Source organism: Schistocerca nitens, chromosome 8 (assembly GCF_023898315.1).
Source record: "Schistocerca nitens isolate TAMUIC-IGC-003100 chromosome 8, iqSchNite1.1, whole genome shotgun sequence".
In the NCBI taxonomy this organism is placed as follows: domain Eukaryota; kingdom Metazoa; phylum Arthropoda; class Insecta; order Orthoptera; family Acrididae; genus Schistocerca; species Schistocerca nitens.
In genome coordinates this window covers 552,890,100-552,951,994 of record NC_064621.1, presented here as the reverse complement: position 1 = coordinate 552,951,994, position 61,895 = coordinate 552,890,100, and the positions used below count along the sequence as shown (strand labels likewise).

The 61,895-nt window shown below is 40.0% G+C and overlaps 2 protein-coding genes across 2 annotated transcripts; both read right to left on the bottom strand.

Annotated features, from left to right (window-relative positions):
* Nucleotides 1–34,409: 34,409 nt before the first annotated feature.
* LOC126199672 (hydroxyacyl-thioester dehydratase type 2, mitochondrial-like) lies at nt 34,410–34,877 on the bottom strand. Its single transcript, XM_049936599.1, has one exon. It carries the CDS (start codon nt 34,875–34,877, stop codon nt 34,410–34,412), a length of 468 nt encoding a protein of 155 aa, XP_049792556.1.
* Nucleotides 34,634–50,930, bottom strand: LOC126198431 (armadillo repeat-containing protein 7-like). Its single transcript, XM_049934739.1, has 4 exons — nt 50,718–50,930; nt 44,012–44,179; nt 35,199–35,336; nt 34,634–35,105 (listed from the first exon to the last, which is right to left on the bottom strand). The coding sequence occupies exons 1-4, from the start codon at nt 50,824–50,826 to the stop codon at nt 34,954–34,956; spliced, it is 567 nt and encodes a 188-aa protein (XP_049790696.1). The 5' UTR covers nt 50,827–50,930; the 3' UTR covers nt 34,634–34,953.
* Between the last annotated feature and the right edge of the window lie 10,965 nt (nt 50,931–61,895).

The following is a 61,895-nucleotide window of genomic DNA, read 5'->3' as shown; positions in this document are numbered from 1 at the left end:
ATGTAGACTGGCTCTTATTATATAAGGATGTTGTAAAGGTGTCCATTCAAATCAATGAAGATTATCATGGTTATTGTAGATGATGGTGGTACTACACTATGATCCTTAGTTTGTAAAGTTATATTCACACTGAAGTTTGCAACATGATTCATACAATTTTCCCGCAGACAACTGGGTGATCGATGTTTGCAACATGTTTCAAACACTGAAACAGCTATCGGTGAATGTCAAATGAAACTGTTTCCAACCAGCTGTCACATATTGCCACTATATATGGCTGTAGTGTTCCTGATTGTTAGTTTTGATTCTGTGTGATGCATTTGTGGTTGCACTGATTATTATTATTATTGAAAGATATTGGATGAGGCAGCAAGTTGGAATTAAAATTATTGTGGGGAATGTAAGAAGTTTCAGTTATAGAAATGCAAATAGGAAACAGGACTCACTGGAGAAATTGTGCTGCATTTCACATCAGCAGTAACTCAATAAACAAAAAGATTAGATCACTGGTTGTGCAATACCAATGGGAGTAAAATAAGATTTAGGACAGTAAGAAGTTGGATAAAGCCCTTGAAACAGTTTACAAGCTGATGTGGCACAAAGAGGACAAAACAGTGGGACAAACGAGTGTGGCGCAGGCAAATTATGGAAACTAGCATCACTCTAGAGGTCAGTAATAGAACAAAATTAGTTGAGTTCTTTTTGAAGCAGAATTATAGGATTACAGAAGTGCAGTCTTCGGTGACTGTGGATGTGGTAGAGGCATCAAAAAGTGGCAATTCTCCTGTCACATTCACAAAAAGCAATCGTGCCAAAATAAATGAAGTTGCTTTTGATAATGTAGTTGACATCATTCAATAAAATATGTGTATCAAGATATTTTTTAAATTCAATTACTATTACATTAACATAACCTTTCACACTTTCAACCAGTGCTCTGCAAACTTCACGTGCTATTTGAGATATGACTTGCTTCAAAATTTGAATTAAATGTGCTAGACACTGAAACAAATCTCCGTTTGCCAAAAAAATGAAGAGTTACAGAAAGCTCCTGTAACAGGTTATTCATGCAACTTTTTCTGTAGTATGTTTTTGAGCATTAGGACAACTACACCTTTCTCTTTGCCTGCCTATTTTTTTGTGTTAACAGAACACCAATACATATCAGTATAGTTTCCTCATCAATAGACATAGTGTACTAGATGATCTGAGTACTCTACAAGGAATGAAGATGCAGATGATGTCAATATGCCATGAGAAATGTTTGCCACCAGTGTGGACATAAACCTTAAATCAGAAACAATGTTGTGAACAGTGTTAGAAATGTGTTTGCAACAAAAACATGCTGCAAACTTGGGGTGAATGCTGCTTAAGACTGTTGAACAGTGAGTGTATTCTACAAAATATGGCTGCTAGGACAGTGTACAATCTGTGAGATACAAGATTCTATTACTTTTTTTCTGTGAATCTGCTATATTTCCTGCACCCACTGGCTATTCCACTCCTCCCCCTCTGCATATATAATACTATCTGAAGAACCCGGCATTGCCCAGGTATTTGTTGTGCCCATTTTTTTAATTGGAAATGGAAATAAAATGAACTGTGTTTGTCGTGTGTTGTTCCTGTACACTGGGTGCAGCTGCTTCATATGTCTAAAACACAATTTTGTAAACATTTCAATGGCAACGCCTCTTCATAGTTCTATAGACAGCTGTTGTTTCCACTTAGCTTTCAACTGCAAAGCACAAATGGGTCTGTCAAAAGTGCTGCCAGATGTCAAGGATTTCGTTAATTTGACTCAATTGTAGCAGTGTTTAGCAGTAAAGAATAAGTGTATTAAAACTTCATTCATGGTATGGCATTTTTTCATACATCTCGGTGATTATGATGTCATGTCTCCTGAATTATGATAAGTTGGTGGTTCTTACCCGCACAGTGACTGTTGCCTGACAGTAAGGGATATGTATACCAAGTTCAGTTGAAATTGGTCTGGTGGTTTAGGAGGAGATATGGAACATATACACACATACATTTTTATAATATGTATGGATATGTACTAGTAAATTCTGGGTATTTCCTTAACTTTGTCCAAGTGAGGTCTGGGCTTTGGGTGGGTGATAAACATCTCCCAGCCAAACGTTTGCAGCTCTGTTGTCCATCAAGCTGTGTGTGGCTGAGTGTTATTGTGCAATAAGACAACACTATCACTAAGCATTTTGCACTACTGAATGGCCTGTCACAATTTGCACATTGTTTTCCTGTTACATTCAGCGTTCACCATCTCAACTGTTGTCAGGAATACAATGAGGAGAACTCCCTGTCCGTCCCAGAACACTGAACACAGCTATCTCTGGACCAACACAGTCAAACTGAATTTCGTTTTGTAAGGAGAGCCACTTTGATGACAATGCATTGACTGCTGCTTGGATTCTGGAGTATTGCGTGCAACCCATATCTGATCACCTATGATGATTCACTCCAGAACCTCACCATCATCATGGCACCGCCACAGAAAATTCAAAGCTGCTCCCAGTGTGCTTTTCTTTGTGTTCTGGAGTCAGTTGCTTTGGTAACCATGTGGCACAGAGTTTTTGGAACAACATGTGCTCTCTGACAGTTGCATGTAATAAGGACCAGTACATCTGTGGGAACTGACTGCTGAGTTCCTTGACTGTGAAGCGATGATTCCCCATAATGCATTCTTGCATGATCTCCAGTCACCTTTAATGATGGACGGCCTCCTGCTGTGCTCCTCATCATGAACATTTTGGTGACTTGTTGCAAAGTCTCTGCATCAGTGACACTCCATCTGCTTGCTCGTGTTGTTAGGTCCCTAGCCCTGGCACAGCATACAATGAATTTGTCAGTGTTATGTTTTGTGGATTCAAAACTTTTATCACTGACCACACTTCACACACAGCAGGATGTGGAATACAAGCTTCTATTTTCAACTGCTGCTGTAAAGCTACTGTGAGACCAAGAAATTGTCAGCACATGCACCATGCCATGTCATGTCATTACTCTATCACATACATGTAGCTGCTTCATGAAACATATGGTTTGCTAGCTGTAGGATGAGTGGGAGACTACCTTTATGGACATATCTCATAGTTCAGCTGTATTTCCAACGCTCATGCACTGTGTCAGAACAGCTGTTATTCATCTGCAGCTGATGATGTTGATTATTGTTGGAAGACCTTAGAAGCACTCTTATTGCTGCTGTTAAACAAAAGTGTGCATGCACCAAACAGCTCTATTTGGCCCAGACACAGTGATAATAGCGTACTTTGTTGAAAGGTGGTGAAAATAGGCCATCAGGTGGTTGATATAATCTGAAGACTCAAAGATACTGAAAACAATTGAGACTAAGCTTCAGGATTACCTGTGCCTTTATCTTTTGAATGGTCCAACAGTGGTGAAAGTGAGACTTTAGGCTTTTTTCAGAACTCTGTCTGTGACAGAGGCTACCAGAAAAGGTGTGCAAGTAGGGTAAACGCACACTGGTTCAGAGGTGAATATACTGCATTGGTACACGCAGACATAGATGTTGGAAAAACCTGAGTGTCTCAGTTTAAAGGAAATGGGAGAAATGACCAGTTGTACCCCATCTTACTCTGCCTGAGAGGATACATACTGACAAAAAATTCAGGGGATTGGTAGCAGTGCACAGGCTAGTCATGCAGTGTGATGTATATGCTATAAATACGGTCTTCAGTGGGAGGGATTCAGTCATGGTACCATAAGGTGTCAAAAGCTGACTGGGAGGGGGTATATTCTTATTTCAATCAAATACCATAGCTGGTTTGATGGTTGCTTTATCACTCACTGCTATGACGAACAGGGAGGTGCTGAAATTCAGTTCCCACCAAAAAATAACTGTGTCAGCAGACAGTAAACATGTATGCCACAATTAGGTGGGAAAACCATGGTTGAGCACCATGTGGACCACATGTAGTCTGCACTGTATGATGGACATGTGGCTCTGAGTGTGTTATGGTGATTTGTTGTTTCATGCCCAATTCTTTGGCTGAGGCACCTTAGTTATAATTGTAGATCATCACTGAGATGATTTCCTTGTGATAGCTTCCTTAAACCTTCTGTTTGAAGTTCATTTCCTAATATACATACATAATTCAGTATCCATAGAAAAGATATATTAATGTTAGTGCTGTCAAGCACATCCAGCTTTGCCTGGGTATGTTATATCCTGAGGGTGACACTTCTCTAGTTATTGCACATACCTCACTAAATAGTTGCACAGGAGGAGAATATTGTCTTGATCAGCATGCTTGTGTTTCAAAACATGACTTCTTACAAACTTCTAAGCATAAATGCTGCATTTTCCCAGTGAAGATCACTATTTGTATCCATCTGTGTTGCTGACTCTAGACCCATCAGTATATATCATTTCCAGGTTAGGGTGCCCTTTTGTTATGGAAAGGAGTATCCCTGTGGCCACTAGAATAGATAAAATATATTACAGAACAACATGTTAAGGAAAGCTTGAGAAAAGGCCTTGTCTAGACAATCTCTCAGGGGAAGTCGAAGGGCATTTGCTTATGGCTTCCAGTCACATTGCTGCCTGTTCATCAGCTCACTCTGGAATATATGGCCATAGGAGGGCTTCCAGAGGCATTGGTGGAGTAATACTACCACTGGCTCCGTAGAATCAGATGCAGATTTCCTGCGGGGACACTCCTTCCCTGCAAGAGTAGGGACCATCTGTTTTACTTGTGTGGAAGGCAAAATAGTGTGAAGCTTTTTTAAATATTACTAGTGCTCTTCTTAGAGTTAGAGAGAAGGATGTGAGGCAAGGTGTAGGAATTAACTTTATTAAGGTCTCTAGGTATTTTTAGACAAAGCTGTAGTCTAAATACCATTTCTTCTTATTGAAATGAGGCTGTAAGTAGGATTGCCTTCTGATTTTCGAGAAGAAGGTGTTGTGATCTGGCACTCTGCATAGGGCTGTGGAAGTGCTCAATAAAAATGACAGGGTAGCTAAGATAGGTATTGTGGAGTTAATCAAAACAAGAGCTACAGAGAAGCTATCATAGTGTTCTGTGCTACCAACTCATACCCTGCCTCCAGTTTTTGAAGTAAAGATCTCGGAGGGGGGGGACTCAAAAGAAGTAGTATGTTGGGTGTATATCTCCATCAGGTTTAAACTTTGGGAAATGCTTGTAAAGGCTCTTGCTATTGCCTAATTGTAGCTGTTCTAATAAAGTATTTGTTTCTAAACAGTTCCCTTTACACTGACTTTCTGTGATTTCTTGTCTCATTTTAGCTAGAACACATCCCACAATCATTTGAATTCATGTTTTGGATGAGTTACTTTGTCCCCGGAAAGCTGTACACTATTTAAAGTTTGTGCACTCTCTTGAAATTTTCGTCTACATAGGTCTGTACTTTTTCCTCCAAACCCGTAAAGATATGGAATCTAAGTTCTTGCTCTTTTGCTCTAAAAGTTCAATATGATTTTGTGCATCTGAGATCTGATCTTTTAAGTTTACACTCATTTACTGCAGATACTCGCCAACTATCTGCATCAGTACAAATTTCCCTAATATGTTCTTGAATTTCATTACTTACAAAGTCACAGTGTTGAACCATTTCAGTACGAATTTCGTTTTTAAAAACAATTAATTTACGATCTAATGTATCCGCTAAATGCTCCTTGAAAAGCTCAAGTTTCTCATCAGAGTGAGAAAATCTGTCATTATTACTGTTAAGTGCGTCCTCCTTGGATGACTGTAATTTATCATTAATCTCTCTAAAGTTTTCCAAAATTAGTTCTAAATTCATTTGTCCTGACGTGGTCATCTTTCTTGTGATGAAAGACATAAACAAATATTTTACTTCTCATCTCAACACGCTTATTGTCGATATTACAACGAAAATAATCAATTATTGCTAATACAATGTAAAAGGATGGATAAAAAATCTTACTCATCAAGCAGCGGCAGGGGAACAAACACAAATAAAGGTTTAACTTTTGCAAGCTTTCGGAGCTAGTGGCTCCTCCTTCTGAAGAGTTGAAAGGGGAGGTAGAGGGGTGAAGGAAAAGGCTTAGGGAAAGGAGTACAGTTCAGAAAAGTCACCCAGAATCCTGGGTCAGGGGAGACTTAACACGCAGGATGACAAGGATTTCGATATTGATGTTTTTAATTTTAAAATTAATTGTATTCTACTCTTGTCTTATTGTATTACTCACAACACATACAACTTTTTAAATTGGTCACAAGCACACCCACCGTTAACTTTATACTGCATCCTGCAGATGGGCTGCACGTCAACTACTAGTTGTTCATGGCTGCCTGCTGCTGACGTGTGCTATGTGTGGTCTGCAATCTGTGGATGACTGCATTCTGCTTGCAAACTGCGTGTAGGCTGCAATGTGCCAATAACTGCATGTGCGCTGCAATCTTTTGATGACTGCTTGTAGAATGTGTACTGTTTGGTGAGTACTGGTTTGTTTCTCTCCAATAGACTTGGTCTTCCTTTTGCAGTTTTTTTTTTCCCCCCATTGCCCTTGGCAATGTGTTTTCTCAGTGGCACTGTGTTACAAAATTTTGTTAAGATTTGGCATTTTTGTTACACTTTATGTATCTTTTAGCTGCTAAGATTGCCAGGTGAAGTGCTTCAGGTTGGCTTGGGCTGCATCTAAATAAGTTGTACAGATATCATACATATGTCCTTTTGAAGAGAAACCCAGAAAGTTTTTTTTTTTTCCATGTATACCGCCACAGCGTAGTTTGGTAATTTGCCAATAGTCAGCGCTAGTCGCAAATGTGGCAAGTTCAGGTGTGAAGCGAGCTTTCTGTGTGTTGAAATTCGACAAAAACAAGTGTGCAATAGCTGTTCATGTTGCAACAATGGCTGATGCCTCAAATGCAATCAGACTCCTCGTTCATCTTTCAGCAGGATGGGGCTCCACTCCATTTTCATAGTGAAATTTGTGGGTACCTGAACACGGAGCTAGCGCATTGATGGATCAGCCGTGTTTCAGAAGAGGACAGCTGTTTCATAAAATGGCCTTCCCGATCACCAGATCTCACTCCGTGTGACTCTTTTCTGTGGGGACACATTAAAGATCTGGTGTATGTACCACATCTATCACGTGATGTAGCAGAGCTCCAGGAGAGACTACGGGAAGCTACTGCCACAGTCAACGATGCCATGCTGGGACAGGTATTCTTGCCATACCTGATTACCGTATTGATGTCTGCCGGGTCACTCATGGTTCGCATATCGAATGTTTGTAAATAATTTAAAAAACTCTAACAAGGTATAGTCATAAAGTTTCATGTGGGCATCAAACTAATGTTTTGTATGGAGGAGTAAGCGCTTTCTGAGGACATTACTGATGTTGAACCAATTTATGAGCCTTTTACTGGTGCCATAGCTAATGACTACACACTACTTGCGATTATGTCAAGAAGGTAACTGAAGCAAAAAATAATGGATGATCACTGATAGCAATTATGCACCTCTTCAATAGTGCGAAGGGCAGGCACTATTTATCTTGTTACCAGAGATATTATGAACAATAAGAAACAAAGTGTGAGAAACTACAGGTCCTATCGGAGTATGTTTCGTCTACTTTTCAAGAGGCAAGGACAAATTCCATGGCTGTGCATAATGTTGTTATAAGACAGTGGGCATGCACAAAAGCTAGAGCACTTCGAGTGATGGATTTCAAAGCTGGATCTACCTGGCTGTGGAGTTTCGTGACAGTTCACAAAATTGTGTGTCAGAAAGTTACATTACACAGTTTGTAACACACAAATGTGCTAAAGAACAAGAAGAAATAGAGAATTCTGCAATTGTTTTTGGTTCTGAATTCACAGACACCATCATCCCTAATTATTCAGCAGCTGAAGTTCTAAATACTGACCAGTTTGGATTTAGTAAAGGTAACTCCATCTTGGGCTCAGGAGCATGGGACAGTGGCTAGTCAATGAAACTTAATAATACTGTACAAACAGCAGTTATTTTGATATTGTTTTATTAGGCAACCAGTTTTTACATTCTGATGACTTCATCTGTAGGCTTGTTGCAAGAATGACACCAAGCCCCACTTGTCCACATGTAAGACAAGGCACCAATATTAGTATCTGGTTCTGTAGACATCCAAACTTCATGAGCATGTGTACTCTTTACATATGTGACAGAAACTTTCAAACAAACAATGAAAGATGACAACACAAGATCTGGATTTAATTATGACATTCAAAGAGACTGCACACTGTGTAGCATGGGGGAACGAGACATGACTGTCAGGGTGCAATCAATGTCTGAGATTAGTTTTTCTCTCTCTCTCTCTCTCTCTCTCTCTCTCTCTCTCTCTCTGTGTGTGTGTGTGTGTGTGTGTGTGTGTGTGTGTGTGTGTGTGTGTGTGTGTGTTGATGTATTGTCTAATGCCAATGAAAGCTGTTCTGGCCAAAAGCTTACTTCTTCGACAGTCTATTTGTTGTGTCTGTCTGTGACTCAGCAGCTCCCTTACAAGGTGAGTAGCAACTATCCTTTCCATAATACTGTCATTATTCCATACTGGATTTTCCATTGCCTGGAATATCACATTCCCTTGCAATTCAGCCAATTATTTCTTTGGAGGTACACTTCTTTCTCTGCTACTCATTGTCTTCCATGAACCAAGTGGTGCATTTGGTCCCCTTGTGCAAATAAAGTGAACCGACCTCCGAATGTATACATAACGGCTTCAAAATCAGGCTTATTCTTGAACAATGGCAGGATAACTATGTCCCCAAACGTTGGAACAAAGTGTTACCTGGTTCTGGATTTATGTTCACTCCATCAATAGTATCTGTCTGTGAATCTAGAAAATCTCATACAGGTAACAATCATACAATAATACTAATATTAAAATAATGATATTACATCTGTGTTTCCCGTCCTGTTGATTATTACACCACTGTCTGTAAGGCTCACCAACATGTATAATTACCACTACGGGCAGCTAAAATTGGTGCAGTAAGTATTGTCTGCACCTTATGTTTCCATTGTAATTAATTTTATTTCAGTATCAGTGAGGTACTTCATGAATGTACTTTGTAAATAATATGTCAACTGCTAAAATAACTTTGTTTACTGTAATAATATTGTGAACATCAAGCTCTGAGTCTATTTTCAAATTGAAGGACTCTAAATAAAATTTTCACTCTTCATGCAATTTCTTCCTGAAATTCAAGCTCTACTCAGTCCCAATTATCGAAGTTTAGAAACCAATTGTAATACATTAAAGGACGAATACAGTCCTGAGACTGGTTTGATGCAGCTCTCCATGCTACTCTATCCTGTGCAAGCTGCTTCATCTCTACTGCAGCCTACATCCTTCTGAATCTGCTTAGTGTATTCATCTCTTGGTCTCCCTCTATGATTTTTACCCTCCACTACTAAATTTGTGATCCCTTGATGCCTCAGAACATGTCCTACCAACCGGTCCCTTCTTCTTGTCAATTTGTGCCACAAACTCCTCTTCTCCCCAATTCTATTCAATACCTCCTCATTAGTTATGTGATCTACCCATCTAAACTTAAGCATTCTTCTGTAGCACCACATTTTGAAAGCTTCTATTCGCTTCTTGTCCAAACTACTTATTGTCCATGTTTCACTTCCATACATGGCTACACTACATACAAATACTTTCAGAAACGACTTCCTGAAATTTAAATCTATACTCGATGTTAACAAAGTTTTCTTCTTCAGAAACGCTTTCGTTGCCATTGCCAGTCTACATTTTATTATCCTCTCTACTTCGACCATCATCAGTTATTTTGCTCCCCAAATAGCAAAACTCATTTGCTTCTTTAAATGTATCATTTCCTAATCTAATTCCCTCAGCATCACCCGACTTAATTCGACTACATTCCATTATCCTTGCTTCTGTTGATGTTCATCTTATACCCTCCTTTCAAGACACTGTCCATTCCGTTCAACTGCTCTTCCAAGTCCTTTGCTGTCTCTGACAGAATTACAATATCATCGGCGAACCTCAAAGTTTTTATTTCTTCTCCATGGATTTTAATACCTACTCTGAACTCTTCTTTTTTTTCCTTTACTGCTTGCTCAATATACAGATTGAATAGCATCGGGGAGAGGCTACAACCCTGTCTCACTCCCTTCCCAATCACTGCTTCGCTTTCATGTCCCTCGACTCTTATAACTGCCATCTGGTTTCTGTACAAGTTGTAAATAGCCTTTCGCTCCCTGTATTTTACCCCTGCCACCTTCAGAATTTGAAAGAGAGTATTCCAGTCTACATTGTCAAAACTTTCTCTAAGTCTACAAGTTCTAGAAACGTACGTTTGCCTTTCCTTGATCTTTCTTCTAAGATAAGTCGTAAGGTCAGTATTGCCTCACGTGTTCCAACATTTCCACGGAATCCAAAATGATCTTCCCTGAGGTCAGCTTCTACAAGTTTTTCCATTCATCAGTAAAGAATTTGAGTTAGTATTTTCCAGCTGTAACTTATTAAACTGAAAGTTCGGTAATTTTCACATCTGTCGACACCTGCGTTCTTTGGTATTGGAATTATTATATTCTTCTTGAAGTCTGTGGGAATTTCGCCTGTCTCATACATCTTGCTCACCAGATGGTAGAGTTTTGTCAGGACTGGCTCTCCCAAGGCTGTCAGTAGTTCTAATGGAATGTTGTCTACTCCCGGGGCCTTGTTTCGACGTAGGTCTTTCAGTGCTCTGTCAAACTCTTCATGCAGTATCATATCTCCCATTTCATCTTCATCTACATCCTCTTCCATTTCCATAATATTGTCCTCAAGTACATTGCCCTTGTATAGACTCTCTATATACTCCTTCCACCTTTCTGCTTTCCCTTCTTTGCTTAGAACTGGGTTTCCATCTGAGCTCTTGATATTCATACAAGTGGTTCTCTTTTCTGCAAAGGTCTCTTTAATTTTCTGTAGGCAGTATCTATCTTACCCCTAGTGAGATAACCCTCTACATCCTTACATTTGTCCTCTAGCCATCCCTGCTTAGCCATTTTGCACTTCCTGTTGATCTCATTTTTGAGACGTTTGTATTCCTATTTTCTCCTTTCATCAATTTAATTCATTATCTCTTCTGTTACCCAAGGATTTCTACTAGCCCTCATATTTTTATTACTTGATCCTCTGCTGCCTTCACTATTTCATCCCTCAAAGTTACCCATTGTTCTTCTATTGTATTTCTTTCCCCCATTCCAGTCAATTGTTCCCTTATGCTCTCCCTGAAACTCTGTACAACCACTGGTTCTTTCAGTTTATCCAGGTCCCATCTCCTTAAATTCCCACCCTTTTGTAGTTTCTTCAGTTTTAATCTACAGCTAATAACCAATAGATTGTGGTCAAAGTCCACATCTGCCCCTGGATATGTCTTACAATTTAAAATCTGGTTCCTAAATCTCTGTCTTACGATTATATAATCTATCTGAAACCTTCTAGTATCGCCAGGGTTCTTCCATATATACAACCTTCTTTCATGATTCTTGAACCAAGTGTTAGCTATGATTAAGTTATGCTCTGTGCAAAATTCAACCAGGCAGCTTCCTCTTTCATTTCTTAGCCCCAATCCATATTCACCTATTATGTTTCCTTCTCTCCCTTCACTACCTGAATAATTTCTATTATCTCATCATTCATTTCATCAATTTCTTCGTCATCTGCAGAGCTAGTTGGCATATAAACTTGTACTACTGTAGTAGGTGTGGGCTTCGTGTCTATCTTGGCCACAATAATGCGTTCACTATGCTGTTTGTAGTAGCTTACCCACACTCCTATTTTTTATTCATTATTAAACATACTTCTGCATTACCCGTATTTGATTTTGTATTTATAACCCTGTATTCACCTGACCAAAAGTCTTGTTCCTCCTCCCACCGAACTTCACTAATTCCCACTGAATCTAACTTTAACCTATCCATTTCACTTTTTAAATTTTCTAACCTACCTGCCCGATTAAGGGATCTGACATTCCACGCTCCGATCCGTAGAACGCCAGTTTTCTTTCTCCTGATAATGACGTCCTCTTGAGTAGTCCCTGTCTGGAGACCCGGATGGGTGACTATTTTACCTCCGGAATATTTTACCCAAGAGGACATCATCATCATTTAATAATACAGTAAAGCTGCATGCCCTCGGGAAAAATTACGGCTGTAGTTTCCCCTTGCTTTCAGCCGTTCACAGTGCCAGAACAGCAAGGCCGTTTTGGTTAGTGTTACAAGGCCAGATCAGTCAATCATCCAGGCTGTTGCCCCTGCAACTACTGAAAAGGCTGCTGGCTCTGTTCAGGAACAACATGTTTGTCTGGACTCTCAACAGATACCCCTCCGTTGTGATTGCACCTACGGTACGGCTATCTGTATCGTTGAGGCACGCAAGCCTCCCCACCAACGGCAAGGTCCAATGGGCCATGGTTCCATTATTAAAAGGAAATATATAAACAATATAGGACTGATCCTTTTTATGGTGAATTTACAGTCAACAATTAATATATGTAATACATTGCCTGTAGCAACCTATAAATTGCCTATGAAAGATAAAATGTCTACATGACAGCTGAAAAAAGGCAGATCAATGATCAGCACCCTCTGTTGGGTCGGCTGCCAGGATGTTATGTAGGCGTGCACCGATCTTAAGAACTTAACCACTAGAGGGCTTTACATACAATGTGATATGTCTCCCATAGAAAACGTTTAAACAACATATTAACAGTCAATAAATAAAATTATATAGTCTGGCTATACATTTCATGAATAGGTAGGACATAATCAGTTACAGAATAAGTAGAATTAATAGAACTTTTAGAATTTGTGTTAACTTGTAACTATTTTACATTCAATGGCAAAATATATCAACAAAAAGATGGTCTTGGGTTGGGTAACAGTTTGACTGGTACATTAGAAGACATTTTCATGAACGACATAGAATGTAAGTTCATTGCTAAGTTTCCAAGACTGAAAGACAAGACTATATTATAAATGCTATGTCGATGACATCTTGTTACTGTTAGAGGGGGACGAGAATGACGTTACCGCATTTGCTCAAGCCATAGGCACCATGCACCAAAGAATAGCGTTTACCACAGAAATTGAAGAAGCGGGCTCCATTAACTATTTAGGCCTTACCATAAGAAGGTTGATAACAGACATAAATTTTCGATTTTCAGAAAGACTACATGTACAGATACTATTATCGGAGCCAGTTCATGCCGTCCGCCACATTATAAAAGGGCCTTTTTCACCTCTATGATCTACTGACCTTGTAGATTACCATTGGCTGACAATGAAATATGCCAAGAACTTAGTATATTAAGGCAAATTGCAGTAGTCAACGGTTTCTCAGCTAGAGATGTTATGCGCCCACACAATAAGATAAAAAAACAAAAAAAAAAAGAAAGAATAAGAAAAACCTGAAAACTATTCCAGTGAAATTTTATGGAAAAATGGCCCAACAAATAGAAAAGTGTTTGAATACATCTAAGGTCAGATGTGGTTTTCAAGTTAACAACACTATGAAACTCCGTGTAAAACATAGTTTGAGTAAAAATTCTGATAAATTTGATGGTTCTGAGGTTTACAAGATCGTTTGTAGTAGTTGTGACAAATTTTACATCGGTCAAACTGACCATTCTTTTAAAATTAGATTCAGGGAGCATTTGCAGGCACACAACAAAACTGCATTGGGAATGCATTTGGCAGAAACTGGCCACACTGTTAGCAATATTGAGAGTTGTATGCGTGTTCTACACAGGGCAGAGGGGCGTCGCACTCTCAACTTGTTGGAGGAGCTGGAGATTTACAAAGCCAAAAAGCATGAGCCCGCTAGGGTACTCAATGGACAAAGTGATTTTGTGCCGAACGCCTACTTTGCTTTGTTTGATAACTTACTACCATAACCAAATAATGCCTCGCATATTTATACCTAGCCTTACTTGATGATTTATGTCAAGAACAGTAGGCATTTGCCTTACTTCCATACATCAGTCGTTCCAATCCTGTAACTGATTATGTCCTACCTATTCATGGAATGTATAGCCAGACTATATAATTTTATTTATTGACTGTTAATATGTTGTTTAAACGTTTTCTGTGGGAGACATATCACGTTGTACGTAAAGCCCTCTAATGGTCAAGTTCTTAAGATCGGTGCGCGCTTACATAACATCCTGGCGGCCGACCCAACAGAGGGCGCCGATCATTGATCTGTCTTTTTCCAGCTGTCATATAGACATTTTATCTTTCATAGGCAATTTATAGGTTGCTACAGGCAATGTATTTTGTATATTAATTGTTGACCATAAATTCACCATAAAAAGGACGGTCCTATTCTGTTCATATATTTTCTTTTAATAATTTTATATGGGTAACTGTATTCGTCCTTTAATGTATCACAATTGGTTTCTATGATAGTTATCAATTTTAAAAGTCTGCTACATGTATTTTACCTAATGTGTTTTTATCAGATTATGTTTTTTGCGTAAATGATGACTACATCTAAGACCACAGTAGCGACATCTAGGGAGGATGTAGGCAAACCGATTTCTGTTAGCTACTGTACTTCAGTAGCCAGTTGCAAAAATGACTGTGGGGACAATGTGGCCTATTCTACACCTTATTTTAGATCTATGTGACAATGCTGTGCTGATTATATTTATATGTTTTGATGATGCCATTATGGCCTTGTCACTTTAGGACATGGTGTAAAAAAGGCACGTTTTACTTTATTTTATCTGTACATTTTCCTGGTTGTATGATAGTATATTGTGATACATATTGCTATATTATGTTGAAAGACACACTGCTCACTAGGTGTAGATCTGAGGATGGTCATTACAGACTGAAACCGGTCATTGTCTAAAGAATTGGTTTGTGATCAAAGACTGGAATAAAAAACATTTGACAGTATTGGATTGCTGTTTGTATACGTGACCATGTCGCAGTTGGTGAAACTTATTTAAATCATTTGACCCATATCAGGAAACTTTTTGCTTCCTGTTCGGTAGGTATGACTTAAACCACTCATGACATTTTACCATTTAAAGACTCTATTATGTGGGCAATGAAATTTTATATTGCTGTCTCAGTGGAACAGCATTTTTGAAATCTGAACTGTGATTTACTAAGTATCCCATTACTGTTGAGACGGCTAACCTCTCGAGTACATTACTTTCTTGAAGATTTTTGAAAATGCTGTAAGCAAGGATACTGGCTGATAATTATTGACATCTGTGGTGTCCCCCTTTTTGTAGAGAGGCCTGACAATGGCATATTTTAACCACCTTGAGTTAGTCATGCATTACATATATGACTCAGAACATCAGCTGTAATAGCTCCACATTATTTTAACATCTTATTAGAGATGTCGTCTACTCCAACAGAACATTTATTTTTCAATGATTTAATAATTATACTTATTTCACAAGAGGTTGTTAGGTGAAACTTAAGCTGACTACCTTTTTTTTTTTTTTTTAACACTCTTCCATGTACTGCCTGGCTTTTTCTTTTGAATTGTTCTCACCAATTTTTTCTCCTACACTTAAGAAATGGTTGTTGAATACATTAGCTACTTGTGTACTGTTGGTTAGGATGGTCTTGTTCTCTTTAATAGTAATACTACCTACCCCAGTGGTTACTTTTCCCGTCTCCCTTCTAACAACATTCCATATTGATTTGATTTTATTGCTGGAGTTGTTAATTTCTTCTCTAGCATACATATTTCTTGATTTCCTTACAACTTTTCTCAGTATGCTACAATCATTTTTATAGTGTAAAACTACTTCTGGATCTTTACTAGTTCTTGCTGTCTCATACAGTTTTCTTTTTCTTTCTGAAGACACTTTAATACCTGTAGTAATCCAAGGTTTCTTTGAAAAGTGTGTGGTGTTACATTTAGTAATTTTCTTTGGGAAACAATGTTCAAAAAGGGATATAAATTTATCAAGAAATATGTTGCATTTATCATTAGCATTTGGCTCATTATATAAATCTCCCCAATTAACATTTCTTAAGCTTTCTCTGAAGTGCTCTATAGATACTGGATTGAGCGACCTCATGCTTTTACTTAATGGTTTCCCAACTGTACACCCTCTAAGGTTTTGTAAGCTAATCAGTTGTGCATCATGGTCTGACAATCCATTTACCACAGGGAAAGCATGTGTTTGTTTTAAATCCTCTTTCTGTACAAATACATTACCTATTAGCTTGCTACCTAGCGAGGTGGCGCAGTGGTTAGCACACTGGACTCGCATTCAGGACGACGACGGTTCAATCCCGCATCCGGCCATCCTGATTTAGGTTTTCCCGTGATTTCCCTAAATCGCTCCAGCCAAATGCGGTTCCTTTGAAAGGGCACGGCTGACTTCCTTCCCCGTCCTTCCCTAACCCGATGAGACCGATGACCTCGCTGTCTAGTCTTCCCCAAACAACCCAACCCCCCTCTATTAGCATGCTACTGTCTTGAGCTATACGTGTAGGGAAATTGATCACTGATTCTAAGTTATATGTTGTTAATAACACTTCTAGTTCACTTTTCCTATGAGAATTACTTAGGAAGTCTACATTAAAATCGTGACAGATTAATAACTACTTCTTTTTGTCTGACAGACAGTATAATAAGGAGTCAAACTTTTTTGTGAACAGCTCCCAGTCTCCTAATGGGGACCTGTACACTATTGCTAATATTAATACTACATTATCTAGCTGAAGTTCACATGCACAAACCTCAAAGTGCTGATGACACAAAATTTGCTTACTTCTACAGTTTTGCATTTATACCCTTGTTTTATGAAAATGGCAACTCCTCCTTTATCCATCCTAGATCTACAAGTGTAAGATGCTAAATTATACCCGCTTATACTGACACTATCCATGCCCGCAGTTACATAGTGTTCAGACGGACAGAGTATATCAATTTCATTCTTATTTTTGAGATCATCTAAACACACTAATAGCTCATCTACTTTATTTTTTATTCCCCTGATATTTGGTGAAGTAAGTTGATACTGCCCTTAGCTTTATCCCTATTTACTGTACGTGAAATTTCTTTTATTCTATTTATCTTGATTGTCATCTGTCTGGACTTTGGCTTTAACCTAAAAAACCTGTCTGTCTGGACTCATTAACCACAGGAATCACCCCTTGTGTGACTGTGGACCCCCTTACAGTTTCTGCTAATAGAGAAACTAACTTATTTTTCCCCATCCCATTCAGGTGCAGGCCATGTGTAGTGTATCCCCGCCTACCAACAGCATTTACTGGAACAACACTTATCTGAGATTTTGCCGGTGTCTGGAGCATCCTGTTCAGCTCAGTGTTAACATACCTTACAGCAGTGTTTACCCAGGGCTGATCATGGCGCTGAAAGACCTCCACAAACCCTACATTTGTGTGCTCAGTTTCTGCTCCTATTTTATACAGGTCACTCCTAATACTGTATCTTGGATTCATAGCCAGGCTGTTTCCTGCTCCCACAACTATAATTACCTGATCTTCCTTCTCAAAGTCCCTGCATAGCTGACCTAAGTTTTCTGTCACCTGGCTAAGGCTAGCACTTGGTTTCACAAAACTTGTGACCTGGTGCCCTGAACCTAATTTCTCCTGAAGCTGCTTGCCCACATCCCTCCCATGACTGCTGCCTATAAGCAGAATTCTTCTTTTCCTATTCTGGTTTGATCCCGACCTCTCTTTTTTCTTTAAGCTAATGTTCTACTTCAACCTACTTTCAACTACATCTGGATGAGGCCCTTCCTCCACTTCAGATAGCAAGCCAAACTAATTTACTAATTGAATTTCTGGAGTTTTTTTAAGTGTTTTCCTTTTTCAGCCTTTGCTTGCTACCTTTTCCCAGTTCCCAGTCTCTTTTTTCCTCCATTAACCTACATAATTCCAAGTTCACGTTTTATAATTCAGCCGTAAGAGCACAAATTTTTGCCTCCTGTTCAGTGATTTTCCCGTCCTTTCTACAGGACCTACACTGCCATGGAAGAGCCTCATTTTCTACCCTCGTTTCCACGCTGCTTCATTCACCCCAATGAAACCATAACTTACAGTCTACACAGAACACCCCCTCTTTCAAATTTCTGTGGCAACCACCACATTAGTCACACATGGTTTGATAGACAAACTTAACACAAAAGCAGAGAATAAGTTGGCACAAGACCACAGTAGTTTCGTAATCTGTAGCCTACTAATCCATAAATAAACACTAATGTAAACAAACTTTTAAACTTACTTCCGAAAGTTTTAACTACATAAACTCTGTATGACCGACACAAATTAATTTGCCTTTGAAGTGATAACTCTAGTCAAAAATGAAAATCTACACTCGCAAAATTTACGCCTAAAAAAACGTAAACAAAACTAGCGACTACCGTTAATAGTGTCAGCCACAGTTTTCTTTGGCTGCCTTTGTGATTGTCTTTGTCCTGTTGTAAAGGAGAACACAATCCATAATTATGTAAAAATATTTTTAGGAGAGATATTTTTCATCTACTGTGTGTCCTCAGTAAACTTCTTCACATTTTTTGTCCAGTAAATGCTTTCTGAATAGCGTAGTTTGGCGAGCATTTATGATTCTGTTAAATTTTGCTTTTGTTTTCTTAACAAAACTAAATTCACAAGGATGCTCTATTGTTGCTACTTGAACATCATGTTCAGATAAACCATTTATTATTTTGGGCTCACATCTGGTTCCTAAAACACAGTTGGTTTTAGAAATAATTCATGAGTCATTGTTGTGTTACATTCGTTTTTCATTGTTCAGAATGTTACTAAGGGGGGTAAAACAAAGCTGGGAGCTAAGCCTCAAGTGCCCCTGAATCAGCACTGTCCAAGATGAAAGTAATATCAAAATTTCCACTTATATGACTTCACAATTACTTCTTACAATCCTTGTTAGTAACCTCTAATTTCTTAATGTAGTTTAAAACATTTCCTGTTTGGGGGGCTGTATACTGTCACAACTGCTATCTTGTTTTTATCCAAGGCTTTTACTAAAGTACAGAGCTCAAGGAGCTGTGTTCATGTATGTCAATGGTCTGGCACTATTCCACTTTTTGTGCATATAGTGACTTGCCCTTTCCTTACGTTATTCCTGTATTAATGAGAAGGTAATTTGTATGAATTTGCTCAGTTTCCTGTAGTCATACAAGAAGCTCATCTTTTTTGTTTAGCAGTCATTTTATGCTCTGATGTTAAGGTCGAGTTGTACTATGGTTGTTCCCTTTGTGCTGTCTGTGGTGGTATTCAGTTCTCCACTGAACTGTGTCTGTTATTCAGCAACTCTATCATCTGAAAACAATTACTCTAAAAAGGCCCAGTTAAAATATAGGAAAACTCAGAGATTTGACAGACTGTTCTCGTCACACTGAATGCTTTTGGATATTATTCATGCAAGTAACCATTTACCACAAACACACTGATGTAGACCACATGTGTGTGGTGTGACTGTATGAGGGTGATGAATCAGTCACACTTCTGAGAAAATGCCCCAATCTGTTGAGTTATTCCTGAAGCTCTGGATTTCCATGTTCAACTGGACGTTGCAGCCTGGCCTTGTCAAATCACTCAAAGTATGATATGACAATCTTCACATTAGTGTGAGGAACATTCTTTGTTATGTGCCCAAAGTAAATGGAAATACATTTTTGCAGTTTACTCCAACTAATGAGCAAAGTCTCTCTAAATGGGATGCAAATACGGAAAATTCCTATAGCCTGTGTATTTCTCCTCAAATATCAATATTGTAAGTAATCTGCACCACAAAAATGTGAGTGTTCAGTGATGAGTCTGGTCTTGGACCTGGCAACCACAACTTGCCATATGACTCGGAGGTGGTGGAAGAGCTCTTAGACCTGGTAACATTGACTACTATACACTATGACATTAAAGCCCTGGATGATGTTTTAGGGGAAAATTCATTGCCTATCAAGAGGATTGTCAGTATTGCTAACAAAGATGCACTATCTGCAACAGCTAACAATGACTTGTGAGGGTTTCTAAATGCTGATGCAACATATCCTGACTTTTGGGATACTTTGTATGTGGATCACTGTACTCGGCCCTCAAGTTCATTAAATCTAAATACCCAAAACTGTGCATCCAGTTATCACTACATTTCAAACATCTAACAGCTAAATTGAGCACTCATAAAAGTAACTTATTTCTTTTTATGTAATTAGCTATTGTCCAATGACGATTATTTCAAAATAATAAAAAAAATGTATCTTCATTAGTGAAACAAAAATATTACTTTATTAAACTATTACTCTCTAAGTAATGTGGCAGTCTTTGAGTAAGTTCCATAAATTTGCAGCCTCCCATGGGAAACTTGGTGGCTACCAATGATGTACACAGTATTTCAGCAGGAACAGTAAATATTTTTAAGAGATGATGGAATATACTAATTTGAATACATTTCATGTAACATATGTCCAACTTTTATTTGTTCCAAAATTACAGCTGTTAGACTATAATCCAGACAAATACACACCAAAGGTGTGAACCAAACGCATATGATTAATTTCAAAGTTAATTTTCATAAATCATACATCCAACTTCAGTGCACTTTTGAATTCTCTTTACAACACTATGCATAGCTCTTCAGAGATCACCTTGGCATTCTTTTATGAGTGCAGCACTATTCATGATTTGAATAATCAACTTGTCTCTTGTGTTTAATTTTTCCTTGTAGACTTCACCTTTTAACCATCTTCAGAGGCAAAAATTAAAAGTTGTAGGGGCAGAGGACCGTGGTGATCAAGAAATGTGACCATTTCTGCTGCTCCATCATCCAGGAAATAATAGCTTAAGGTGAGACACCTGACAACTAAATTTCCATGAGCCCATCATTCTGGAAGAATATACCCATCCTTGTAGCCAAAGGAACTTCGTCCAATAATGTCTAGATAACGAAGCCTTGGGAGATGATGCAGCAACACAACACACACGGTCAACTAATTTTCTATAACAAAACAACACACATTTACAGAAAAGCATTCTTGGAATTACATGTGTACAAAAACATGTGAGTTTTCGTTGGACCACTGATGTGGATAATTAGTGTCACTGATACCATCACGAGTGTAATAGTTAATCAGTAAACAGTATTCATGGGATTACTCAGCTACTAGCCAATGATAAAATTCCAATTGGCTACCTTCATTTCCTTGATGAAGATGTTGAATATATTGTAGATGATAAGAAGAGAGCTTCCACAGCCATATTGTTATATGTGAAACACAGATACACGTGTAACTTCTGGGTGTGCTTGTTGAAGGAATATTTTCAACTAACTGAACAATGTATTCTTCTTCATCCAAACTTTGTACATTTGCATGTTCAAATGAAGGATTGAAAATTTTCATTTTTTGTAAAGTTTGGGGTTAGTTATCTCAGGTGGGATTGAATATAAAAATATGATTTTTGCACAGTTTGTACACCTATAGGATAGCAACATACTGTAAAAATTTCAACATTGACATCTGTGAACAGATATGAATTTTTGAAAATGAGGAAATAATTCACATTACTCTAAAACTGATCTTACAGCTGTTGGCTATTTAAATGGTTTATTGTTTCATGGTAATAAAATTTAATTGTGACATATATTTAGTTAACACTATCATCCAATATTCATTTAGTTTATTTATTTTTAATAATGCAATATTAAACAATAGGAGCTTTCACTTTTGTTCCATGGTAATAAAAATGCCCATTTACGTTTAGGTGTATCGTCAATAAAGAAGTACATTATTGCTGGGTGTGGCATTGTAGAAGTAGATTATTGCTGGATGTGGCATTGTTGCAAAAAAATGGTTCAAATGGCTCTGAGCACTATGGGACTCAACATCTTAGGTCATAAGTCTCCTAGAACTTAGAACTACTTAAACCTAACCAACCTAAGGACATCACACACACCCATGCCCGAGACAGGATTCGAACCTGCAACTGTAGCAGGCATTGTTGCAGTCAGTCTGTTCTGACGCCTCTGTTAGAGTGGATGTACATACTTCATCGAGAGTGTAGAATGTGTTATGTGCTTTGTTCTGTGTAATTTGTAATTAATTTTGAGAGATTAACTGGAATGCAATAACATGGACAGATAGCAAGTGAAGTGTGTCACAAAACAGTTTACAATTCAGTTTCAAAAAACTTGAAAAATGTCAATGGCTTTGATGAAGTTTAACAAACTTTGTTTAAATTTCGAATAAGTTCTGTGACATCAGTGTGTGAGTAACATGAGAAGAAATATATTCTGAAGTACAACCACATTTTTGGAAGAAAGTGCTGTGATCCACTTAAAGTTAAAAAAAGCCTATTGTTACTCAGAAATATTTGTTGTGAATCCAGAACCAGAATCATGTTGCCTCGTCAATAACATTTATATTCCTAATGAGGAAGCTGTTAGCATATCGGATTTTGCTTGTTCTAAGATAGACATTCTCCTGCTTCGAAAATAGTAAAATTAAGTGGCAGAAAAAGAAAAACAGCTATTGAAAATAAGGTACAACAAATTTCAGACAAAATTAGAAGAGACTTGGAATTATGCTTTAATAATACAGATAACAACATTATTTCTAAAGAAGAAGAAAACCTACCACCAGCATCATCTGACACCGAATAGTTGAGCTTAACAGAGAAATTAAAAATTAAATGTTCAGTGACATCTCACGAGGAAAAAGTTAAAATTTTAAGTTGGCTCACTGACTCATGGTGAAGAGAAAAAATAGTTAATGGGTTCAACATTTCTCATTGTTTGGTTAAGCTAACCCAAAAATTAGTGAAAGAGCAAGGCATTCTTCCAGTTTTAGGAAAGAAGAAAGGAGTAGGTATAAGTGAAGAATCAATTAAAAACATCCAGCAGTTTTTTGAAGATATGAAAATGGTAGAATGTGCCCAGGTTGCAAAGATAGCAAAAGAGTTGTTACAAATGGATTTAAAGTAAGAAAGCAGAAACGACTAGCGCTGTCAGATTTAAATGAACTTTATGTAGCTTTCAAAAATTCTCATCCTTAATGCAAAATTGGAAGGTCAAAATTTTGTGACAACCACCCTAAGTGGTGTATTTTGGCTGGATCCTCAGGGACACACACTGCATGTGTTTGTTTATATCATCAAAATGTCAAACTGATGATTGCGGGTGCAAAACTCAGTGATCGTAACTACAAAGAGTTACTAGATTTAATGGTCTGTGACACTAACAGTTATGACTGCATGATAGGTTTGTGTAATAAATGCCCTGGTAAAGATGATGAAGTCCCATACTCATCGACAGAGCATTGGGGAACGATGCAGGAGAGCCGCACCGCTGTACTAGGCAAGGTCCTAGTGGAGGTGGTTTGCCATTGCCTTCCTCCGGCCGTAATGGGGATGAATAATGATAAAGATGACACAACAACACCTAGTCATCTCAAGGCAGGTGAAAATTCCTGACCCTGGCGAGGAAACTGTTACTGAATTGTTTCATGAATATGATGACGAAATGCCACACAGTATTACCTTCAAACAGTGGGTCACAACTGACGGGGCAGAAATGATAACAGTGGTTAAATTTCAGAAGAGTACTTGGAATCTTTAATTGATAACTAACAAAAACTCAAAAGTCACCACTGTGTTTCTAAAATCCAAAGTAAGTTTTTGAAGGACAAAAAAGTACAACTTCATGAAAATGAATGCATAGTGCTAGCTGATTTTGCAGAACATTTTACATTTGTGATTCAGGATGCAATACAAGGGTACCACTGGGTCAATGACCAGGCAACAATGCATCCATTTATTCTCTACTTTAAAAATGAGAAAGATAAAGTTTGCAGTTCTAAAATTTGCATTCTAGACGACTACTTGGAGCACAACAGCTTGGCTGTACATGTGTTTCAAAAGTATGTAATAAATGACATAAAAGAAAATTTTCCCAAAGTTGAGAAACTGATATACTTTTCAGATGGAAGTGGTAGTCAGTATAAGAACAAAAAGAAATTTTCAAATCTGTTAACCACAAAGTAGACTTTGGGTTGGAGGATGAATGGCACGTTTTTGCATGTTGCCATGGTAAAAATGCATGCGATGGAGTAGGGGGTACAACAAAACGTGAAGTAAGTAAAGCCAGCCTACAAAGACCAATCGCAGACCAAATTCTCACAGTACAGGACATGTATATCTTTTGCAAGGATAATATTAAAAGGCATCACCTATTTTCTGATCAAGAACGAAGAAGTGGTTCTGCATACGAAAACAACACTTCAAACAGGATTTGAAAACTGCAAAAAAAGGAACAAGGCATTTCCACAAATTCCTTGGCATTGCAGAAAAATTAGTTCGATGCTATGTTCATCAGAAACCGAAATTTATGAGGATCATTGTGTCAGTAAAATTACATCTCTGTCTTTAACATTGAATGGCATGTGTGTATGATGGACAGTGGTGGCTTGCAGTGATTGAAATAATAAGTTTGGAAAACAATGATGTTTTTGTGCATTTTTACCACCCTGCTGGCCCAAGAACATCATTCAAGAAATCTACTAGTGACAAAGTTTGGATACCAATGAAAAATGTTTTAAGGAAACTTTCAGTGCTTGAACTTACCACAGCAATTGGAAGGTCTTATTCTGTATGACAGAAGCTGTCTGAAGAAATAAGTGTTTAGGAAGTGTTTAGGAAGAGTCGCATCTCGAAGGATGTTAGTTGGAAATATTTATTTTAAGTATGTAAAAATAATATAAATGTTAATTTCAGTGATGTTTCCACTTTTTGTATATAATTCAGTACCTTACTTCAGTAATAATTGATTGTATCCCACCGATATCATACATGAGTAGGCAACAGCCATAAGATCAGTTGTAGAGTAATGTGAATTATCTCCTCATTTTAAAAAAAAATTCATATCTTTGTTCAAAGTCAGATATCAATGGTGAAATTTTTATAGTACGTTGCTATCATATAGATGCACAAACTGTGCAAAAATCATATTTTCATATTCAGTCTCACCTGAGATAACTAACCCCAAACTTTACAAAAAATGAAAATTTTCGAAGTTCAAAAATTCATAAAAAATAAAGGAAACATTTGTAAGTGCTCTTACTCTATATGAGGCTAGTAGTGTATGATATCTAACTATAGGAAAAAAATAGAATCTCATAAATCACCCCTTGTTTGTTATTTTTGGGCCTAAAAAGTGGATTTCTGAAAAATTGGATACCAAACATTGGGGGTCATTTTGATGGTTATTTTTGAATTTAGGGTATTTTGTGTAATAGACAGTGTTGTAGAGGACACTTTTCTAAAAACAATCATGTCAATTGCAATGTTGTAACTTAACCCAGTACAGAGACATTCATATTTTTGCTAACGTCTCTAAACTGAAACGTTGAACGCGCTTACAAATGAAAATGGCCACCATTCAGTAAAGGTGAAAGGTAAATTTTTTAAAAAAACTGTTTAACTTCTCAACTATAGGGTAATCACATATAAAAAAAATTAAAATATTTAAAAATGGTCAAGCAACCAACTTAATTTTTATTGGACCACTTAATTTGGATTGACTCATGTTATATGTAATGTTTGTTTGAATTAGTCTATACTACTGCCTCCTAAAATATTTACAATTCTCCTGAAATAACCCGTGTAATGTGAAGAATGAAGGCATCAGAACTGATTGCTGGTATACACCAAACATAACAAAAGCTGAACAAGAATTGAACTTCTCACTACCATTAGTTGGTTTGTGTAATCTGATAGCCGTCTTGTAGCTATGATCAAAACATATGTTTTAGATTCTTCTGGTACTCCAAACTTCCAATTTTAAAAGAAGCATTTCACGACAAACTGTGCCGAGTGCACTTGACAGATCCAGGAACAGCAAGCCACTCTTTCTTTGTATCCGATTTAATTATTATTGTATCAGATTATGTACGACAGATCAAGTTGAGTAGCTACTCATAAAACCATTTGTATTCTACGTATTACTTTTTCTTTTAACTCTCAAGAGGCTCCTGAGCATGTATAAAAGGCATCATCCTCAAACAACATTGTCTTGTACCGTCCCATTGTTGTTTTAGAATTGTGGGCCTGTACCCATCCCTTCATTACTGCTTCAGGTAGAAAAGTGCTGAGTTTGCTGTCATATGTCCAAGTGAGCAGCAGTAATATACAATGCACAATGAGGTAGGTGAGAAATAATTCACGATCAGTGCAAGAAAATTACCCAGATTCCGAGCTAGTGACATAAACCCACAATGAGGCAGTTGTTTACGAGATAATTAGCAATTAAACAAGTGGTTAGCTGGGTCTGATGCAACTGTGCCGTGTAACGCTTCAAGTGAGTCCTTACTGTGCAGTAATACTTACACATGGCAACAGAGTGATATAATGGAAGTTTATTTTATTATTGTTTAATTATACAATTATTTAGCTTGTATAATGTAAGTTTATTTTATCATTGTTTAATTAAACTAATATCAAACTGTGATTTTGCTCATTTATGTTTACCTTGGTAACAAAGAAAGCTACTCTATATGTGTATGTAAAATACACCATGTGTCCACTCGTGTTATAAAAAATGGCGTGCCCGGACGAAGTTTAAAAGAATGTTTTCTAATATGAGTGAAACAGTTTTTTTGAAGCATTTTCCTTAGGATAGGCAGGTAGTGTCAGCTTTGTCAGTACTACATTGTTTTGCAATTGCTTGATATTGTGAATTTTAATTCAGACGAGCAAAAATCTTTATTTAAACTTGCATTGAAAGGGAAAGCTAGAATGACAATGAGTGAGCAGCAGCATGGATACGAGGGAAATTAAACTGTTTTCTACTTGTCCTGTCCACCCTTTACAATTAGCTTCTAATTAGTCTCATTATCTCAACCTCCACCTTTCTCTCCTTTTGCAGGATAAATGAGTCTCTTGTTATCAGACATTTCTTCTTTTTATACATTACTTCAAATTTTGTGGTAGTAATGGTCAACAGTTTCGCATGATGTGTTATCTTCACATCATATCATATTGCCACACTGACTGGGTGCTACCACACTATCAGAACCAGGACACAATATCACATGAGCTCAAAGCTAGTGCATTGCAATTTTTTTTATATTATTGTTTTAGGGCGCAAAACTGCTATGGTCATAAGCGACCATTCTGTGGCTTAGTGAAGGGTAAAAAACCAAACTTTAAATAAGCAGCAATGGGAGTGAGACTCTCGAAGGAGGGAAACTAAAAACGAAAGGAAATTCTAGAAAACTGCTATTGAAGAGGGCTTGTTTTCCCGAAAAAGAGATTGAAATGACTGATGTCATCTTACAAGGGAACCTCCCCATCGCATCCCCCTCAGATTTAGTTATAAGTTGGCACAGTGGATAGGCCTTGAAAAACTGAACACAGATCAATCGAGAAAACAGGAAGAAGTTGTGTGGAACTATGAAAAAATAAGCAAAATATACAAACTGAGTAGTCCATGCGCAAGATAGGCAACATCAAGGACAGTGTGCGGTCAGGAGCGCCGTGGTGCCGTGATTAGCGTGAGCAGCTGCGGTACGGGAGATCCTTGGTTCAAGTCTTCCCTCGAGTGAAAAGTTTACTTTCTTTATTTGAGCAAAGTTATGATCTGTCCGTTCATTCATTGACGTCTCTGTTCACTGTAATACGTTTAGTGTTTGTGTTTTGCGACCGCACCGCAAAACCGTGCGATTAGTAAATGAAAGGACGTGCCTCTCCAATGGGAACCGAAAACATTTGATCGCAAGGTCATAGGTCAACCTATTCCTCCACAGGAAAACACGTCTGATATATTCTATACGACACTGGTGACGGCATGTGCATCACATTACAGGAATATGTTGTCGACCCACCTAACTTGCACACTTGGCGAATGGGTAAAAAGATTCTTCTACCTTGCCCGATTTAGGTTTTCTTGTGAATGTCATAAATACTCCCAAAAAAGTGATGAAAACATAAGAGTTTGTCATATAAACTGCAAATAAAAAATTAAACTTTTCACTAGAGGGAAGACTTGAACCAAGTACCGCTCGTTCCACAGCTGCTCACGCTAACCACGGGACCACGGCACTGCTGAGCTCACACTGTCCTTGATGTTGCCTATCTTGCACATGCACTACTCAGTTTGTATATTTTGCTTATTTTTTCATAGTTTCACACAACTTCTTCCTGTTTTCTCGATTGATCTGGGTTCAGTTTTTCAAGGCCTATCCACTGTGCCAACATATAACTAAATCTGAGGGGGGTGCGATGGGGAGGTTCCCTTGTTAGTGACACTGATAAACTCAAGGTTGGCTGGTTGGTTTAAAAGAGAGCGAAAGGGACCAAACTACTTGGTCATCGGTCCCTAAACTCAAGGACACGATTGACGGAGCACATGTCATCTTATAAAAGGGAAGATATATCAGGCGACAGCTGTAAATGGGCGCGTAGCGGATTAAAATAGGGGCATTGAAGTAAAAGGTGTCTCTCCATCCATGGTTGAGAGCAGTGGGGACAAAGTGGGGGAGGATCATCACTTAAAATATGTCATTCGCTAAAAAGACAGTCCCCTGTCTGGAGTCTAGTTAAAATTACCTCCTCCTGACGACAAGACCAGGAGGAGGTGGTCCAAGTACAGGGAAGAGGTTTTACATCCCGTAATTTATTCTCAGGAAGTGCAGACCATGTGTGTGCCATAAAAGAGCAACAAGATGACATAAATTGCTCTGTAGATTGGCAAAGGGAACCACGCGAACAGTGGGCCAAGAAAGAGAGGCTGTAGCCTTTGCCGCTATATCAGCAGCCTTGTTTCTGCAGATACCAATATGCCCAGGGATCTAGAGGAATGCCACAGAGATACCCCCAAGTGGAGCATGTAGAGGCAGTCCTGAATTCGGTGGACCAGAGGGTGAGGGGAATAAAGAGCTTGGAGGTTGAGAAGAGAGCTGAGTGAATCCTAGCATGTAATATACTGTATCTGCTTATAGTGACGGATGTATTGGTCAGCCTGGAGAACAGCATAAAACTCCGTAGTAAAAACCAAACACTGGCCAGGAAGCTGAAATCTAATAGGGGTGTCGCCAACAATATAGGGACTCCCAACACCAAACGTGGTCTTAGAGCCATCGGTGTAAATAAATGTCGCATCATCCATTTGTGTGCATAGAGAACCAAATGCCCGACAATAAACTGTAGGAGGGGGTACTATCCTTGGGACGCTGCCACAGGTCATGGAGAAGGCAGGTCCAGGGGCAAAACCATGGTGGCACCGTAACACTATTGGTAAAGAAAAATTTAGAAAATTGGAAGGAATGAGGATGTAGCAGTTGATGAAAGGGGGCTCCCAGTGGTGGTAGAGAGGAATGGTGGCCTGCGTACCCTAAATCCAAGGAGGCGTTGAGAAAAAGGGCATGGGTCGGATGAGCAGGCATGGAAGACAGATGACTAGTGTAACGACTCAGAAGGGCAGCTCACCAATTGGACAGTGGAGGTACAGCAGTCTCAGCATAAAGGCTCTCCACGAGGCTGGTGTAAAAAGCTCCAGATGCTAAACATAATCCACGGTGGTGGACAGATTCTAGGCACCAAAGAATAGATGGCCATGCAGAGGAATAAACTATGCTTCCTCAGTCCAATTTTGAGTGCACTAAGGCATGATATAGGCGGAGGAGGACCACTTGGTCTGCTCCCCAGGAGGTAACACTCAGAATGCGGAGGAAGTTGAGGTATCGCAGACAGCAAGTCGAAAGATATGAAACATGGGAAGACCAGCACAGTTTTCTGTCAAACGTAAGTCCCAAGAATTTGGCAACGTCTGTGAACAGGGCCTAGACATAGGGAAGGCAGATAAAACTCTATACGGTGCCAAGAATTTACACAGACGGCCTTACTGGGAGAAAGTTGGAAGCCAGTTTTGATGCTCCATGAGTGGAGGCGATCGAGACATCCTTGAAGACGTTGTTCAAGAAGGCTGGTCTGTTGAGAGCAGTAGTAGATTGTAAAATTGCTGAAAAAGAAGGAGCCCGGCAAGGAGCCAATCCATAATTGGATTTACGGCAATGATAAAAAGTATAACCCTTAGCATGGAGCATCCCGTTTTCTTGGGAGAAAATACAGGAGAGAGTAGTGTTCACCAACACCTTAAATGTGCGAGCTGTCATAAATTCTTGAATGAAAAAGGGGTAGCCGACCTCCAAAGACCCAAGAGAACAGTGTGTGGAGGAGGCCTGTCCTCCAACATGTATTGCATGCCCTCTCCAGATCGAAAAATTTAGCTACCATTTGGCGTTTCCTGAGAAAATTGTTTAAGCTACAAGTGCAGAGAGCAACAAGATGGTCAACTGCAGAACGATGCTTTCCGAAACTACATTGAGCAGGTGTTAAAAGGTTTTGGAACTCCAGCCACCAGCTTAAACGGCATTTTACCATACACTACAAAACCTTACATATACTACTTGTGAGAAAGATGGGGTGATAGCTAGAGTGGAGATGTTTTTCCTTTCCAGGTTTTGGAGCAGGAATGACGATAGCTTCCCGACATTGTCTGGGAAAGGTACTGTTGGTCCAAATTCGACTGTAAAAGTGAAGGAGGTAACACAGACTACAATATGATAAATGCAGCAACATTTGCACATGGAGGCTATCTGGCCCTGGAGTGGAAGAGAGTCCTTGTTGGAGTTCCCGCATAGAAAAAACAGTATGATAGCTTTCGCGATTTTGGGAGGAGACAGCAAGAGGTCGCATTTCCGCTGCTCGATTCTTCGGGAGAAAGACTGGCGGGAAATTTGAAGTGTTGACCCTGTGAGTTAGAAATTGCGACTGGGTCCTCTAAGGTATCTTGCCCGACAGTTAGCCCAAAGATCGGGGAGAAACTAGATGTGCCAGATAACCGTCGAATTCCAACTCCATACTACAGATGGGGGAGTGAAGGTGTTAAAGGAGCTGGTAAAGAAGTCCCAGCTTGCCTTCTTGCTATTGCAGATGATGCGACGGCATTGCGCACGTAGCTGCTTATAGTGGATACAGTTGGCCAACGTAGGATGGTGGCAGAAAAAGTGAAGAGCATATCTCTGCTTGCGTATTGGGTCACGGCATGCCTTGTTCCACTGGGGCAAAGGGGACGTACGAGGTGTTAAACATTCTGTGGCTGATAGAATAACTTCCGTAACGTGCTCGACCCGATTGTCAATGATAGGAAATTGACGGTAATCAAATGTTGCTAGAGAGGAGAAAGTGTCCAATCAGCTTGGGAAAACTTCCAGCATCTTGGGTGCATAGATGGCAGTTGTGGGTGTAATCGAAGGACGCATGGAAAATGGTCACTTGTGTGTGTATCAGCAAGAGTGAACCATTCAAAGCGCCGAGCTAATTGAACAGTACTGACTGAATGGTCCAAATAAGAGACGAATGACGTGCAGGCTGACAAAAATGTAGGTTAGCCAGTGTTGGGGCAAACAAGATCCGCTTGGTGGTAGAGGTCAATCAATAGGGAGCCTCTCAGACAACGACGCGGAGATTCCCAAAGCGGGTGATGAGCACTAAAGTCCCATATGCGGGAGGGGAGGGGGGGGGGGCAGCTGACCAAGGAAATGAAGGGGATCGGCTCTTGCCATTGGTGTGGACAATGGAAAGTATATGGTACAAAGAGAGAATGTGTACCTAGAAAAGGAAAGACGTACAGCAACAGCTTGGAAGGAACTGTTTAAGGGGATTGGGTGATAATGAATAGTATCATGTAGAAGAATGACACTCCTCCATTTGCTGGAGCGCCATCAACAGTGGGGAGATCAAACCGAAGTGATTGGAAATGAGGGAAGACAAAGCAATCATGGGGGTGTAGCTTTGTTTCCTGAAGACAGAACACGACCAGGAAGCAGGATCGTAAGAGGATTGACAATTCATCTGATTGGAGTGAATTATGTGAATATTAAATGGATAATTGACATAGGGTGGACAGAAAAGGGAAAAATCTCACCATGGTTGCCGTGAACTCAGTGACTGCTGAGAGCCGGCGGCCGACAGTGTGAAACCGCATTCAGCCAAAGGCAGAAGATCCTGATTCATAGGTTGTTCAGGGTAGCTCCTGCTGCCAGTGATCAGCTGGTTGATCGGCCACCAGCATTGCGTCTCGGTGACACGAAAGACAGCCGAGGGCGGCTACTGCAGGGTGGTGCTGTAGAAGACACACATCATGGCAGAGAAGGAGAGGAACTTTCTTTCTTCTGAGCCTTCTTGGAAGCAGGACGTTGAGAAGAGGGAGGAGTTGATGGTTGTGAGGGCTGCGTACGTAAAAATCTTCACGAGTAGGCTCTTTTTTGTAAGTCCAGGTGTCCGATTTTGGGGCCCGTGATTTAGCAGGAGCCGATGAAGGTTGAGCCTTAGAGTAAGCGGGTGATACTTGGGAGGTTGAATGGGCGATCTTTGGGCTGGACGATCTGACGCCTGTGGTGCTAAAGGTGAGGTCACAAGTCTGAGTGGCTATCTCCTTAGTAGGTCGAGGAGAAGCAAGGCGGCGAGAAACGGTGCTATATTTACCTGCTGGGAGCACAGGGCTTTCTACTGGCGAATAACTTACGAACAGCAAAGTGGATACCTTTTCCTTCACCCAGATCTCCTGAATAATTCGTTCATTTGTAAAAATAGGGCACTCTCTAGAGGAAGCAGCTTGGTTGCCCATACAGTTGATGCAACAAGGGGATGGAGGGGGACAATCACCCTCATGGGCATCCCTGCCACATGTAACGCATTTGGCCATATTGGAACATGACTAGCTTGTACGATTAAATCGCTGACACTGATAGCGAGACATAGGGTTCAGGAAGTAAGGGCGAACTGAAATGAGCTCATATCCTGTTTAATGTTCGATGGAAGTTGAACTCTTTCAAACGTCAAGAAGAGAGTGTGAGTCGGTAGCAGTTCCTTGTCAACTATTTTCATGACTCAATGTACGGCCGTTACACCCTGGTCAGACAGGTAATTTTGGATGTCCTCATTGGATAACCCATTGAGACCTCATATAAACCACCCCCCGTGATGAATTTAAAGTACGGTGTAGTTCGAAGCAATTTATGTGCCTGAAGGGCACTGTCTGTTCCTAACAACAAGGTGGCATTTTGTAACCAGGGACAAGACTTTAACAGACCTGCAACTGTGTCGACAACTTTCTGAATAATGGAAGGGTCGACTGTGGAGAAGTCTTGACCTTCGTCAGACCGAGAAACAACCAATGGCGCGCTCCTTCCTAGTGGGGGCCCCTCTCTGAGGGCACTCCCGCCTTAGATGATTGTCCACACCTTATGTCACATCTCCTGAGAAACGGATGGAGGGACCAATTGGCATGTTCAGAAGGTACCAGCTTGGGTATTCACCCCTCCCTGGGGCTGGCCTTCACCAGGGGTATGTATGCGTCCTACTTGTCTACCCAGGGCGGGGAATTACGCGTTACCCCATCACCGGCAAATGCCACAGTGGAGAAGAAGGTAAAGAGAAGAATCAAGGAAAAGAGAAGGACAAAGTGAGGACAGAGAATTACCAGTACAGAGAGAAAAGAAGAGTAGTCACAAGCATCTGTCTCCAACTGTAGGCACAAAACATACTCCCAAAGAGAGGGATAAGGGGAAGGGAAGGGGCAGGATCAGGAACAGGGAGGGATGTGGAAAGGGAAGGTATGGTTCAAATGGCTCTGAGCACTATGGGACTTAACATCTTTGGTCATCAGTCCCCTAGAACTTAGAACTACTTAAACCTAACTAACCTAAGGACAACACACAACACCCAGGCATCACGAGGCAGAGAAAATCCCTGACCCCGCCGGGAATCGAACCTGGGAACCCGGGCGTGGGAAGCGAGAATGCTACCGCACGACCACGAGCTGCGGACAAAGGGAAGGTATGCAGCCCAGAAAGGAAAGAGAGCTGCACTAGTTTGGGGTCCTGTCCTCGCCATGCTTGTATCCACAAAAGAACTGTGGACCCCCTGGGGGTTCATCACAAAATGAACTGTACATTCTGGATGATGTCGATTACTGCCATTTTAAAATATTTTTCTTATAAACAGGGAATATGTGATTAAAATGCATGATGTAATATGCATACTGTTACAAACAATTTATTTTCTTTTATTTACTAAAAATATTGAGAAATCTGCTGCGTAACGTTAAGAAGGAAGTTGGCAGTATGTTGCATCTATGAAGAAGCTATTGCCGAAGTGCCCTTCTAAGTAACCTATATAAACTAGTTACAAAGAAAGATGATTGAAATCATTTTAATTGAAGTAATTTCCAGTAAATGAACGTGAAATCAAAATATATTTCGGTAGACCTGGAACCAAATGATAAGTTGTCATAAATTCAGGACAACCTCTTACAAACTCAGCGATAGATTTAAGGTCACATTATATATTTTACTTAAAAGAAACACATTTTACTACTTTTAACTCTTTATTATTAGCTTTGCAGTGCCTTCCATAACTACCTTGTTGTCAGATTCACAGACACACGAGAATGAGCAAGATACAAGCTTTCTAACTTCTGTAATTCTAACAGTAACATTTACGGTATCTCCTGCATGGCATGAATTAGGAAACCTTAAAAGCTCTTGGACTACAATGGACCCTGGACCAGGTAGTTTTGTCCCTATAACACCAGAAACAAGGCCATTCAGAAATGCACCATGGACAATTGGTCTCACCCCACTATGTACTGTGTTGTAATCCCCAATAAGACTGCCAAATTTATCTAAATCTTTAACTGTTATGGTTCTTCTCACGGATGCTTCATTTCCTACTTCTAGCTTTGTCATCTTCCCTGCAGAACTTAGTTTTTCGATATTTTTCACTTCACTGGAATACACACAATTGTGTTGTGTAGGAGTTTCTCTCAGTAAATCACTGAAAAGCATTTTGTGCACTACACTTCTGTACTTGAGTACAGTTTTGTTGCAAACAAAAAATGTCTCCCACATAATTTTTTTGATTTCAACTGCTCGGACTATTTTCGATTGTTTCTTCTAGCTGACTGCGCTCGCTGACATAGTCTTCAATAAATATTTTGGCTAAATTTGTAATTCTTGGATTGGGACTTGAGCACAGCTGTGATATGCAAGAAACCACTTCTGGTGTTGCTACAACTGAAAAGAGCAGTACAGTATATAAAATATTGACTGCCTTCAGCATAAAGTATATTACAGTAGCTCATCATAATCACTATCATCATACATTACCTAGTTTTGATTCTGGTGTTACCAAGAAGATTAAAGTTGTTATGGCTGCTATGACAGTTTCCTCCCTGGGGGATGACAGGCAGGAGCTGATGATATGGACTCCATTATTATGCAAAATATAATCCCGATTCTCATCATCTAAAAATTTATACACCAAAGTGATTGCAATGATGATTTTAATAATAATGAGTAATTTCTCAATATGAACACACGTATGATGCTCAGAAGTTTTGGATCAAATTTAAATAATCATAGAGGACATATTTTGGCCATGTTTAGCTAAGAGAGGCCAGACCCTGTTCTTCACCGATTTCAAGGAGCTTCATTATACTGCTTTAGGGCTAACTACACTCCTGGAAATTGAAATAAGAACACCGTGAATTCATTGTCCCAGGAAGGGGAAACTTTATTGACACATTCCTGGGGTCAGATACATCACATGATCACACTGACAGAACCACAGGCACATAGACACAGGCAACAGAGCAAGCACAATGTCGGCACTAGTACAGTGTATATCCACCTTTCGCAGCAATGCAGGCTGCTATTCTCCCATGGAGACGATCGTAGAGATGCTGGATGTAGTCCTGTGGAACGGCTTGCCATGCCATTTCCACCTGGCGCCTCAGTTGGACCAGCGTTCGTGCTGGACGTGCAGACCGCGTGAGACGACGCTTCATCCAGTCCCAAACATACTCAATGGGGGACAGATCCGGAGATCTTGCTGGCCAGGGTAGTTGACTTACACCTTCTAGAGCACGTTGGGTGGCACGGGATACATGCGGACGTGCATTGTCCTGTTGGAACAGCAAGTTCCCTTGCCGGTCTAGGAATGGTAGAACGATGGGTTCGATGACGGTTTGGATGTACCGTGCACTATTCAGTGTCCCCTCGACGATCACCAGTGGTGTACGGCCAGTGTAGGAGATCGCTCCCCACACCATGATGCCGGGTGTTGGCCCTGTGTGCCTCGGTCGTATGCAGTCCTGATTGTGGCGCTCACCTGCACGGCGCCAAACACGCATACGACCATCATTGGCACCAAGGCAGAAGCGACTCTCATCGCTGAAGACGACACGTCTCCATTCGTCCCTCCATTCACGCCTGTCGCGACACCACTGGAGGCGGGCTGCACGATGTTGGGGCGTGAGCGGAAGACGGCCTAACGGTGTGCGGAACCGTAGCCCAGCTTCATGGAGACGGTTGCGAATGGTCCTCGCCGATACCCCAGGAGCAATAGTGTCCCTAATTTGCTGGGAAGTGGCGGTGCGGTCCCCTACGGCACTGCGTAGGATCCTACGGTCTTGGCGTGCATCCGTGCGTCGCTGCGGTCCGGTCCCAGGTCGACGGGCACGTGCACCTTCCGCCGACCACTGGCGACAACATCGATGTACTGTGGAGACCTCACGCCCCACGTGTTGAGCAATTCGGCGGTACGTCCACCCGGCCTCCCGCATGCCCACTATACGCCCTCGCTCAAAGTCCGTCAACTGCACATACGGTTCACGTCCACGCTGTCGCGGCATGCTACCAGTGTTAAAGACTGCGATGGAGCTCCGTATGCCACGGCAAACTGGCTGACACTGACGGCGGCGGTGCACAAATGCTGCGCAGCTAGCGCCATTCGACGGCCAACACCGCGGTTCCTGGTGTGTCCGCTGTGCCGTACGTGTGATCATTGCTTGTACAGCCCTCTCGCAGTGTCCGGAGCAAGTATGGTGGGTCTGACACACCGGTGTCAATGTGTTCTTTTTTCCATTTCCAGGAGTGTATATTGCTGAACAACTATCCAGGGACCCATAGTAGTTGCAGGTTGCCTGCCTAATAACTTCAAAGGGGCAAAAAATTTGAGTTTCAGTATTTTGCGTAATCATTGACCAAATTTAAAAATTTAAAATGCTATCATAATCTACTCATTAAGAGGTGTAATCTTATGTTAAAAGTTCCTACAGTAAGATAATTAATAGTCACAAAGCTGTGTGTTTGTCTTGGGGTAGCATTAACTCATGGCATGCAAATACCCAGACTTGATTCATCCAGCATTTGAGAAAGATAGCATTTAGCAACTTCCAACACACTTTACACGTCATGTTACACCTTTATGAAACTTTTTCCTCATTGAAACCCCCACAAAATGATGAAAGGATAAGTTTATTGCTTACTACATTTTAGCTGTACATGCAGTAAAAAGTTAGCAACAGATATGATGTTTTAATTTATTACTTCATTACTACCAACTATATTCACTAAACTGTTCACAGACAGTATCCACATATACCACTGAATGTACCTGCAACATTATATCATTGTACAACAAACAGTTCAGGAGATATGACATCACAAACATTGAGATGTGTGAAAAACTAGCTTTGGCTAAAAATGGAGAGCAAATTGCCGAGACTATATTCATCGAGCATTTCATAATGACACCAATCAGTGACTTCAAACAAACTTTAAGCATAATTTCAAACTTTTTCTTGCTTACATGCTTAAATCAAATATTTAACACATTAAATCATTTGTAAAGCAATCAGATGTTTGAAGCTTTTTTATACATGGGAGTTTGATTCTTAAAGACTTGGGGGTTTACTGTTCAGTACGAAACTACCATTTCTAAGAAAGTTGAGGCCAGTTGCTAGAAATTGAAGAATCAGTGATTTTCATTGGTTCTACATCTACATCTACATTTAAACTCCACAAGCCACCCAACGGTGTGTGGTGGAGGGCACTTTATGTGCCACTGTCATTACCTCCCTTTTCTGTTGCAGTTGCGTATGGCTCGCGGAAAGAATGACTGCCGGAAAGCCTCCATGCATGCTCGAATCTCTCTAATTTTATATTCGCGATCTCCTCGGGAGGTATAAGTAGGGGAAAGCAATATATTCGATACCTCATCCAGAAACGCACCCTCTCGAAACCTGGACAGCAAGCTACACCGCGATGCAGAGCGCCTCTCTTGAAGAGTCTGCCACTTGAGCTTGCTAAACATCTCCGTAACGTTATCACGCTTACCAAATAACCCTGTGACGAAACGCGCCATTTTTCTTTGGATCTTCTCTATCTCCTCTGTCAACCCGACCTGGTACGGATCCCACACTGATCAGCAATACTCAAGTATAGGCCGAACAAGTGTTTTGTAAGCCACCTCCTTTGTTGATGGGCTACATTTTCTAAGGACTCTCCCAATGAATCTCAACCTGGCACCCGCCTTACCAACAATTAATTTTATATGATCATTCCACTTCAAATCGTTCCGTACGCATACTCTCAGATATTTCACAGAAGTAACTGCTACCAGTGTTTGTTCCGCTATCATAGAATCATACAATAAGGGATCCTTCTTTCTATGTATTCGCAATACATTACATTTGTCTATGTTAAGGGTCAGTTGCCACTCCCTGCACCAAGTGCCTATCTGCTGCAGATCTTCCTGCATTTCGCTGCAACTTCTCTGTATACTACAGCATCATCCGTGAAAAGCCACATGGAACTTCCGACACTATCTAATAGGTCATTTATAGATATTGTGAAAAGCAATGGTCCCATAACACTCCCCTGTGGTACCCCAGAGGTTAGTTTAACGTCTGTAGACGTCTCTCCATTGATAACAACATGGTGTGTTCTGTTTGCTAAAAACTCTTCAATCCAGCCACACAGCTGGTCTGATATTCCGTAGGCTCTTACTTTGTTTATCATGCGACAGTGTGGAACTGTAGCGAATGCCTTCTGGAAGTCAAGGAAAATGGCATATACCTGGTTGCCTGTATCTAATATTTTCTGGGTCTCATGAACAAATAAAGTGAGTTGGGTCTCACACGATCGCTGTTTCCGGAATCCATGTTGATTCCTACAGAGTAGATTCTGGGTTTCCAGAAACGACACGATACGTGAGCAAAAAACATGTTCTAAAATTCTACAACAGATCGATGTCTGAGATATAGGCCTATAGTTTTATGCATCTGCTCGACGACCCTTCTTGAAAACTGGGACTACCTGTGCTCTTTTCCAATCATTTGGAACCTTCCGTTCCTCTAGAGACTTGCGGTACACGGCTGTTAGAAGGGGGGCAAGTTCTTTCGCGTACTCTGTGTAGAATCGAATTGGTATCCCGTCAGGTCCAGTGGACTTTTCTCTGTTGAGTGTTTTCAGTTGCTTTTCTATTCCTTGGACACTTCATTTCGATGTCAGCCATTTTTTTTGTTCGTGCGAGGATTTAGAGAAGGAACTGCAGTGCAGTCTTCCTCTGTGAAACAGCTTTGGAAAAAGTATTTCCCTGTTTCAATGCCATCATCAACCCAGAGTGTCTGGATATGCTGTTTCAAGCCACTTACTTATTTAACGTAAGACCAGAACTTCCTAGGATTTTCTGTCAAGTTGGTACATAGAATTTTACTTTCAAATTCACTGAATGCTTCATGCATAGCCCTCCTTATGCTAACTTTGACATTGTTTAGCTTCTGTTTGTCCTCTTTGCTTTCGCAGTAGTTTCCTAACTTTGTTGTTGAACCACGGTGGGTTTTTCCCATCTCTCACAGTTTTACTTGGCACGTACCTGTCTAAAACGCATTTTACGATTGCCTTGAACTTTTTCCATAAACACTCAACATTGTCAGTGTCGGAACAGAAAATTTTGTTTTGATCTGTTAGGTAGTCTGAAATTTGCCTCCTATTACTCTTGCTAAACAGATAAACCTTCCTCCCTTTTTTTGTATTCCTATTTACTTCCATATTCAGGGATGCTGCAATGACCTTATGATCACTGATTCCCTGTTCTGCACTTACAGAGTCGAAAAGTTCGGGTCTGTTTGTTATCAGTAGGTCCAAGATGTTATCTCCACGAGTCGGTTCTCTGTCCCTACCACCCGTCCTAAACATCTGAGTGTCCCAGTCTATACCTGGTAAATTGTAATCTCCACCTAAAAATATAACATGCTGAGGAAGTTTATGTGAAATGTATTCCAGATTTTCTCTCAGTTCTGTCACTAATGCTGCTGAATTAGGAGGTCGGTAAAAGGAGCCAATTATTAACCTAGCTTGGTTGTTGAGTATAACCTCCACCCATAATAATTCACAGGAAGTATCCACTTCTATTTCACTACAGGATAAACTACCACTAACAGCGACAAACCCGCCACCACCAGTTGCATGCAATCTATCCTTTCTAAACACCGTCTGTACCTTTGTAAATATTTCGGCAGAATTTATCTCTGGCTTCAGCCAGCTTTCCGTACCTATAACGATTTCCGCTTCGGTGCTTTCTATCAGCGCTTGAAGTTCCGATACTTTACCAACACAGCTTCGACAGTTTACAATTACAATACCGATTGCTACTTGGTCCCCGCATGTCCTGACTTTGCCCCTCACCCTTTGAGGCTGTTGCCCTTTCTGCACTTGCCCGAAGCCATCTAACCTAAAAAACCGCCCAGTCCATGCCACACAGCCCCTGCTACCCATGTAGCCAACTGCTGGGTGTAGTGGACTCCTGACCTATCCAGCGGAACCTGAAACCAGAGACACTAAGGAGGAAAGTCTGCTAACTGAGGTGGCCAGTATAAAGCCCGTGTTAGATCACAGTAGGGTGTCCATTTCATTTCCATGGAAAAAGGGGACATTTGAAATAAATGTGAGAAAAACCTAGGACAATGAAGAAGGGGGGGGGGGGGGGGAGAAAAAGGGACATAAACATTGTATTGACTAAATCTACCTTTACAACGTGCACTCAAATGATCCCAAATCACTTTTTACAATTATCCTGCCACACGACCACCGTACTTTTCACTTTTATGTACTTTATCAAGAAGTGCATTTTCGTTTGAAATTGTATCATAAAAGTCAGTACACGATACACCATTAAAGTGTGTTTTGACAATGAGCAAGGCCCTCACTGTTTCAACTTCCATTTCCCCCCCCCCCCCCCCCCCCACAAAGAGTTCACTAACGAAAACGCACGTTCCACAGCAGAATTTGACTCAGGAGTTTCCAGATAAAACTCCACCAAATGAATCATGTTTTTCATGTTAATGTTTTTACTTTTGAAATAAGCAAATATTTTACACCTTGTTGCACTAACACTTTCTTTGTCTCCTCCTTCACTTTTTATGAAGTTCTGTGCACATGAAAATTCATCGAACAGTTCGTCTTCATCAACAGGAAAATTTGGTATAATACTTTTAACAAAAACACAACAGTCCTGAATATCCTTCCACTGTAGCTGCTCCTTTTCAGTATTAACCCAGTCAAATGCTTTAAAAGGTTTGAGAAATGGTAATCATCATTCTCTAATATACTTAATGCAAGAGTCATAGAAGATGTCAGCATAAATATGAAATTGTTCTACAGTAATTTCACCCTCTTCTTCCAGCTTTCTTAGAGTCTCATGCACAAAGGATGTGAGAAATCTTTCAGATTTTCTACATTGTAATTTGCCCAATAATTTGTTTATTTCTTGATAAACTTCCACTATTGTGATTTCTTGTTTCTCAATACATTTAATTGTTGTGGAGAAAGGTTTTAGCTGGCTAACACGAAAATGTAGAAGAACAATAGACACAGAGTTATCAAAGAATTGTTTAAGAACAACAGGACACTTATCAAGGGAAATGAAATATGATTTCAAAGCAGGAAATATCTCTACAATTCTTTCCAGTGCTGGTAGCAGAGACAGCAACCTTGTCTTGCTGAGCCCAGGTCCAGTTTTGAATTCAGTTTCAGTAAACTTAGAGAACAACTTCAGAGATTCAACCCTACCTGTATATATGTGGAAATGCTGGTAGATTTTGTTTACAATTAATTGGCAGTCGATGGGTAGGCAATCTGAGCCAGTTTGTAAGGAATTGTGCACCATGTGCTTGACAGCCAACATCTACTATATTATTCACTGTGTTCTGTTGCAGTTTATAGAAGAAATTGTTTTTTCATTTCCTCTGCTTACCACTAAAATTGGTGTTGTCTGCAGAAACTGCAATCACCTTTCCCTCAAGATCATATTTCTTTAAAACCTCCAGCACATAATTCTGAAGTAAATCTGAAGTTTCTCCAGCTGAATTAACCAATTCGAGCACTTTCACCGTGATGCCATTTTCAGGGTAAAAATACCTGATAAGGAGAGGAACCAACTTCAAATCCAGATGATTCGATGTATCAATTATTACAGAAATGAATCGAGCACTTTTCAGTTCATTTAAAACCTGCTGAGCTGCATACAGTGCAATAACATTTGAAATGATTGCATTACATTTTGTGTGTCAACATGTGAATTTAGGATTGAAAAGTTTTTTTTAACAACTGCTGTAGTACAGTCCATTGACTTAAAGCTGTGGTTATGCATTGCACTATGGTATGCAAACGTAGCTTCTTGTGCTGTCAACTGCTTATCCATTTCTGTTACTGATTTTAAGTTTACATAGTAGTCACTCTCGCATTTATTTGCTCTTTTTGTTTGATTACTCATGCGATGTTTCTTTGTCTTAATGTGATTCACAATGTCAGACCTTCCACCAAGACCAATAGCAAATTTTGATCTGCACAATGTACATTCTACAGTTTCTCCACTACCAGTGATAAAAGCAAACTCGCTTTTTATATTGCTGTTAAAATTACACTTTCGTTTTGGCATAATGAAACAGTGATTGCACAGTGCAAAACATTAACAGTGTGGTGACGAAAGCCAGAGAGCAAGTATCAGTGGTGTAGAGTACCTTTGGACCGAAAGGACGGTTTCAGTGGATCGATTTAGAAGAGAAGAATCTTCTTTGTTATTCGTAACCTATAGTGCATTTAAAATTACTTGCGATTTCTGACAGTTCGGTACATGTTTGGAGTATGCTGAAAGTCATCACACGCTTCCTAGCGTAAATAATTGCGCAGTTAATAGCAAGTCAAACAACCAGCAGCGTAAAATACTCTAGCCAAGCGGAATCATAACAAAAACTTTCGGGACAGTGGGACATTTTGGTAAAAATCGGGACTGTCCTGGGAAAAACGGGACGAATGGACACCCTAGATCACAGTCAACTTCCGTGAGTGCTTCTTTGAATCACATTTCTTGGAATATTTTCTACTCTTTGGTTTTCATAACAAAAGTAGGAAAGCTGAAAATTTTTCTGCACCAAGCGCACTGGATACAAACCATTTCCCTGCAGGCATATATTTCCAGCCCAGGGTGCAAAGGAAAGCAAACTTTGTTTACATTTATGAAGACATTTCTATTGGTAATTAATTCAGACATGTACAATGTTTATGAAAGCATTGTGTAAGAGGGGCCGCCACCTGACTTACTCACACAAATGGAAGCTGACTGTGATTTGAACGTAGTCCTTGTACCACACGACTGCCACCACAGTTAGATCAATAACAGCACATCACAACACTAACCCTTCAACTTTTTAGAAACTATTAGTTTGCAGGCCTACTATATATAAATTATTTATTTTTAATGTCCTGTTGCATTTGATCCAACAATGACTCTCCATCATGACCAAGGAGATTTATTTATTTGAAATTAACACAAAGTGATCCAGAAACCTTTCACAGGAGTTATTCGAGTGGCTCCCAATAGCAAGCTCAAGTTCATCAAAATCTATAGGTCGCAGGGCTGGCCTCTCTCTGTATGACACAAAGCTGAGAGATGCTTACAAAAACACAGAGCACTAATGTTGTCTGGGCTTTGAATCTGTTGGAGCAGAGAGGAAGGTACATCTACATGTCATCTCTACTTTTCACATACCTATCCTATATATAAAAATTAATCTTACTGGTGAGTCATGGTACTCCACTTAATTATTACCAAGAAAAAAACATTTTTATTTACTCACCTAAAGCTAAGTTGCAAAGACCTCCCAGAGCAAGTTCCAAAAGGATGCTATTGGCTTCTGAAAGCTGATCAAGGAAAAGATCAATCACTTTCAGGTGGCGCAAGTATTCATAATTTATTGGATCATATGCAAAATTTGCTAAATTAGCAAGCACCTGCTCTTTAGCCTCTGGAAAAAATTGCAACCACACAATCAATACTTTAAATGTACTAAATCTGCATCAAGCAACACATGAGATACCTTTTTTAAGTATAAGCAGAAATATCACATTAACTCCTTCATTGCTGGCTGGAGATATCAAAGATCATATTAAAAAAATTGATTGTTGTTATCATTTGTGTAGTATCTGGCCATCGTCACTCCAGAGCACATCCATGGCCAAAGCCAGAAACATGCAGAAATTCCAATTCTCACTGTACAAAATCAACACATCGCTCTGCGTACATGCCAAAAAACAACAGAAACATACCATTCTGAATACATGCCAGACTCCAGTGGGCTCCATGAGACACACCTGCATCACCTGCCAGATGTGCGTGCAGACAAATACAGCATGGCGAATATGGCACTACATTTCATCCACACGCCATGTGGCATAACTCCGCATGTCACATAACACTGCCCGGATGTTGTTCTGCTAGATACTTAAGACACTGCACATGCGCTAGACGACAGCACTCGCTTATGCTCCAGGTCAGTGCCAGCTGCTACCTGTGGCTTATCTGTCAGTAGCATCATCTAGAGCAGTCTTCAGTGTCACCCAGGTCACCAAAGGACACCAATCCAGTGCAGCCCAAGACTCCAACCAAGGTACTAGCCAAGCTGAACACTGACCTAGCACATCAATCTGGATAAAAATTAAAGACTTTATCATCTACAGTGAGAGAAATAATCATTTTACCAGAAGTGGATATTATTTCCTGTTTCACGTCAGAACAATGAACAGTTCATTTACTGATTACTAATAAAGTATTCCTTTCATTGCAATCTATGGACCAACATTTTTACATGCCATCCCTATCTCCTCATAAAAGCCAAGATGCAAGAATGATGAAGAGGACTGTTCAGCCCCACAGTGAATGCATCTCTTCGCTGGAAATCAACAGCAGTTGTACCGTTTAACCTAGAACACTGTACAGTTGACTCAGCAATGTTCAGTGACAATGGCCAGACAGCACAGCTTCTTAATCATTCACGGCACTTATTGTGCACCTCTGAATGTCTTCAATGGCACCTAGCCCGTCCTGCCATACCCCTATTCAGGACTACACTTTCTATAGAGTTAGTCATTGCCTTGGATTTGTGGAATATCTTCCCTGCTGCACTGGACTATCTCCTCCATGTCTCTGCACTTCCCACTGTTTCTCTCCTGGCTGCCTCTGTTTGTTGAACCACCACCTCCAGTGCCGTTTCTTCAGTCTCTGCTGCCCTCTCCAGTTCTGACACAGCCTTTGGCTACACCACCCTCTCTGACTTTCTTGATTCTTCAGGCTCTGCCTCTTTCCCCAGCTGAAGCCACCTACGAATCGGCTTCAGCAGCATGGGCCCCACCAGTTCCTGTGAAGTGGGTCCATCAGTTTCTGTGTCTCCTACTTTGGAACCTGTGCCACCTACTACCACAACATCACTTCACTCTCTGTCTGCCCAGGTATCTCCTCCGGTTCCAGTGCTGCTGGTGCCCCCGCCACCAGCTTTGGTGCCCATTGTGATTACAGCACTACCGGCACCCTCCTCACCACTGGTTAGCATGCCACCAGCTCACACACTGTTGATCCACTCGATGCCCTTCTTCCCATCAGACCCCCCCCCCCCTCCTATCCTCTCTGTGCCTTTGGCACCAACCCACTCTGTGGATTCCCGCTCTTTGTCACTCTGCTCTCTTTCAATTCTGCTAACGCAGGCATGTCACATCCTGACATGTCGTCATTTGTTCTGCCTTCCTTTCAGCTAGTCACTGATCCTTTGACTATTCTCAGCATGTTCCTTCCTCTACCACACGTCTTCCCTTCTGGGTGTGTGCCACACCTCTCTCATGCTCTTGCTTTCTCCAACAGGACCCTCCACAGTTCGCATTTCACCTTATGTGGGAATATGCCTGGTGCTGGCTGCATACATCTTTCATTATAGTCGCCTCATGTGGCCTTCCCTGCACCTCCTGTTCTCCAATCTTGGAAGTTTTGCCACAAGGCCTGACTACTACTGGTCTTGCTGGTTTGGGGTCAGCCCTCCTCTCAAGAGTGGCTCCACATTTGCATTTTCACTGTATGCTGGTGACAAGGTATCTGTCAGACTTTCCTACCCACTCATCACCGCACCTGGCTTCACCCACTGCCCAATCGCTATTCCCTTTGGCTGCTAGCCTGATGCAGCTTCCGTCCACCTGTCCATACACCACGATTCCACAGCCATGGCTGGTCCTCTTCACACAGTACCACGTTGGGCACCTGCTACACCCTCGCCATGGAACTACACTGGGCACCAGCCTTGTCATAGCATCCTTTTGGGTGCTTCTGCATCCACTTCACAGCCTTCTGCACTTACTACTGTCTGCCTACTAGTGCCTAGACCCACATTTCTCTGCGTGGAATTCCTGATCCTTTTCTCCAGTCCAATGTCAAGTTTTTGAGCATGTCTTCTGTTTTCCTTGCATGCCTCATTCATGCACTTGTCTTCTTCACGCACAGGTATTCCACTTTCTTCACTGCCTTTTCTTCGCAGGTTCCAATTCAGTGCCTTTTCCTCACACTTTCCAATCCATTTCTTCTTCGTGCATCATGGACACCACAGTCTCCGACAGCTACTTCTCTCTCGTGCTCCTGTGCCACAGATCTCTTCTCTAGTCTTTGGGCTCCCTGCGTGCTCATGCCAATTCTTTGCTTTTTGGCATTTGCACTGCACTTTCCGCCAATTGCCTCTTCTCCACTCTACTGTCCTGTCCTCTCCTCCCATCTCCACGTGATGGCTCCACCATCTCTTTTAAAGGGGGGGGAGGTATTATCTGGCCAGTCACCTGCCCAAATACACCACACAACACATCCACAGCTGGTGGTTTGCCATACCCCAGGGTGTCCTCCACCGAAGCCAGGGAGACGCGGCAATTTCAAGTCTGGTCATGTACATCATGTGCTTACAAACCAAGGTAGATGTCAACAGCAACATGCTGTGCTGTGTATACGCCAGATGAAAACAGCTACACGTCGATCTATGTACATGTGAGAGACTCCATCGGACTCCAAGAGAGGCACCAGTATCGCCCACCAGCAGTGCATGCAGCTGCACACGGTACTACATTTCATCCTCTTGTTACAGGACCCTGTGTGGAAATCCTGCCGCTGGGTTACTTAAGATACTGAATGACCACTAATTGACAGCACTCACTCATGCCCAAGGCTCAATGCTGGCTACTCCCTGTCGCTCATCTTTCAGTAGCATCTTCCACATCAGTCATCAGCCCCTCCCAGATCACTGACTGGGTGACAACCGATTGCAGCCCAGGACTCCAACCAAGAGACTGACCAACCTGCACCTGATCATGCCGAACAACCATCAAGGACATTGACTGGACACTGACCCAGTACACAGAGCTCGAAAACAGTGGGTGACCGTATCGTCTACGGTGAGAGACACGATCATTCTCCCATGAGTCGATATTATTTTCTGTTTCATGTCAAAATTGTGAACTGTTTGTTTGTTTACTAATAAAGTGTTCTTTGCTTTGCAACCTGTGGACCCACATTACCATGTGCTATCCTTGTCACCCTAAGACTTTGGGTTATGGGTGGTCTACAGCGTGGACATAATGCCCAACACGAGTTGATGTATAGCCAAAATGATGAAGTCAGTCACAAAGAAGTTTATAATAATTACACAAAAGGTAGAAAAGCAGCAGAAATCGTGGGGAAAAAAACATTCAAAAATGTAAAAAAAGGAAAACATTGGCCAACTAAGCTGACTTGAGGACCAAATTACGAGTTTAGGCAGGGCTACCTGTGAAACTAGGCATGTGATCTACAAGCTAAGCTGCAACCACTGAGCTGCATTCTATGTGGACATGACAACCAGCAAGCTGTCTGTCCACATGAATGGCCAAGTAACTGCTGGATCACCCTGTTGCTGAGCACGCAGCCCAACATGATGTCCATTTCAGTGACTGCTTCACTGCCTGTGTCATCTGGATTCTTCCCACCAATACCAGCTTTACCGAACTGTGCACGTGGGAACTCTCCCGCAATATAGCCTACATTCCTCTAACCCTCCTGGACTCAGCCTTCATTAGTCATTGTCCTTGCCCATCTAGCCCCTTCCCTGTTCCCATTCCAGCACTACACAGTCCTCTATTCCACCAACACACTCAGTCTTTATACTTATTTTCTGCTACCCTCCCTCTCTGCCCCATCCTCCGTCTAACCTCCCAACTGCACTTGGCTGCTCTATTTTCCACCTCGTCCCTGCACACTCCCACTAACAGCACTTTACCGCCCCCAACCCTACCCTACTATCCCTCCCCCTCTCTTTCCCAGCTACCTACACCCCCACCCAGCTGCCTCTCCCATCATGTGCCACTGCTTGCAGTCTGGCTCCATCTGCCAGACTGTGGGCACGTGTGTGTGTGTGTGTGTGTGTGTGTGTGTGTGTGTGTGTGTGTATGTGTGCGTGCGCGCGCGCACACCGTTGGCCAACAGCTCACTTTCTGACAGTCTTTTTGTTGTGGTTATCTGTGACTTGGCATTTCCACTACTTGGCAAGTAGAAACTATCCTTTCCATAAATTCATAGTGGCTATCTTGTTAGAATATAAATTGTCCTAAATATGATTCCTCAAAATTTATAATCACAGGCACCAAAAATGAGTGGGCTCCTCCACTGGAGGAAAAAGGCACATGTAAGGAGAAGGTTGAATGAGCCTTCATTTCATCTCTACGACCACACGGAAGTATGACACACACAGTTCGTTTCACAATACACAGCTTTTTGCTTCTCACCCACTGTCTATCATCCTCCCATTGAAACATAAAGAACTGGAGAGGACGTGTAATATCTTCACTTAGTCTCAAATCATCTGCTCCAATGCCTTCAGAATCACATACAACTCAGCACGGTTCACTGTAAACATCTGGTAAGTGTATCCTAAAGACATGTTTGTTGAAAAAGGCTTAGCAGCCAAGTTAGTCTCCCTGTATTGATTCAAATGTATAGAATTTTTTTTTATGGACACCACAATTTTGAAACAAAGTTTAAAATCACATTTGGAGTGCATTCTTTTCCACATAAAAACTTCTAGGTGATTTACTCTACCCTTGGTGTAAAACACTAATACTCACCTGGGACTGCACCAAAGCTTTATAGAACAGCAGGTATATGTAGTCCTCTTACGATACCGGGTCTGCAGCACTGCAAGCTTCTACACAAAAGTGGGGCTTACATACCTCATCGATTCTCTAAAATGGTGACCCCCAAATATAATTTTGGAAGACAAAGTATGAAGGGAACAGTTAAAACTAACACACACTTAAAACCAGTTTTTAGTGTACATCCCTGCTGCCTTCTCATTGTCATTTGCAGCAAGATTGGACTTGCTGCAAGACTGGAAAATGAACTAAAAATTTCCACAAAGAAACAGCACTTGACAGGACTCTTCACTATATATTTACTACACAGTAAAACTAGGGTCACAGTTAAAATGTTGGATGGACATACTTTTGTATAAAATGATGTAGTAGCACATGCCCAACTGGGTATCTAAAACAACAAAGGAGGGGGAGAGGAAGATATTACTACACCATCAAATACCGCCATGTTAATTGTTGTACAGGAAAGCCTGTCGTATAGTCCCCTCCAGCAGGCTGATGTGTTATCAACAGTGGAATGATACCTAGAGGGCTCACACTGAAAGCAACAAAGGAGCTACATGAATTCTTAAGACCTAGTGTGTGTGTGTGTGTGTGTGTGTGTGTGTGTGTGTGTGTATTGCCAATCCATACTCTGGTGCAGTCTACCTGATGATGGTGTCATCAGATCATCAGGAGGAAAAAAGTTGGCATTGTACGGGTTTGAGTGCGGAAAGTTAAGTTCCACTAATGATGTATGTTTAAGTTTGAGAACTTAAAACTGCTTAGATTCTTTAAGCCATTGTGTTGTGTTCCACACTGTGCAGATGTAGACAGACAGCTATTAGTATTTTCATCATTTTGCTGACCAGTGACGTTTGGACTGACTGGCCTGCAATTCCAGCATCCTGTGGACCACAATGCCAACCCCAATCCATCAGGTAGCTACCCCCCTTCGACCATGCTTAAACCGAACGATTCTAACAGGTACAACACAACAGAGTCAGTCTTTTTCATGTCAGCAAAAACAATGTCTGGCTTTTTGGCTTTCCCAGTCCTGTTGGTTGTTAAGTATTTTCATATATGCATTTTGTGTGTATCGAAAATTCTTCAACACAGTGCCTGCTTCCACCTAAGAAAGCACAACTCGTTCTACATGACTTGAATGCTCTAGTTCATGATGAGACTTACGGAACACGGCGAATACACTTGATTCAAAAAAATGTTTTAACCATTTTAGTGAGAGTTCTCAACGTATTTTCTACGTGATTTAGAGAAGACACTTTACTAGTCACAATGTTGAAGTTACTGGTGTTGGTTAAAGTCATTTCAATGAACAAAAATGGGGCAATATGCTAAGCTTGCAGGAAAATACAATACCTTTCGATTTGGTGGTTCGGAATTCGTTCACCAGTTGTCCTAAATATTCCTGTCTATTAGCATCTTTTTTGCCAGTTCTTTTCGCTAGTTTTTCTGGAGTACTAAACATTTAACTTATGATTGTGCCTAATTATCCTTTGTCATACATCAACAGCCTACAAACATTACCTGTCTTGCGCCTACAAAAATAACAACAATCCAATGAACTTCATAGCAGTAGTCAGTAGAAGACAACTTTGGGATGCATGTCAGAGTTGAAATATTAAGAATTTAACTTCCTTGGTTTTATTCGATTTAGAATTGTCGATGCTAGCAACCCTGTACCCGTTTATGAAAACATAAGCTTTTAGAATGAATGAGAAAAGTAAATGTATTTATTTGGTATTTAAAATCCCTTGCATGTAATTAACGAGTTATTCGCTTGGATTTAGTAAACAAACTTTTAGAAATGTTACGTCATAACGGCCACTTCACACTCGCCGTCACGTCACGTCACGTTAGAACATTCTAAACTGCATTTAAAATGGTGCAATTCACACAGACCATCAACAAACTTTCACCTGACGTTACATCACGCCAATGATTCTTGAGAAGGAAATTTTGACGGCGTCGTCGTCTTTTAACATCGGAAGTTACCTGTTTTTGCCACCCTGACTCATTTAATAGTAGTGAATTTTGTGCTTTTGTATTTTCTTAATCTTGATTCTTTATTATTACTATTCTTTCTTTTCTCAGACGTTATGTCTGGTCAAAAATGGAAAGTGACGCGGACCTTAATCAAGCGTGACTTCCTTTTAACTGAACAGTACATGTTACATTGCATTTAGGAACTTTTGGGTAATTGAACATGTATCAATAATTATAGATTTCTGTAGTTGTATATATAAGTTTGGATGTAGCTGTATTGCGTTGATGTACTGGTGGATATTATGTGGTATGACTCCTGTAGTTGATAGTATAATTGGTATAATGTCAACTTTATCCTGATGGCACATGTCCTTGACTTCCTCAGCCAGTTGGATGTATTTTTCAATTTTTTCTCCTGTTATCTTCTGTATATTTGTTGTATTGGGTATGGATATTTCGATTAGTTGTGTTAATTTCTTCTTTTTATTGGTGAGTATGATGTCAGGTTTGTTATGTGGTGTTGTTTTATCTGTTATAATGGTTCTGTTCCAGTATAATTTGTATTCATCATTCTCCAGTACATTTTGTGGTGCATACTTGTATGTGGGAACGTGTTGTTTTATTAGTTTATGTTGTATGACAAGTTGTTGATGTATTATTTTTGCTACATTGTCATGTCTTCTGGGGTATTCTGTATTTGCTAGTATTGTACATCCGTTTGTGATGTGATCTACTGTTTCTATTTGTTGATTGCAAAGTCTGCATTTATCAGTTGTGGTATTGGGATCTTTAATAATATGCTTCCTGTAATATCTGGTGTTTATTGTTTGATCCTGTATTGCAATCATGAATCCTTCCGTCTCATTGTATATATTGCCTTTTCTCAGCCATGTGTTGGATGCGTTTTGATCGATGTGTGGCTGTGTTAGGTGATACGGGTGCTTGCCATGTAGTGTTATCTATTTCCAATTTACTTTCTTCGTATCTGTTGATGTTATGTGATCTAAAGGGTTGTAGAAGTGGTTATGAAATTGCAGTGGTGTAGCCAATGTATTTATATGAGTGATTGCTTTGTGTATTTTGCTAGTTTCTGCTCGTCTAGAAAGAATTTTCTTAAATTGTCTACCTGTCCATAATGTACGTTTTTTATGTCGATAAATCCCCTTTCTCCTTCCTTTCTGCTTAATGTGAATCTTTCTGTTGCTGAATGTATGTGATGTATTCTATATTTGTTATTGTTATTAAGCTTTGCAAAGCCCATGGCGACTGTGGTATTTTTTCTATTGTATGTTCTTCCATAAGTGGGGTCAGATATCTGAAAATGAAAAATTATTTAGGTTTTACAATAACAGAACAAGAGCTGACACCCACACAAAATATAAATAAGAACATAATGAGATGAACGGATTTTCACTGAATAACATTTTAAGTTGAAAAGTTAGCTGTAACGAAGGCGATAAATACAGTTGTTTATGACACTATTAGTTATGCAAAAAAAACAAAACAAAACAAATGCTGGCTGGAGTGGCCATGCAGTTCTAGGCGTTACAATCTGGATCCGAGCGACCGCTACGGCCGCAGGTTCGAATTCTGCCTTGGGCATGGATGTGTGTGATGTCCTTAGTTTAGTAAGGTTTAATTAGTTCTAAGTTCTAGGCGACTGATGACCTCAGAAGTTAAGTCGCATAGTGCTCAGAGCCATTTGAACCATTTTTGAACAAAACAAATAAGGTAAACATGTTCTATTTACTCCCTTACAAATATTGCTTGATGTGTTTGTATGTATATATTTTCGCTAAAAATAAATGTCAGTGTTCTGTAATGGCGAACATACCCAAAGTGCAGTAAAAATAATTTGTGAGAGTAGTTAAAAGTTTGACCACTTACAAAATTAAATGTAATATGGTGTCTGTAGGTCCATTTGGCTTAATGAATAAGCAAGAGAAGCAGCAAAAACAGTAATTTAAACTGGCAACTTAATAATGGTTACAAGTTTGTGAAATACGAAACGTGATTTATTAATCTCATTGCATATCATTTTCAAATAATTTCATTCGATGTATAGGAGACATCTCGAGTTTTACAATAAGAATATTTTAAGAGAAATATGACATTCCTGAGCATAGCTTCACAAATACTTATTATGGTTTTCAATAACCAAAAATAGCATAATTCTCTTGTTAAAACTGTGAAACTGTCCTCAATGAATTCGTTAACAGAAAAACAGCACTTTTCTACCAGAAGACGAAAGAGCAATCTTTCCAGTGAACCAAACTCCGTGTTGAATATATTACTGCCTTTTATTGTATTGTAAATTTTAACCTCATATACCCTGATGTTAGGACATAGAATTTCGAATAGTATGGTGGAAGTTGGAATGATCTCTGTGGTGAGTTTTGTAGTCTTGTAGTTGTGGTGTAAGTGGAATCTCTCAGGTGTGTTTTTGTATAAGAAAATTAGCATCTCATATATGAAAGGAGGATATGGATAATATTTTTAAAATTTTTACAGTGATTTGGAGGATTCCCATTGATTGACAACATATATTTTCTAATCATTTTCTTTTGTGGTATTTGCATAACTGAGACATATGCTGAATTTCCATGGAGGATTATGCCACAATGAATAATCGACTCAAAGTAGATCTCATAGACTATCTACCTGGTGTTTGTGCTACCTGACAAAATATACAGTGAAATTGTTAAGTTGTTTCATTTATTTGCTAAGTGGTCAATATGTACCTTCCAATTTAAATTTTATCAAGGTTCAGGCTCACAAACTTTACATGGTTTGCTTCTGTGAGATCCTGATGATTAGAAGCTATTTTTATTTCACTACATTGTAATGATTTAGTTTCAGATTGCATCAATATAACTTTAGTTAAATTTAGTTTTAGTCCACCTTGATGGAAACATGAGACTGGTTTTTTAAAGTGTTTTTGAGATTTTATTTGAACGCTCTTCTGATTTTAAACACTTCCGCTGGTCACCAAACTCCCCAGATATGAACATTATTGAGCATATCTGGGATGCCTTGCAACGTACTGTTCATAAGAGATCTCCAACCCACCGTTCCCTTACGGATTTATTGACAGCCCTGCAGGATTCATGGTGTCAATTCCCTCCAGCAATACTTCAGACATTAGTCGAGCCACGTTATGTCGTGTTGCAGCACTTCTGCATGCTCGCAGGGGTCCTACTCGATATTAGGCAGGTGTACAACTTTCTTTGCCTCTTCAATGAACATTCTACACTCGTTGCATTATAACTCCTGTTAGCTTCATTTTCTGTTGGTCCTGGACTTTCTTCATAGAAAGACTTTCATCCTAAAGTTATGTGCGATACTTTGATACATTTTAGTAGTCCCTAATTAAGCTTAGCATCTGAGATTGCTTGTATGTTTAACAAGAAGTATCAGTGACGATTCCTAAATATCTCTGCACTTTTGTCACTAGGAGATATGATGGGGATATTGGTACAGTCCACAGCGCCTAAAATAAAAGGAATACGCTATATTTGATAAAAACCATGCTGCGTTTTCGTCATGTTATTTTTTCTCCATATGTATTTTGATGAAATCTTTCTTTGGTCAGGCAACGCAGGCTGATACCCTTGGGACAACTCTGCAAGCTGTGGCCACATCTGTTTGAACAAATCGCCAGCTATCATCTGTAGCACAAAATCTTAATGTTAAATATAGCATGCATGTTGGATTCAGTGGCTGGTTTCTTCTCAGCAGTTTCGTACTTCCACAACCTTAGTTCTAACTGCTACACAGTTTTTTTTCAAGCATAAATAATTTCTCACTTAATTTCGAGAATAAGTTCACCCTTTGTAGTGCTAAGCAGACACATCAGTGTACTCAGATATATATAAAATAAACAAAAGTAAACAATATACTGTTATTCACATCGTGTACGTTCCTTGCACACAGAATGCTGCTTACCACAGTGGTCCAGTATGCTCGGAAAATGGAAAGAATTATGGGTTTTCAGAATGTAGCATTGTCATAATTATCTTTATGGCGAATACAACACAGAAAGTAGTGTCAAATGGAAAAAAGTTCCTGGAATTAAACTGGATATGAACTTGAGTTCCTTCATACGAGAAACCAAAACACAAGCTCTGAGGTGTCGGTGTATGGAACTTTGGGTCTTGCCATGAGTCGTGCTCAGATACCCAAATGCTATGCAACCAATCTTGATAAGCGGGAAATCCGGATTCGAGTCCTGGACTGGGACAAATTTTCATTATCGTCATTCCATTAACACTTGTAGGAATTATACCTGATGTACCGGTATAACAACTTGCTAAACAAGTTATGTATACTCGCTTATTTCTCAATTATTAATCAGTGCTCATGCAGTTGCCATAGCAGTTTATTCATGTCTTCAATAGTTTAAAAAAATAATCCTCATTGTATAGTTACTGCTACTAGAACTGAGAGAGAGCATATTTATAATGAGACGTTCAATCATTATTGGCTGTTGTCAATATCAATTTTCCTTTCTTACTCTGCTGCTGAGTGTATATAAAATACGTCGAAATTAATCACATAAATTGCGAGATGTCTCCATGAATTGTTATGATATTAATTTTTATCTGCACTCATATGTACAAAACTGATAAGTCCCTTAACCTAACCTTAGAGATGGAAAAAACTATTTCGAGCTTCAGCAGTGTGGGAATAGCATATGTGTTAATAACAACTTCTTTATTATTTCAGTTTGTATTTGCACAACACAGAAGTATTGTTTTGTAATGTCACTTATTTAAACTGATGATCATATTTGAACCTGACTCTGATCTGCAAATATTCGCCAGTCAAAGTTGACCCTACTTCACCATGATATAATCTCGAATTAAAGTTTATACAATGCAGATTTCAGAGTTAAGCTTGAGCTGATTTAATTTTCTGCGTTAATCTGTTCTAGCAGTTCAAATGCCTTATACAATCTGCCCTAAATCCGACTGAACCTGTGGTACATTCCTGGGCATTAAGATTTTGTTTTGTTGTTGCCTTATGCCAACGAGCTGTCATAAATGTTACTGTACAATAACTTAATCAGGGATAATCTTGGGTAGCTTAATAGCACTGTGTTTTAGTTGTCTGATGGCAGTAATTATGAAGATTAAACAGCAGTTAGAGGTTATGTAGCTGACCCTACATAAGTTTATGTTTTCTTTGGTACAATGAGTGTTTCAGTTGTTATTTCTGATTATGGCCAAGTGGCAGACATTGTAAACTCTTATATTGTTGCTGGTTGCCAATTATAGGGCATTGTAAATAATTTTCTTTCGCTAATAAAGTTATATTTCATTTATATTTTCCCCTTGTATCACAAATAAACTTTGTAACATGAATAATTTTAGCTTAAAAGCTACATTTAAAATAGATAATTAGCTGCTTTGTTTGATGAAACACAGTTCCTTAATAGAATATTTTAAGAGGAACCTACCAGTCAAAATACACAACTTGAAACATCATTAAATGACTTACAGCAAAGCAAAAAGAGGTGATATTAGATTTTGATTAAACTTTTTATTAAATAACTTGAGTCACTCACCATTTGGTATATAACCATTTGATATAATCTAACTACCATAGTACAACTACAAAAAAAGCAGCTCACAAAATTCAAAGAAAAACAAAATATCTGTTATGCAGCATTGCATGGATTTAGGAAAGATAAATCTAAAAAATGACAGTAGTGAGTGAAAGATAATAATATTGTTGGGGAGGAGTGAAAATTATGCTTTTGCTTGTACTTTCTTAAAATCCTTTGGCAATGCTCGTATTTCTGCTTTATGCAGCCCTCATGATTTTTGTGGATTTTCTTGTTTCTGTTTGCTCTAGAAACAGGCGGAAACCGACACCTGACATTGGCATTAATAAAAGAGGTAGTCGTTGCAACTAGCCCTGAATGGAAATGGCGCAACAGATAATTGGGGGAGAGGTACTTGAGAACGCTGCCTAGAGAACAGACCATGTCCTATTTTGCACATTACTAAGCAAGGGGCTGAAGGGCTCACACGCTGATGTGTGGGTCCTTCGATTCTATACTTTTTTATTTTATAACTCTTTTCCTTCAATAAATGAATGCTCTTTACATTGACTTCATTGTGATTTTAGGGTATGTTAAAGATTGATGATCATTGATAACCTATTTATTTTAAACATAAATGTTCCACTTTATGGCAATTACAGTAATTTTTCCACTTTACAGAGATTACAGTTTTACAACATATAGCTTGGCTATATTGTATGGTAATCTGCACACACAGTGTTGTTTTACAGACAAGACGGAACTGCAGTTGGCCAAAATGTGTTCTGCCAAATTCTACCATTACTTTACATAGAACATCCACTATGTGAGAGAGGATAATGGACAGGTGGGGACCAGAGACATTAACACAGGGGGTCAAAGGAGTTTAGCAGAGTGATGTCTGTTTTGTCGCTATTGGAAAGTCATGCCCTCTGGCAACAAACAATCGACTACGTGGAATTACAGTTCATCCAACTACAAAGGAAGTGGAAATGACAATCATTTTAACTGTGCCGTGAGGTGGTGAATTATGATGTGACCGTTCAGTGTTATAATTGACTACCCAATAATCAACCACATTCACTATTACTATGGGGCATACCATGTGTTCTAAGACCCCTTCACACAAAGATACATTTTTACGGTTCAATTTTTCGACCAAAGTAAATCACTCGCATTTGAATACATTTCGTTGCACTCGATTTGCGCGACAGAATTTATACATTGGAACTACTGCTGAGACTTTGTAGCATACGACACCATGTGGCTTTGTACATAGGATGGGAGCCTACTCTGTTTCTACACAAAATTTCCGAAATAAACGAGAAAGCAAGCATTGCGTACATTCGTTTCCCTACATAATCTGAAGCTGGAAATAAAAACGCATCAGTTCCAATATTCAAATACCTTTATTTCTGTGAACACCGAGACAGATGCACTGAGGGCACGTTTGCTCACTACCCGCTTTCTGTAGAAGTTCTAGAATATGGCGGACATCCGGAGGTCTTCCTGGATCCCAGTGGAGGGGATGGCCGAAGCACTTGGCCGTGACCAACCTCTCCACCCCAAATCTTATGATACTGGAAAACCTTTGACTTTGACCTTCCTGTGCTGTATCTATGATCCCCTACCCAGGAGTACGGTTGGCACTACAACACTACAGAACTACTTCTGTTGTTTCCCAACTAGTATTTGGCCATGCTTTATGGAAAGGTGGGAGGAGGCTTAGGAATGTTCAATTGCATGATTTGCATTCAAGTACAAGTAATACATGAAACACGACATATATAAATATGTATAATGAGGACGAAAACGTGTCTGGCCACGTCGTGCATTAAACTGGTGGCAGAGCCACCTCAGTTTGTATTCCTGGTGCGAGTGAGCAGAAAAACCTGCTGCTTATGGAGTGGTAACTCCAGTACCATTTCATCAGCCCCTGCATGGATGGAAAGATATGATCCGGAATGTTCTTCTAGTGGGAGGACAATTCCAGTTCATTTCTTCTACCAATGCTATGTTCCATGATTACGTAAAAAATGGAAACATTCGCAAACAGTAGTCTGCACTATAGAACAAGTTACAAAAAAAAGTTTGCAAGGTTCTGCTCTCCTGCTACAAGTGGAACAAATATGAGGCCACTTGGCATAAGGCGATGTCATGTATACAACATAGCATGCGAATAACATAGGAAATGTCTAAATTAATGTCCTAGGCAAACAATATTATGACCCTTACAAATCATTTGTAAAGATCATCTGATGAAATAGTTGAGTTAACATGAACAAAGAAATGATATTTGTAAAATCAGATGGTGCTGACATACATTTAAAAGTCTAAGTGGAAATCGCAAAATCAGAAAATCATTAATAAGTTACATGAGAGTGATGTCTAAAACTTAATTGATATAAACAAACAAATGCAATGATGCTAAAATCGTTAATACAAGTGGAACGAAAATAAGACCACTCGGCATAAAGTGATGTTATGTAAACAACATAGCAAGTGAATAAGTTAACATCGTAGGCAAACAAGTGATGATCATTCAGAATCATTCATTATGTGATGAAAAAAGTTAAGTTAAAATGAACCAAAAGAACGTCATTTGTAAAATCAGATTCTGCTGACATACACACAAAAGTCTAAGTGAAAAGTGCAAAATCAACAATCAAATGAAATGATGCTAAAATAATTAATTAATACATGAAATTGGGGGTGATCAGTGTGTAACCATTAATGTTGTGAAGAAAATGTCATACAAAACGAAACACATAATCTTACAATAAACCTTTGGTTGACTAGTGGAATTAGCCAAGAAGGCTGTGTACCTTTGTCCTTGATTGGAGACGCTGAAGTATTTGCTTCCCATTAAGTTATACTGACATTTCCCAAATCGGGTTTAAATGAAATATTGACTGATTAACTCAACTGCTAAAATTCAGAGTCCATAGTGAGCAATGTAACTGTCAAATTTTTTTATTTAACTCATCAAACATTTGAACTCCTCTCTGGGATCCCTATTTCACTTGTTCATTCGTTGACAAGTAAATAACCACACATGCAAAAAATACACAAACACATATAGAAATGAACTCATTGACACCCTATTTTCCTGCAGTTTCGTCACACAATAATTTCACTGGGTATTTTTTCAGTGCTGGGGTGGATGTCTCTTCTAAAGGCGACTTGGAGGATAGGCTACTAGGGAACCACAACACTGAAATGGGGAGTTCGCAGCAGCATTGTGCGTGTTTCCGTCGTGTCGCCCAGGTTGTCTTCTCTATATAGCAGCCTGCAATGTAGCCTCACACCTAGTTCCACCTCCCAATGGGATGGGTCGAGGTTGGAGGTTGCCGGGACCTCACTGTTTGTCGACCCTGTCTCATTTTCGAGAAGCCAGCTTGGCGGTTGGCGTCTGCATATTGTGGAGGGATGAGCTTGACGACACACGCCCCCTTCTTCGTCTCATCGTCTCGTGGTCACTGTCAGCTGGTGCGTGTGGTATCGGTAACACGCCCATTTCTGCTGGTGTGCGCCAATGGTGAGACACACACCCCTCGTTGTAGCATCATCCTATGGTCGCTGTCAGTTGGTGTGTGTTATTGGTGACATGCCTCCTTCTGCTGGTGCGTGTCAATGGTGAGACACGCCCCTTTATAAAATGATTTTAGTTATGACTGGTCTCATTGGTGTACAATAATAAATACATCATTGATGACACACAAAACAAAATACATCTGCCAATGTGGCATGACATTGTTGACAGTTCCAGAACATACCATATTGGCTTATAATTGCTCTTTTTAATTTATTAGTTCCTATCTGTCTGTGATATTACGTCTCATGACATAGGTAGAATATTGGACATGGGATCAAAATGGTGTCAGGTGGTTTTGGATAAGTTCCATCACCAGTCTATTCTACGTTTAGTTCAAAGCTATTCTCACAACTACCAAGAAATATTGACGTGATTACATGAAAAGTGCAACTACCTAATACTTTGTCACTTTCCCTGTGTTATTACGCACATCTAGTTCAAATCGCCAACTCTTTTTCATGCGTTTAAGATACATACATGAAGTTACTGTTCAAGCATAAAATAAACATAAAAAACAGTGGGCGCCTATTTTACCCTAATGGCAAAACAAAACGAAATGTTGTCATGGAATGACACAATATTATACCAGCTTTACCACAGTTGTTCTGTCTTGGCCTCTTGAAGGTTTCCAGCTTGTAGTTAACATTGTTACCCTTACTTCGTTTTGTCAGTGGGACATTGGGAACGAATTACCGCTCTTTTAGCAGGTCGTTGTCTCCTGGACTCATTTATTCGCTCTTTCCTTTGGCTCTGTAGGCATAATTCAGACACATATAAAACATATATTATCATTAGGTGTACCACATCACCAAAATTTAAAGCAAACGTTTCAAACAGTATATCTAACATTTATTAGATTGCACTCATTGTTCTACATTTAAAAAGATATTTACTTAGAGATGTATGTATACTCCCTGTTCCATTTATTTGTTTATGGTTTCTTTGTGCAGATTATTGGCGTTGTTATTCGCCTGCCTCGATTCCTCTTTTACTGCGGTCTTGCTTTTATCCTTCCGCTATATGTCGCTTGTCTTCACTGCATTCCCGAAACAAACACTGCAGGGCTTTCCTTCTATGAGGGTCCCTTCTACAAAACCACATTACAATGTAAAATACAAGGCGCACTTAGGCACAGAGGGCCAATTAAAACATTCTGCACCTTACTGCGTCTAGAACGTTCTGGAACAAACTGAAACTCCGTTCAAAATTGAACCCACCAATCGTGTCTCTCTGTTCGCCCTCGCGCGGGAGAAGGTCATTGCACTAGCTTAACCGCGTTTCTTAGAAAGCCCCAGAAAACGTTAAGATTCGTCGGAAGGCTCCCTTAGGCGCCAGCTCATCTCGACATAGTGGCGTCGGCGTAACGCCCAGCGCCAACGAGGCGCCGTCCCTCGAAGGCCTGTCTGTGTTG

Bases quoted from the DNA above. Each gene is read 5' to 3' on its own strand.
- LOC126199672 (XM_049936599.1), bottom strand. From the start codon at position 34,877: ATGCTTTTCAGTGATTTACTGAGAGAAACTCCTACACAACACAATTGT.
- LOC126198431 (XM_049934739.1), bottom strand. From the start codon at position 50,826: ATGTTTAGTACTCCAGAAAAACTAGCGAAAAGAACTGGCAAAAAAGAT. The intron at 44,180-50,717 runs GTATTGTATTTT...AATTTTTTCCAG, and splicing joins CCGAACCACCAAATCGAAAG to AGGCTAAAGAGCAGGTGCTT. The intron at 35,337-44,011 runs GTGAGTAAATAA...ATAAATTTTTAG, and splicing joins TCTTTGCAACTTAGCTTTAG to ATGATGAGAATCGGGATTAT.